Source organism: Hemibagrus wyckioides, linkage group LG15 (assembly GCF_019097595.1).
Source record: "Hemibagrus wyckioides isolate EC202008001 linkage group LG15, SWU_Hwy_1.0, whole genome shotgun sequence".
Classification (NCBI taxonomy): Eukaryota; Metazoa; Chordata; class Actinopteri; order Siluriformes; family Bagridae; genus Hemibagrus; species Hemibagrus wyckioides.
The window spans coordinates 20,031,922-20,104,010 of record NC_080724.1 but is presented as its reverse complement, the minus strand read 5'-3'; the positions used below and the strand labels follow the sequence as shown (position 1 = coordinate 20,104,010).

At 39.8% G+C, this 72,089-nt stretch overlaps 3 protein-coding genes across 7 annotated transcripts; 1 reads left to right on the top strand and 2 right to left on the bottom strand.

Annotated features, from left to right (window-relative positions):
• Window positions 1-7,312: 7,312 nt before the first annotated feature.
• kcna10a (potassium voltage-gated channel, shaker-related subfamily, member 10a) lies at window positions 7,313-14,985 on the bottom strand. Its single transcript, XM_058409309.1, has one exon. It carries the CDS (start codon window positions 9,608-9,610, stop codon window positions 7,904-7,906), a length of 1,707 nt encoding a protein of 568 aa, XP_058265292.1. The 5' UTR covers window positions 9,611-14,985; the 3' UTR covers window positions 7,313-7,903.
• Window positions 14,986-22,999: 8,014 nt separating this feature from the next.
• Window positions 23,000-36,243, top strand: kcna2b (potassium voltage-gated channel, shaker-related subfamily, member 2b). Of its 4 annotated transcripts, none has more exons than XM_058410259.1 (3): window positions 23,000-23,219; window positions 24,144-24,277; window positions 27,015-36,243. In XM_058410259.1, exon 3 carries the CDS (start codon window positions 27,104-27,106, stop codon window positions 28,589-28,591), a length of 1,488 nt encoding a protein of 495 aa, XP_058266242.1. In that variant the 5' UTR covers window positions 23,000-23,219; window positions 24,144-24,277; window positions 27,015-27,103; the 3' UTR covers window positions 28,592-36,243. The 4 variants fall into 4 exon arrangements, with proteins under 4 accessions (XP_058266242.1, XP_058266241.1, XP_058266239.1 ...); XM_058410258.1 differs by having other exon boundaries at window positions 24,117-24,277; XM_058410256.1 differs by having other exon boundaries at window positions 24,050-24,277.
• An 81-nt stretch (window positions 36,244-36,324) lies between these two features.
• Window positions 36,325-65,635, bottom strand: LOC131366087 (potassium voltage-gated channel subfamily A member 3). Of its 2 annotated transcripts, XM_058410255.1 has the most exons (3): window positions 62,907-65,635; window positions 41,274-41,371; window positions 36,325-37,643 (listed from the first exon to the last, which is right to left on the bottom strand). In XM_058410255.1, exon 1 carries the CDS (start codon window positions 65,450-65,452, stop codon window positions 63,902-63,904), a length of 1,551 nt encoding a protein of 516 aa, XP_058266238.1. In that variant the 5' UTR covers window positions 65,453-65,635; the 3' UTR covers window positions 36,325-37,643; window positions 41,274-41,371; window positions 62,907-63,901. The 2 variants fall into 2 exon arrangements, with proteins under 2 accessions (XP_058266238.1, XP_058266237.1); XM_058410254.1 differs by lacking the exon at window positions 36,325-37,643 and having other exon boundaries at window positions 40,370-41,371.
• Between the last annotated feature and the right edge of the window lie 6,454 nt (window positions 65,636-72,089).

The following is a 72,089-nucleotide window of genomic DNA, read 5'->3' as shown; positions in this document are numbered from 1 at the left end:
TAATAATAAATCATTTTATATAGAATACAGTACCGAAAAATTTGACTGAATTGTGTTTGTTGTTGTTTACATAAGGTAATTTATTTATGAGAGAAACATGTCCCAGTTTGATGTATGAACTTCATAAATCAAATCCATAACACAACAATTTTGCATTAAAATTTTACACAATACTTTTAAACACTTTCTTCTATTTATTTACGTTGCTGAGAGGTGAAGTGAATAAGACTGATGATCTCCTCATCATGGCACCTGTTAGTGGGTGGGATATATTAGACAGCAAGTCAACATTTTGTCCTCAAAGTTGATGTTAGAAGCAGGAAAAGGATTTGAGTGAGTTTGACAAAGGACCATGTTGTGATGGCTAGATGGCTAGATGGCTAGATGGCTGGATCAGACCATCTCCAAAACTACAGCTCTTGTGGGGTGTTCCCGGTCTGCAGTGGTCAGTATCTATCAAAAGTGGTCCAAGGAAGGAACAGTGGTGAACCGGCGACAGGGTCATGGGTGGTCAAGGCTCATTGATGCACGTGGGGAGTGAAGCTATAACAGCTTCAGCTCTTCTGGGAAGGCTTTCCACAAGATTTAGGAGTGTGTTTATGGGAATTTTTGACCGTTTCACTAGAAGCGTATTTGTGAGGTCAGGCAATGATGTTGGACGAGAAGGTCTGGCTCTCAGTCTCCGCTCTAATTCATCCCAAAGGTGTTCTATCGGGTTGAGGTCTTTGTGCTTTGTGCACTGGTGTACAGTCATGTTGGAACAGGAAGGGGTCATCCCCAAACTGTTCCCACAAAGTTGGGAGCATGAAATTGTCCAGAATGTCTTTGTATGAAGCTGAAGCATTAAGAGTGCCTTTCACTGGAACTAAGGGGTCGAGCCCAACCCCTGAAAAAAAACACAACACTTGAATTCAGTGATTTAGAGGGGTGCCCTAAAACTTTTGGCAATATAGTGTATTAAATCCAGCCTAAGACCAACTCTGTACCTTTGTTTTTATTAAAAACCTCAAGCTCTTTGAAAACCTGTGCAATGACAATAAAGTCTGATCTGATCTAATCTAATCTAATCTAATCTAATCTAATCTAATCTAATCTAATCTAATCTAATCTAATCTAATCTAATCTAATCTAACTGCAAATAAACTGACTAACACTTAAAGGTATGTAAATGGGACCCAAATCCCATATTTATACACTATTTTATGGCAGTTTGTACATAAATGAAGTAATTAGTGTGTTCACTTTACTGAACAAATCCCAGAAGGAGAAGAAGAAGAAGAAGAAGAAGAAGAAGAAGAAGAAATGCACTTCACATACCCAGATGATGAACTTATTCAACCAAAAAAGTGTGGAATGTTGGACACTTCATGCACTCAACACTCGCAGCTTTGCTTACGTAGAGATAGAGGGGCGGAGCTACCAAGCACTGATGCTGGATGACAACAATAATTGCAAGATGGCTGGTGACAAGGTGGACAAGACGCCTTAAAATGTCTTTTAAATGGGGTTATTAAATTGTTCGATTTATTTTTCAGGTAAGCAGCATCTCCTTAAGTGTGTTTGATGTCATTTGCCAGTTATACTTTTACTTATATGTATAAATATCTCCATTTGAGATAAAGCTAGATAAAGCAGATTTTCAGTTATATTTTAAGAGATATATTTAATAATAACCAGATACAGATGCCCTAACAGTCAAAACATTATTGAGATTATCTATCCCATGTACAAAGTAGTTAGCAAGCAGGTTGGGTTGCCAGGATGCTTTCTCTAAACATACTAAGTTCACAAGCAGCCCTTCTTATGACATTTTAATACTTTTTTTAAAAAAATCCTTTTTTCAGATAAAAGATCCAAACAAATGATTTTTCCAGTTCTGTCCAACGGCGATAACATCGAGCCACGTTGACAATTTGATCACAGGAGACGTCTGTCACGGAAGAACTCAATCTACCTGCTGAAACTCAAGCTTAACTTACACAGTCTATCGCTGAGGACAGATTCGTCCTAAACTACCTTAAATGACCGTGAGACAGTAAAAAACGAGGCTTATCAAAAAGATCCTGTGTCTTTTCGGCTTCTTTCGAAGGGGATATAGCTTAGGAAGCACCATGTTACCTTCAGGTCACCCAGGTGAATAATTCAGAGTTGAACTTAACTCCTGTGGGTTAATTATTAAGAAAGAGGGTTAAGACTAACTTTTAGATTTGAACAATTCGGTTCAGGGAAGAAGAGTCGATTCCATGATATCGGAGAACTGGAGGAACTTTTCTGATACAAATGTGAATGCAGTGTGTATTTATGGACTGGATTGTGTGTTCAGTTAGAAAAATACAACATTAACATTAACAATAGCAAATAAACGACTGGGAAAAGTAGCCAAGTAAACATCCATGCAGTATACAGTATATATAATATTAATTTATAATCACACTCTTCGGTGTTCATAATAATTTATAATCACACTATTCAGTGTTTATAATCATTTTTAATCACACTCCAGTGTTTATAATCATTTATAATCACACTCCAGTGTTTATAATCATTTATAATCACTCTCCGGTGTTTATAATCATTTATAATCACACTCTCCGGTGTTTATAATCATTTATAATCACACTCTCCGGTGTTTATAATCATTTATAATCACACTCTCTGGTGTTTATAATCATTTATAATCACACTCTCCGGTGTTTATAATCATTTATAATCACACTCTCTGGTGTTTATAATCATTTATAATCACACTCTCTGGTGTTTATAATCATTTATAATCACACTCTCCGGTGTTTATAATCATTTATAATCACACTCTCTGGTGTTTATAATCATTTATAATCACACTCTCTGGTGTTTATAATCATTTATAATCACACTCTCCGGTGTTTATAATCATTTATAATCACACTCTCTGGTGTTTATAATCATTTATAATCACACTCTCTGGTGTTTATAATAATTTATAATCACACTCTCTGGTGTTTATAATCATTTATAATCACACTCTCTGGTGTTTATAATCATTTATAATCACACTCTCCGGTGTTTATAATCATTTATAATCACACTCTCTGGTGTTTATAATCATTTATAATCACACTCTCTGGTGTTTATAATCATTTATAATCACACTCTCCAGTGTTTATAATCATTTATAATCACACTCTCTGGTGTTTATAATCATTTATAATCACACTCTCTGGTGTTTATAATCATTTATAATCACACTCTCCGGTGTTTATAATCATTTATAATCACACTCTCTGGTGTTTATAATCATTTATAATCACACTCTCTGGTGTTTATAATCATTTATAATCACACTCTCTGGTGTTTATAATCATTTATAATCACACTCTCTGGTGTTTATAATCATTTATAATCACACTCTCCGGTGTTTATAATCATTTATAATCACACTCTCTGGTGTTTATAATCATTTATAATCACACTCTCTGGTGTTTATAATCATTTATAATCACACTCTCCGGTGTTTATAATCATTTATAATCACACTCTCTGGTGTTTATAATCATTTATAATCACACTCTCCGGTGTTTATAATCATTTATAATCACACTCTCTGGTGTTTATAATCATTTATAATCACACTCTCCGGTGTTTATAATCATTTATAATCACACTCTCTGGTGTTTATAATCATTTATAATCACACTCTCCGGTGTTTATAATCATTTATAATCACACTCTCTGGTGTTTATAATCATTTATAATCACACTCTCTGGTGTTTATAATCATTTATAATCACACTCTCCGGTGTTTATAATCATTTATAATCACACTCTCTGGTGTTTATAATCATTTATAATCACACTCTCCGGTGTTTATAATCATTTATAATCACACTCTCTGGTCTTTATCACACTCTCTGGTGTTTATAATCATTTATAATCACACTCTCCGGTGTTTATAATCATTTATAATCACACTCTCTGGTGTCACCCAAATGAGGCTGATGTTCCCTCTGAGTCTGGTCTTCCTCTTACCATCTCAGGGAGTTTTTCTTCCCACCGTCGCCTCAGGTTCGCTCACTAGGGAAAAATACAAATAAAAGTAAACATAAGTCTAATACTAATCTTGAACTTTTTGTACTATATTTCTTCTGTTCTTCTGTAAAGCTGCTTTGAGACAATGCCCACTGTTAACAGCACTATACAAATAAAATTGAATTGAATTGAATTAATTATATACTTTTCCCCCCTGTTATTTACATTTTTTCACTCTTATCTCTTAGGTATTGATATACTAACCCTATATTAACTCCTTATCTACAATACTATTAAATAAACATTTATAAAATAAAATAAATTAAATAAACATTTTCTAACAGATATAGGAGCATTTAGGAAATAAATGTGTTCTTTAAAATCAATTTCAATCCATTATAACTGAAACTAGGAAAAAAATAAATAAAATAAACAATAAAATAAAATAAAATTGAAACTAGGGTGAAAAAATATTAACAATAAAATGTAAAGTCGCTGTAAATGATTTACTTTTTGTTTTAGTTTTTATATCAATAAAATCTAAAAGACAAACCTTTTTTAGATTTTTATCTTTGTATAAAATGTATGTTCTCATCACCTTTTTTCTCTCTCAGCTCCACAGAACATGAATGTTATTAAATATATTTGTCAGAGAAACAGCAACCATTGTGTCATCTTAAAAACTACAAACAAACATTCATACATTTTTTTTCCCAGTGTATCATATATGATATTTCAGTACATACTGTATAAGATGTCAATAATCAAGCAATAATGTGACATATTTATGAGCAGTAACACATATCACAGGTTTATATCAATGAGCTTGTTCTAATAATAATCATTGTTTCTATGGTAACAGCTCATTTGCATGGACTGGTATGACAGAATGAAATTTGTAATAACTAATAATCTTTTTTTCGAGGATTTCTTAATTGACAAAGACAACCACGCACTTGTTTATTTAACATTTTTGAATGTAGTCTCCAGCGTCAGAACTTGGTAAAAGTCCGAGGTTAAGTTTTCCACCACAGGAAAGGATGTGTTCCTGATAACGTGTCAAATTTGTGACAGTGTAAGTGAACAATGAAAGCGATAACAAAAGCTAACAGGTTTCACAGATATTCCTCAACGTTTGACATTTAACAGTTAACATAAAATGACATGCTGTTCTCTAATATTTCGTTGTTTGTTAATATGCAAGATACAAGAAATTGCATATATAGGAATATAATCAGCAACCTGGTTATCTCCGCTTTCCAATACACAGTATATATATAAAATGTCTTAATTAGCATACCTTCTCATTTCTATTAGCATGCTATACAGCTCAGGGGGCATGGAAGGTATTAAAGTTGCATGGATTGCAATCTATCTTGAACAAGGACACTTCGACGGAAAGTTCCGTATCTATGTGAATCTTTGAGTGTTATTTTTGGTGGAGGAATTGCGCAGGAGAGGTTGGATGGCTCTCAGCTCCATCAATAATGCACAGGGGTTTCACGGCGCACATGCTGGAGCCGGTGTAACAGCAGGACGCGCTTGATTTCAATCAGTCGGAAGACAGAAATACTGCAGTTGAACACATGTCAACTGTTTATATTGCTAAATATTGTTATTGGTATGGAAGTGAGTCAAAATATCGTCCTATCTTTATTTTGGTCATTCATTTCAAGTTGAAATATCTCCCACTTTTCTTTTTCAGTTTTTCATTCATTTCGTGCTTTTAGCTGTCTGTGCTCTTACTCAACCATTTATGGAGCTTGGTGGGTGTCAGGAAATGCAAATGAGATGTATCCAGATGTGTCAGGAGGCATGTGAGTAGGAAAAAAAACTGGTGGAAATTTTCAAGTATACAAACATTTATATACAACTAAATCCTGATAAAAATGAATTCTTAGCAGAAAAGAAAATGTTTCTTTCAATGCTGTGAGTCATTCAAGAGCAAAATAAAGCAATTAAGCCTTTTAAATATGAGATGATTTAACACATTTTTGAATAAAGAAATGCATGTTTGCTTTGTGAAAAATCCTTTCAAAAGTTCATTTTTACAGAGGAAATAGTTAAACAGCACCCCAGTGGTAGAATCAGCTATAAAAAAAATCAAGCGAAAGGCAAGCGGTGGAGCGGTGAATACACCATTAGTGAGTGCATTAGCAGGTCTCTGGGGGTGAGCCAGACCATTGTGGATGGACAGTCAGAAAGAATGGAGTGATGGATTAGGTGAAGTTCTGATGGAGGAGAAAAAGAGGTGGATGTTCATGTTACAAAGAAAGATGATACACTTCTTATTGGTAACGTGTCTTATATAACACACGCACACACCCACACACACACACATTGAGAGAAAGAGAGAGGGAGTTTCCAGAGGGGGTTCTCCAAAGCTGTACTGGATCACTCTTACACCGACATCAGACCTGCCTGGATCACAGTTACTGAATGACACCAGCATTAAAGACGAGCAAGGAAATGAAAGCATGCACTAGCCGACTACTTAAGTGCCACGTCTTTGATTTTCATGTCACTCACAGGTTTGATGTCCTTCCAGAGGTCATTTTTAAACGTCCATGGACTGCCAGAGAGCCATCGCGGGCTCTTAAAGAAACAGCATCGGTTTCAGTATTGTCAGTTTGGATATAGTGTGTGCCGTAGAAATATATGTTAGAAATGAAAGCATAAAATCCTTGTCTTGGGAATAATAGAAGACACTGCTTCTATTATTTATCTGCCTTTTATTATTGCCACACATACATTACAGCACAGTGGAATTCTTTTCTTCGCATAAACCAGCTGAGGAAGTTGGGGTCAGAGCACAGGGGCAGCTATGACACAGCACCCCAAAAGCAGGGAGGGTTAAGGGCCTTGCTCAATTGCCCAACAGTGGTGCTGGGGCTTGAACCCTGATCCTCCAATCAACCACCCAGCGGCTTAACCACTTAAACAACCACTTTCGCCCTGGATAAGGAAATCTACCAAATACCATGAAAGTAAAGGTAAATGTATTTCAAAATAAAGTGAAGAAGTTTCATCAGCTGCCTTTCACACATGAAGAATTTGGCTGGATAAATAATTTTAACATTTATTGTTATTATAAACAGCTTTGTTTTCTGTCATACTGTAGCATTGCATTGTAAGTAAGTATACAATGAGTATACAATTCAAGCTGATAAAAGTTGTGGGCCAGCCCTTAAGAGGGTGGCCATTGGAATTCAGCAAGAATACACATCCTTTTTTTTTTTTTTTTTTTTTTTTACAGATATATTTGGTTCCCATTACAAATAAACAAGTTTGTGTTGTGGTCCTTTGTTTTGCATGTGAGTGTGGAAAAGTGTAGTGATCAAGAAATACATCTTAGAAAATGACCATACATTGGTATATTGGTGTATACGTGCTATCTAAAATATCCTCATTAGAGTGTGATATAAAGTATGACTCTGAGTTCACATTACCAGGTTGAAGACAGATATGAGTCAGTTGTGGCAAAAAAAAGTTTGTAATGTGAACACAGCCAAATAGACTTGCAAAGGGTTGAATCACTGATGTATTCAAATGGCATGGAAATATTAGTTACAAATAAATCAGGTTTGTTTTCAAAGTGCTTCGATTGTTTTCTAGCAAATATACAATTCTATATAATATAGATCTACATTTTCTTACACTCTGACAAATTATACATGGTATATTGTTAGGAATTGCAGATTGTGGCTTCATGAGGTAGCATCTTTATGGGATTATGAGTTTTTGGTGTGTGAGCCTAAAATCTGCTGTGACTGAAAGAGCACTCATTAAGATACATTCATTGTTTTTCAGAGACCAAATACTTACTTAATTATTCAAAAGAATAATACTAACTAAAATGTTCTAGCACAAATGCCAGTGAAGTGTTTTAGTACGTTTAACGTTTTCTACCTTCAGAGATTTCGTTTACCCTATTTAAAGATGAGCTGCTGCCATGTTTTGTGTCATTCCCTAATTTTTGAGAATCTTCAGATATCTGCTTCTTGTCCTCCTGCTCCGTCTCCCGGTGGTAGAAATAGTTGAAGTTGGACACAATGACAGGCACGGGCAATGCAATGGTCAAAACCCCAGCGATGGCACACAACGTGCCGACTATTTTTCCTCCCAGCGTGATAGGACACATGTCTCCATATCCCACGGTGGTCATGGTGACCACGGCCCACCAGAATCCATCAGGGATGCTACTGAACTGTGTGTTGGGATCATCCACCTCGACGAAGTAGATGGCACTGGAGAAGAGTATAACTCCGATGAAGAGAAAAAAGATGAGCAAGCCCAGCTCCCTCATGCTGGCCTTGAGTGTCTGACCCAAAATCTGAAGACCTTTGGAGTGACGTGATAGCTTGAAGATCCTGAAGACTCTCACTAACCTGATTATTCGAAGAATGGCCAGGGACATGCTCTGTCCACTAGTGTTACTATTGGTCACAGCTGCCAGCTCAGTTATGACAGTGACAAAATACGGGATGACCGAGATGAGGTCAATAACGTTCATGATGTTATTAAAGAACTTGCGTTTGCTTGGGCAGACCAGGAAACGGACAGTAATTTCAAAGACAAACCAGATGATGCAGGCTGTCTCAATGATGAAGAAAGGGTCAGTGAAAGTGGTGCTAATGGTTTTGGAAGTGGCACTTGATGAAGAGAGTGAGGAAACTTCAGCATCCTTTGTTTGATTGATTGGTAGTCCCATGACTTGAAAGACCTCAAAGTCATCACGAAACTCAGGAAGGGTCTCCATACAAAAGATGATGATGGAGATGATAATCACAATAAGTGAGACCAAAGCAACCCCACGAGCAGCATTGGAGCTCTCGGGGTACTCAAAGAGCAACCAAAATTGTCTATAGAACTCATTGGATGGTAAAGGAACCTCCGGTTCTTTGATAAAGCCTTCTTCTTCACGGAACTGCTCCATGGCTTCACTACCTAGCTGATAGAAATTGATCTCATCTGCAAAAACATCCAAGGGAACATTTGCAGGTCTGCGGATCTTTCCACCTGACTGGTAATAGTATAGAATTCCATCAAAGCTGGGGCGATTACGATCAAAGAAATATTCATTTCTCATTGGATCAAAGTAGTCCATTCTTTTTAAAGGATCTCCCAGTAAAGTATCAGGAAACTGGTCCAAGGTCTTGAGTCTTGTTTCAAAATGAAGACCAGCGATGTTGATAATGACTTTTTGCTCACCATCCTCAATCTCTTTCTTGTCCACAAATAGATCCTCATAGCATTCTTTGGCCAGTTTGTTGAAAATGCCATCACCCTGAGAGCCTTCCATGTTTAATAAAAGTTTCCAGTTGGATATTAGGCTAGCACAGCTAGGACGTCCTCTTGTTGTTGGGGTTAGAATGGAGGGAGATTCTGCCTCCCTCATGATCTGACTTTTCTCTTGGTAGGAACGGATATTTGGGGTATCCATGACATGGTTGACATTGGTGGCCTCCCACTTTTCTGGCATATCTGCCGTCAAAGCTGCCTTGTCATTGGAGTAATTTGGGTCATCTCCATTAATTTTCATGTTCTCTAACTTCTCAAAGTCAACTAATGCCACCTCCATCCTCTCAGCTTGGACAGTCATCTGTGAACTTGATGACAGAGATCAGACCTCCAAGGGAGCTAAATTACAGCTCAGATTCCTAACTGGTATGTCACCATTGGGCTTCACAGCAATGCTCATCACACTGAGGGAACTCTGAGTCCCTACAAATTAAAGAGAAGAAAAGTTTTAGTGTTTACATCGGTGTAAAAACTGAACAGGTGTATCTTGGAATATAAGACATACATTAATTTAAAAAATTGTTCTCTGTAAAGTAGAAGCACAGAAAACCGTGAAGTCTGTCTAAAACCTGACTTGGGTATTATCTTGATAGCAGTCTAGACAGACTGACCAGTAGCCTCTGTTTAGACAACAGACCACCACTTGTCTTTTCTCCTTGGCAGACAGCTGAGGCCAGAGTCTTATACAGTACTATATGGTTCATATCAAGCACATCAAGGTACATTTTATAGACTTGCCATCACTGAACATTCACTTTGGGTGATAGATTCATCTAGCCACCAAAGCACGCAAAGCAAGCTTAGGAGTTCTCTTTTGGCTGATGCAAAAGGTTTTCAGAGACGTCCCTTACAGTATTTTTATACAGGCTTCTTAAGGGAATTGAGGTGGATGGAGGAACCTCTGCTTTCAGAAAGGATATTGACATGATAGACAAATGCATTCCACAGTGTTATGGTGCATATATCTTTAACATAAATGGGGACTTGCCACTGACTAGCAGTCCCTGCAAAAAGTTGCTGCAAAAAATGCACCAGATCTAGTTGAGAGCTCAGATTATTTGTGAAACAGCTTTTACCTATGACAGCGTACAACAGCCAGGAGCTTTTGCTTTTAAGAATGATCTCTGGACATCTGGATTACAGTTCTCAATTAGAAAATTGTTGAGAGGCACCAAAACCAAACCAATAGGTGATATGACATGAAAGCGTGGGAGCATTTTACAAAAAAGTGTACTAACTAAGATTGATGAAATGAGAGGACATGAGGGTCAACTATCCTCAGTACTATCTTTGTGGCCTGACAAGTTATAAAGCTAGCAGAAGAAAGATAAACACTGATGCATTACAGAATATATTGCCAATAATTGTCATATGTGACTGAGTAACTGAAGGTCTTGTTATGTCTGTGTAAAAGAAGAGCTTCTCAATGAATCTGGAAGTTACAAGGACTAAAAGAGAAGTAAATATATTTGGTTTCCAAACTTCTAACCAGCTGTACCCTCTAGTTGTCCAGATTCCCCTTATAATTGTCTGGTGGCCTTCCAACAGTCCTGTGGTCCCAGCCTTACTTCCTATTTGTCCAAGGCTTTAGGTTATGTTATCCCAACCTTGCCAACCCAATGTTCCTGAGGTCCCAGTCAATGTTCTTCTAGCCCAAACCTTGCCTCCCAATTGCCCAGAGCTTTCTAGCATCATCCTCCCAGGGTATCTGAAGGGGATTTGGTAGCTCAATGGTTAAGGTGTTATTAACTTGGACTACTAATTGCAAGGTTGTGTGTTCAAATACCAGGACCACCAAGATGATACTGCTGAGCCCCTGAGCAAGGCCCTTAACCCTCAATTGCTTAGTTGTATAAAATGAGATAAAATGTAATGCCATCCCAGTCAAGGTTCTTCTAGCTCAAGCCTTTCCTCTAAATTGCCCATTGCTTCCAGCATCTCCTCCCAGTGGCCTTTGAGCCCCATCCCATAATCACTCTCCTAGTGTCTCTGAAGTTCCTGAAGCCAATGCAGCAAGCAGTCTTGCAAGCCTCTCTTTCACGGGCTCTGTTCATGTTCTTGCTTACTACCAGTCCATGCTTCTGCCCTTTGCTCTGTGCAGTATCCATTTCAGCCCCTAACCCTCTCTGATTCAGCTCATCAGACTCAGTGACACCACTGCATCACTCTTGACCCAATCTCTGTCAATCTCTTGTTGTGGGTGTTTTCGGATCCTGTCACTTTCAGTTTGTCACGGTCTAACTGCATTACTAAGACATGTTACTGTGAACCTTACAAGTTCCTTGTCCTAGTTTTTGCTTTACAGTTTCAATGAGTGTGGTTTCCTACTTTAATTGAGATTTACTTGATTTGATAATATGTTCCAGTTCTAAGTCTTATATATTTTAAAAAATAGTTAAAGCTAAATTCATATCTATAAATGAAACACACACACACACTGACATATACACACTGACATATACACACACTATCTTAGTATACTTGTCCAATCACATAATTTTTAATGTTTTTAAGTAATTTCTATCAAAATCTAACCTACCAACCTCAGTTACCAAAAGTGTTTTTAATAAAAATAATAAAAGCCACAGTTTTTCAAAAACAACAACAAAACAAACAAACAACAAACAATTTTTCTTTATGGGGACCAGCCAAATGTCCCCAAAACAGATATTCCTATCTTTGTGAGGACATATGGTCTCTCTCTCTCTCTCTCTCTCTGTCTCTCTCTCTGTCTCTCTCACACACACACCCACACATACACATTATTCAGATTAAATAACATCAAGCTAGAATTGCTCACAGTTTGCCAATACAAAGCTAGACATCCAAACACACACACTCATTTATGCTTTTCTCCGAGCTCCGCATATACACTCCTAGCTCACCTGAAGGAAGGTCTACAGGTGTGTGCCAGTGTGTGTGATGAGTCGCTGTTTCTGACCTCGTCTCCATTTGGGCTCAGAGTGGCTTTAATCTATTAAAGCCAGTATTGAGTAACCTTATGCTGGGGAGAAACTAGAGATGACGTATAGGGTAGAGCATGCGCACACACACACACACACACACACACACACACAATCAACTGACCCAACCTGTACACTGTAGCCCTAACTTTAACCACTCATCACTAAGTTTATCAAGTGTCAATCCCAGCCTTAATTTAAAAAACCTGACCGTGACATTCAACCCCTAGTATCTAATACTAATTCTAATGTTTAACCACTAACTTCCCAAACTTTAAACCCAAATGCTAGCCTTTAGCACTAATTCCTAGCTGGAAATGACTTCAATTTTACTGTAAAGAGTTTACATTTTTATATCAATTTTATAGTGTACAAGAAAAATGTAGCTAACTAATTTTACTCCACCCAAAATACTTAAAATGAACTGAAAAGAATTTCCATGAATGAGCCTGCTAGCAACATTAGCTCAAAATCAAAGGGTTCTGGGATCAGTGCAAAAGGGACAATACAGTAAATGTAAACAATATTATGGGGTAGCTAGCTTCTGTATACGTAGCAATACTACTATTTTAACATAGTCTGTAGCTTTTCCAGTAACTAGCTACAGTATTCACCAATGTCAAAATTACCTAGCTAGATGTTTCAAATCAAAGTAAAGAGTATCAGTGAGCTTTCTTTGATTCGGTTTCATCTGTAGTTTTTGGCATACCCTGTAGAAACCATGTGGATTATATTTTGTACAATGAAGTAGCCACACGATAAATAAAGATAATAGCTGATTCTTCTCGGCTTGTCAAATTAGCTTCATTGTAGACAGCTAGGTATAGCTCTAAGTAGCTTCTAGTGTACCTAGCTTATCTACATTGCTTCATGAGGAGTTTGCAACTAGACAAATTACGCACCAATTTAAACCTTCCAATTTTGACTCTTATAGAACTTAAGGGTTAACTGATAGATGGAAGTGTAGGGTTTGTTGCTCTGAAGCAGAGCTGAAATATTAGATGTGAAATCAGCGGTAAGGCAAGGCTCTGCATCATGGTCTATCACCCAACACCAGCACTGATCAGATCAGTTACACTCCACTAAAGAAACCTCAGAGTGGAAACATTTACTTACATGCCTGAGAAACGCTGAGGCAGGACATACATTATCTAAAGAGCACAATACACAGTGGAAGATGTAAATGTGTTGAGGAACACTCTGTAGCTTTATGGGTGTTTTTTTAAATGTATTTATAAACTACTGTTTTATTTTATTTTATTTTATTTCACTTTCTTTATTTAATTTTATGGTGAAAGTGGCATAATCTCAGGTGTCACTTTCAGTGAAGAAGGTATGGTGTCTGATCCTGTCAATCCAGGTGAAGGAGGTGTGGCCTCAGCATCTGACAGTACCAATGTAAGAGGCGTGGCCTCTGAACCTGTCAGTCCCAGTGAATGAGGTGTGGCCTCTGAACCTGTCAGTCCCAGTGTAGGAGATGTGGCCACTGAACCTGTCAGTCCCAATTAAGAAAGTGTGGCCTTAGCATTTCAGTCCAGGTGAAGGAGGCATGGCCACTGAACATGTCAGTCCCAATGAAGGAGGTATGGCCTCTGAACTTATCAGTCTCAATGAAGGTGGTGTGGTCTCTGCATCTCTCAGTTACATTGAAGGAGGTGTGGCCTCTGCATCTGTCAGTTCCATTGAAGGAAGTGTGGTCACTGAACCTGTCAGTTCCAATGAAGGTGGTCTGGCCTCTGAACCTGTTCGTCAAAGTGAAGAAGGTGTGGCCTTAACATGCCTGTCCTATTAAAGAAGGTGTGGCCACTAAACCTGGCAGTTCCAATAAAGGTGGTGTAGCCTCTTCAGCTGTTAGTCCCAGAGAAGGAGGTGTGGCCTCTGCATCTCTTAGTCCAAGCGAAGGAGGTGTGGCCTCAGCATGGCAGTCCCAGTGAAGGAGACGTGGCCACCGAAGTTGTCAGTTCCAGTGAACTAGGTTTGGCCTCTGAACCTGTCATTCCAAATGAAGGAGGTGTGGCCTCTGCATCTCTCAGTTCCATTGAAGGAGGTGTGGCCTCTGCATCTGTCATTTCCATTGAAGGAAGTGTGGTCACTGAACATGTCAGTTCCAGTGAAGGTGGTCTGGCCTCTGAACCTGTTCATCCCAGTGAAGAAGGTGTGGCCTCAGCATGTCAGTCCCAGTGAAAGACACATTCCCACTGAAGTTGTCAGTTCACGTTAAGGAGGTGTGACCTCTGAACCTGTCATTCCAAATGAAGTAGGTGTGGTCTCTGCATCTGTTAGTTCTATTTAAGAAGGTGTGGCCTCTGCATCTCTCAATTCCATTGAAGAAGGTGTGGCCACTCGACATGCCAGTACCAATGAAGAAGGCGTGGACTCTAAACCTGTCAGTCCCAGTGAAGGAGGTGTGGCCTCGGCATGTCAGTCTCATTGAAGGAGGTGTGGTCACTGAACCTGTTGGTTCCAATGAAGTAGGTGTGGCCTCAGCATGCTAGTCCTAATAAAGGAGGCATGGCCAATAAGATGGTATAGCCCATTTAGCTGTTAGTCCCAGAGAAGGAGGCGTGACCTCTGCAGTATCCTCTGTAGCGCATACCTAAATATCATAAATCCAATGTGTGTGTGTGTGTGTGTTGGTGGGTCGTTTTCAGAGCAGTTCCAGATCCTTCCAGTTCCACTGTTTGTTTGTCAGGGGTGAACGGCAGGCGAGGCTATTAAGAATGGATCGGTGACATAACTTATCACATATCACTTTCTCCCTCTAGACACACACACACACACACACACACAATTAAAGGAGTAGGAACTGTTAATGAGGTGGACAGCACAGCACAGCAGGTGAAATTCAGGTGAGCGACCTTCACTGCTGTCCTTGTCAGACACACCGTTAAGCACACAGTGGATGTATTCTGACCTCCTGCAAACTAAGTGTGATTCCAAACACTGTACTAATGAGAGAACAGCAGGTCATGTGCAAGCAATACAATCTGTTATAGTGCTTTACACACAGGGACACGTGACTGCTGCTGCTGCTGACCTTCAGATGAAGTGATGAATAAATGCTAAAGGTGGCACTAATCAGACATTTACACCTATTTTCATTATTCTGTGTTCAGTGTTTTTAATTCTTTTGTTTTGTTTTATTATTATTATTATTATTATTATTATTATTATTATTATTATTATTATTATTATTATTATTATTATTATTATTATGCAAGGTTGAAAAAAGGACTTTAATATACTAATGTAAATATAAACAACATTTAAACCTGTTTAAATAGCATGTAAATAGCGTAAATGGCATGTACCTTCCAGATTTATTTAATTAACTACATTTTAAAGCACAGGTTCCAGACTGCGAGCACAGACTAGTCAACATTTGTTTATTTATTTAATTATTTTTATTTATTTATTTAGAGAGATTTTATTTATAGTCTTTTTTATTTATGGATTTCTCTCAAACTTAGCACATTGTTAGCTGAAGTCTTAAATAAATTAAATGGATGAAAAAATTCAGACGAGCAGGTGTGAATCCAGGGAATCTGTCTGCCCAGGCCATGTGTGTGTGTGTGTGTGTGTGTGTGTGTGTGAGAGAGAGAGAGAGAGAGAGAGAGAGAGAGTTTAAAGCCACAGATGGCACAGGATATCTCCCACTGTGTGAGTGGGTCCGTGTGTGTGTGTGCCCATGTGTGTGTGTGTGTGTGGGTTAGAAAAAAAAGAGAGAGACTTGGCTTTGGAGTGTAGTATAACAGGGCGGGACTCCCACAACATAGGGGATACCAGTTTGGCACCAAAACAGCATGCTGGGTGTATGCACATGGAAGCCACCTACCCCACCCTACCACACACACACACACACACACGCACGCACGCACGCACACACACACGCACGCACTTTTTGACTGACAAGCAAACTAACATTCTTCCTGCTCTCAAACAATCAACATCCCTTACTATACAATGACACTCTATATTCAGTGATGAACTGTCTCAATCATTTTAACTCTAAACATGTTTGTACTTTTTAAAGAAAAAAAATAAATAAAGCGAAATAGCTTAAAGGTCATTTTGCCACTGATATAAATTGCATTACAGGTCCATTAGAGCACATTAAGCATACGCTGCATTGTGGTTAAACACAGATATAGTCAGCATATTGAATCCTGAGTGTAATATGAGTGTGTCTGCGTGGATGTGGGCTTTGTATGATGTCACTGATCTGTCTTTTCTAAAAGCCAATTATATTACATACATAACAGTACCAATAGTCTACTTTGTATACATCAGCATAGTACACAAAGTTTTCAGAAAAAAACAGATATTTTCAAATAGAGTGTAAGCAAAACACTTGTCATGTATTATGATATTTTTATTAACCTATTAAAGTGTAAGTTTAAACAGAAGTGAATAGATAGTGTATTTACATACTTTACAAATATTACTTTAGTAAACTTTTCCAATTATATGATGTAAGCTTTATTATGTAATTAGTCAGTCACGGATAAGCACAACGTTAAAATAATAATTCCGTTGCAACATAGGCGTTATTATTTGTTATGGTGCTGCCACCCACAGGCCACTTTAATTATTGCATCTCAACATTATCACAGTTAAACAAAACGGGACAAAACTACTACTATTAATAGTTTCTTTCTTAATAGGCATCCAGAGATGGACCAACTCCAGCTGGGTTCTGCTTCGTGAAGATATTCAAAGCAATGCTGTTAACCCTATGTGGACTTTGAGGATGACAACAACCTCTTAATTAATACACACACTAACATTCTACACATGCTGAATCTGCATCACACTGTACACTGTACATAAATGCAGAAAGGACATTGTTCATATCACACTCTCTGGTGTTTATAATCATTTATAATCACACTCTCCGGTCTCACCCAAATGAGGATGAGGTTTCCTTTTGAGGTTTCCTTTTGAGATGAGGTTCCTCTCAAGGTTTCTTCCTTTTACCATCTTTTTCCTTGCCACAGTTGCTCAGGCTTGCTCACTAGTGATGATTTTGTCAAACATCTAGGACTTTTTGCACTATGATTTTGTTTCTTATGTTCTATAAAGCTGCTTTGAGACAATGTTCATTGTTAAAAGCGCTATAGAAATAAAAAAATAAAATAATAACAATAATAATAAAGAAGTTACTGATACTGGAGACTCCTTCCAAGAATGATAAGCATCTCTTCAGTTTTGTGTATGGCACACAAACAGATATATATGAAACATATGAATATATGAATTAGTTCTTACCATAGAAACAATTATATGAGCTCTGGGTGATATAGAAAATTAATCAACACCTTTCGACCAATCAGAATTGAGCATTTTAATTGAAGCACCATAATGATGTCATGTAAAGAGCACCAGACATGGACACACACACACATTCAGCCAAACAATACATCTACACTCGCAAATCTCTCTGATTAAGTGGTCATAAACACAAATATACCCTGTTTTTGCTAAACAAGGGGATTCTCATGAACTCTGTGTGTGTGTGTGTGTGTGTGTGCACTCATTCCCAGAGCCTTACTGCATCCCAGCATTCCTGTATTCGGGATATGGGAGGCTTAAAATATCCCTCCACATGAATATTTCACAACACACCGCTCCATAGTCTGAGCTCCATTTTGCGTTCATACCGAGTTGCATGCCTGAGCAAAAACCTTGAGTGTTTTATTTGCATTGTCTCACTTTGATAGCAGTCTGATTCTGATAGGAAGTGCGGCTTTCTGTTTCATAAAGTCTGAATTAATTGTAAGCAATTCATATTATAATAACGGTCCATTTAAATGTGTATATTTATTTCTTTGTGTGCTTGATAGTTCGGCCATTTTGTTTCAAATGTTATGTACAAACGTACACATATTACAGGTATGTGATGCTTTAGACATGCAGGATTTTTTGCAGTAAAGAAACAAATCTCAAGCTGGATTTGATTTTCCATGATGGCGGTGAGGTTCTCCATCTGGGCATTTTCCGTTCCCGTTCCACTGTGTAACCTGATCTACATTTCTCCGCTGAGATCCACACTGATTTCATTCTAATGGGCTGGAATCAGTCATTACTAATTGAATCTCCGTTATTCTGAGCACTCTGTGTTTGATTGGTTCAGCTCTTCTTCTCTCGGTTGCTTAAACACATCAGTGTTGTTTTAGCATGAGCAGTTAAGGACACTTCAGACTAGTGCCCACTCTGTGCTCAGGGAAAAGCTTAATTCACTCACCATATATGTTTAAATAAAAAGAGTTCTTTTTATGGGGCAGTGAAGGATTGTTTCTAGAGCTTCTAATAAATGGGCTCTACTGTTTTTAGGAACTGGTATGAAATAGAATAGATAGAATCGTTCAAGGGTTCTATAATATTACATAAATAATAATAAGCTTGCTAAAAAATTGATATGCATTTTCTTAGGGAAATCCGGTGATTTGGAAGTTTAGAAGGAAGGAAGGAAGGAAGGAAGGAAGTATGTCTGGAAGGATGTAAGGAAGGAAGGAAGTATGTTTGGAAGGATGTAAGGAAGGAAGGAAGGAAGGAAGGAAGGAAGGATGTTTGGAAGGAAGGAAGGAAGGAAGTATGTTTGGAAGGATGTAAGGAAGGAAGGAAGGAAGGAAGGAAGTATGTTTGGAAGGATGTAAGGAAGGAAGGAAGGAAGGAAGGAAGGAAGGAAGGACATTGGAAGGATGGAAGGAAGGAAGTTTGGTTGGTATGTATCAAATAGTGTTCTAAAAAAGGTTCTACCTTTTGGGGGAAATGTTTTGAAACCGTTTTCTATAGTAAACATCCAATCAATTCGATCCAGACAAATTCTGTAAATAATAAAGAAATTCTTATGTAGATACATAAGAAAAAAGACAGGAAGAAGAAAGCAAAGGAAGAGAGGCTGAATTAATGGATTGGTGACAAACCAACCAATCAACAAACAATAAAAACTTCACTTACAGTAAGAAAGAAAGAAAGAAAGAAAGAAAGAAAGAAAGAAAGAAAGAAAGAAAGAAAGAAAGAAAGAAAGAAAGAAAGAACAAATGAACAAACAAACAGGCATGGAATTTCCCAGCATTCCATCATTACAATGGGAAAGTTTCATACTTTTATCTAAAATATAAAAAGTGTGAAAAAAATCCCAGTTGAACCGGGTGTCTTTAACCACTTTAGTAAATTACTGACCATGTTAAACACTGAGTGAATAAATGATCGTGTTAAACACTCCTGGTGCAGGATCGGACATGTTAAACACTCTGAGTGAATAAGTGTGGGTGTGTAAAAAAAATAACGAGTCCATACAACCTGTAACCTCATCTCTTCTCCACTGTTGCCTCAGACACAGTTATGATAGCTCAGCTCTGGAACTGAGACCTGTAGGTATAGTCTTCTCACTCTGCTCCTTGGCAGCCTGAGGAGAGAATTAAAAGCAGCTGAGAGAAAGTGGAGGAAATATTGATACCGACTATCTCTCATGCAGACCTTTCCTGTTGAAACCTTATCCTGACTCTTACACTACGTGTTCAGGATTCCCTTCCTCTTTCTCTGCCACACTTTTCTTCTCTTCTTGCTCCAGACCATCTCACAAGACCTCATTCCCTTCTATCTCTTCTATCATTAATGACTCCAGAACATCCGGGCATGGACTGATTGCATTCAAGTCAGCTAGGGTTACATCCATGCTTTAGTAACCCACACTGGATGTCCCTGAGATCAGCATCTACTGAGCAGTATCACTTGTGCTTCCTTCTGAAAAATCCTTGAACACACTGTCTACAAGCAACTGTCTGTATATCTCACCCAGAACAACCCCCAGGATCCTCCTTATCAGTCTGGCTTAAAAGCAGCCTATTCCACAGAAACTGTTCTTGCATTAATCACTAATAAGCATCATGCCTCTGGATCGGTCATCAATCCTCATCCTCTTTGATCTTTTTGCTTCAATTTCTTTACCAGTACCTAAACGGGCAGTTTGATATTTAGTAATAAATAAATAAGGAAATATATCTTGTTTTGTTTTTACTATACCAAACTTTCAGACAGAGTTGGTGGTACCCTTTGTCCCTGACCTGCTGGTACCCTTAATCCCTGTGTGAAGAATTACACTAATAAAGTGAGTGAAAAACTGTTCTGGATTTCTCCTAAAGCTCCTAGGACGCTGACTTGTCTTGATCCACAGGCGTCCTTGTCCATATCCATCCTCCATGTCCTGTGTAATACAGTCAAGGAGTAAAAGCATCTTCAGCATGTTCAGGGCTGAACTTGAGCTGATGTATGTCCTCCATCTGTCCTTCACAGAAACAGGAACACAGGACTATGGATTTGTTCACTGGAAGGAAGGAGTTGAAATCCCATGCTAAATCAATGTGCTGCTCATTTACTAGAGAGAGAGAGAGAGAGAGAGAGAGAGAGGAAGGAGGATTGTTGTGGAAGTCTAATAATAAAAATATAACCACAATGAGGTTGGACAATAAGGCTGCTTTGGATGATACAAAAAAATGACAAAAAGAAAGACACACACACACACAGAGCTCTGATCTCAGCAGCAATACATCAGCCAGGTTCACTAATGCAGTAATACCGTGTGTGTGTGTGTGTGTGCACCCATCGTAATGGACTACTTGCCTCATGAATAATTAGCAGTGAACCATGGCCAGTCCTGCAGTATGTTTGTGTTTATAACATTAGGGTGTGTACTGAGGAAATCCTAAATGCTTCCACCACTAATGGAACAATGTTGTGTGTGTACAGTATGCATGTGTGTGTGTGTGTGAGAGAGAGAGAGAGAGAGAGAGAGAGAGAAAGAAACTGTTTACTTATATTTAAAGCTCATATGTAAGTTCTAAAGTAAAATTGAGTCCCTTAGAAAAAGTTAACCATAGCAAATGTGCATTTATTTCTGGAACTGTGAATAAAAACCACAACCGCACAATAAAAGCATTTAAACCACTGCTCAGATCTGGAATCTGACTGGCCAGGAAGTGTTGATATTAAGGTGTTCATTTAAATGACATCACACTTATTCACAGGGACTTGAATAAAAATGAATAATGTGTGTTGCAATGGTGAAGGATATAGTAGCTCAGTTCAAGGTTCAAGGTTTTTTATTTGTCAACGCCACTACACGTGCAGACATACAGAGGAATCGAAATACGGTTTCTCTTCCCTTTTATCGTGTTTACATTGTCAGTGCAATATAGAACAGATTTGCGCAAAGGTAACAGCAGTGTACTTGTAATAAATAGATATAAATAAACCCAGTATATATCCTGTAAACATCTGAATGAATAGACATCTGAGTAAATGTAAACAGTGAATTCTGTTGCTGTGGCTGCTCCCTGTTTGGGATCGCTTGGTCCGCATGTTTCATTTTGGCACAGGTTTTACACCGGATGCCCTTCCTGGCGCAACCCTCCTGTTTAATCTGGGCTTGGGACCGGCACTGAGAGTTAACTCCTCATTGGCTGGGTTAGTGCCTTGCCCAGGAATTGAACCTGGGCCACGGCAATAAGAGCACAGGGTCCTACTGCTGGACCACCAGGAGGTGTAAGCAGTGAATTCTGTTAAATATACATATATACTTCCAAAGGTGCAAATATACATGCAGATAAATATAAAAGTGCATATACATCTGAGTAAATGTAAACAGGAAATTCTGTTAAATATACAAAGATCCGTGTGTGCAGAGTTCTAGGGGTTAAGCTGTTGGACTACTGATCAGAAGGTTGTTAGTTCAGATCCTAGGTCCTTTGTAGGTAAAAGTCACTCTGGTAAGGGTGTCTGCTAAATGTAGAAATGTAAATGAAGTCGAGACATTTGATTAAGTTCTTCACCTTTTCAGGAGTTTACGTGTTGGGGTTTCTCAATATTTTGTAATTATAAATAGCTAAAAAAGCATATGATGTGTGGTTCATAAACCAATTCAATTCAAACCAGATCTCTGTTGTAAAAAGGAATTAAACATAATAAAAGAAATGCTGTTATAAGAAAATCTCTTCTTGACCTCAGTTACCTCACACCACCCCCTCATGGATTCTTTTTCTAAATCAGAAGGACCCAGATGTGTTTTATTAGACCTATTTATTTATTTATTTATCCGCTTTTAATAGACCTATTTATTTACTTGTTTCTCTCAGATCATCAAGGATAGAAAATTCACAGGGTTTAACTTCACTTAATGAATCAATGACTAAATTAATTGCTATTTGTTAAGTGTGCTTTTCCATCTGAAAAACTGTGTTGCCATAATAATAATAATAATAATAATAATAATAATAATAATAATAATAATAATAATAATAATCATTTTTATTTGGTTGTTAAAGCATTTTGGGCATTTTTGTATATTTGTATTTTTATTTAATGTTTGTATTCAGTAATCATTTAAAAACTTGCCAGAAAGAGTATAAATAACTTTTAGCATTTTAAAGCTTTATAGTCTCACAATGCTGGAACGTTATATATCGCTTGGCCTATTTAATATCTCTCATATTTAGACTAAACATATAAAATATCTACAGTCATATAAATATTCTAAACTGTGTTCAAGCCTTAAGCAATTATAAATAAAATGTACGTATTACTTTCATACTTAAATAACGAAACGTTGAAATCTCATTTCTTCAGTGCTCATATGTTTAGCCAGGCAGCAGAGGCGCGCTCTCGTGCATGCGCGCGCTGCGGCCGCGGATGCGCGCAAAAGGAGCGCGCAATGCGCCTCGGTGAAATCCTTCCTTCCTGCGTGCGCGTGTGTGTCTATGAGTCTGTGTGCGTATGTGTGTGAGTATGGATGTGTGTGTGTGTGTACGAGCGCGCGCGGCATCGCCCATCTGCAGCGTGGACACGGAGCGGTAAAATGGCACGATTAGGAACCAAACGACGAAAAGTCGGAGTTTATTGAGTCGTGAAACGCGATGCGCGTCGTTAAAATGATCCGAGGGGATGCAAGTAAGAGCAAGAGACCTTATTCACAACGGACATACGGAGATTTCTTTTTGGTTTTTTTGTTTTCGTTTTCAGTGCATGTTTTTTTGTTGTTGTTTGTTTGTTTTTTGCATTGCCTGCTTGAATAATAATAATAATAATAATAATAATAATAATAATAATAATAAAATGGTGCCTGCTCCAGCCTAGTGCATGGTGTGGTGTGGTTCTGTTGGAAATGATGCAGCATGATGCACTGCAGCTTCGCCTCTCACTTTCGGCTTTCACGTGTGCACGAGCCCGGTATCTGAATGCATACCATTCTCAGAAAAAAAAATGACAGAGAGAGAGAGAGAGAGAGAGAGAGAGAGAGAGAGAGAATTGTTACCAGTTCAGTGGGAAATACTGCTGGAGTGCAAATTCTTTAGCACCCAAAATGCAACCTGTGGCAAATAAGGAATGGAAAACGTATGTATTCAGACAATATTTTCCATTATGCAAGCATTTTATTTTCATTACCTGATCATATAAAACAGGCAAAAGTGTTTGCATGCAGGTATCTGTAAAATATCTGTGGATTCAATGTGATGATTCCTTCTGATACGATCATCTATTCTTTGCAGATGTCTAATGCAGTCAGGACAGTTTCCCAAACAAACACACACACACACACACACACACACACACACACACACACACATATATATATATATATATATATATATATATATATATATATATATACATATACATATACATATAGACACACAGTGATAGGGTAGAGGTGTTGGGGTTGGGGGGGTGGCCGACAGTCCAAACTGCTCATTTCAGCATCTCTCAATGCAATTATGCAGTCAGAGACTCCACCTGGCTTATTAGGGCTGATGTTTGATCCTCTGTAAACGATGGGTACAAAAAAAGGTCGATGACAGCGTCCCGTTTGCTCAGCGTCCTCATCTGGGTGGAGGATCAGGATCACTGCAGCAGAGAGAAGCACAGAGCCGCCACACCATCAAGCACAGAGGAATCGCGACTCGCAAAGGACCTACACATGATCCCACTGCATGTTTTGAGGGTCAGACGTAAGTTTCTCATATTATTGTTCTACATAGCACCATAGTAAAGTTTTCTGGGCCAGGAGACTTGCTTGTTTTGATTTTGACTTGGTTGAAGTTATTATTTTTGAGGTTTAGAGGTTCATGCTCAGAAATAAAAGGTACTGTTATTTGTTGCTGGCTGACATTTTACCTGGAAAGGTGTATAGAGTCCGCTATCTTAATCTCAATATATACCTTTTTACATCCCGCATTGCAATTCCAGGTGAAAGATACATATTAAAGGTACAATTCATAAAGATACCACCTTAAGGTTTGCTGATAGTGTATTATTTTTTCATTTATGTGCTGATTTGTGCTCTTTCTGTAACTGAACTACTGCGTCCTTGGGACAGTACGTTCTCTTGGGGCTCCACTTCAGTCACCTTTAATTATTTGTATCCCCATTTAAGCCATTTTTTCCTGATCGTGTTACTCAGTTTTGTGTGTTTGTGTGAAAAAAGTCTATGCTTAAAGTTTTAACGTAACCTTGTTGGTTACGTTTTCTTTGTATTATTAATTTTCTTAAATGTATTATGCATTATTTGCTTCATTTAAAAACATCACTGAATTATAAAACTGATTGCATTTTATTATCAGATGATTAGTGGTAGATTAAAGATGAAAAAATAGGGGGTGTTAGTTGAATTTACATTTAGATGGAGAATGTTTTTGAGTATTATATTACAAGTTTATTGGTAGTTCAGGAACAGTTTCATCCTGTTAGATATTTGTTGATAAAATTGTCAGGAATATGGTCAAAACTAGGCTTTCATAGTACAAATACATGACAAACTGTCGTGTTTCCGTATAGTTTTATGAGTTCCACATAATTAAGTTGTGTATTTTGTCCTTAAAACCTGCCGTTGTACCCTTGAAGATACATACAATTATAGCTTGTGCCTGTACAGTAGAATGTGTTCTGTAGGTAAATATATCCTATAATTTCAGTGGATCCATCTCCAACAGCATTTGATTAGAAGGCTTATAACACTTTATTCTTCGATCCACGCTGAATTGAATAGCAAAGCAAGCTAATGGCACACACACACACACATACACACACACACTTACTCTACCGCCTTTTCTTCCCTCACCTTGACTCGGAATAGAAAGTAGCCATATATCCAGTGATACTCAACCCTCTGTTGCTAATGCAAGCCGGGAGCGGTTCAAATCCAATTCGCCTGTAGGGCACTCAAAGAGCGATTAGGTTTACAGTGCATAATTGAACCCAGAAAGGAGTGATGCAGCTATACCCAGAAGAATATTGATCTTGTGCCGGAGATAAAAGCAAACACGCGAGCGTCCCAGCTGAGCTGTCAGGCTGAGCGCTCAAAGCCACGCGCGAGCTTTATAGTTCTAGTAAGTGTACACGTTTATGGATCCAAGTATATACTTAAAGTGCTTTTGGGGTCAGTTGAGTCAGTGCAACACAGTACAGAACCAGTACAGAATCCAATAGACATAGTGTAGAAAATACACACAAATTGGAGTCAATTACACACTAACTACATTATAGTTTGTAACTGAATTAAAGCGAACTGCAGTAACTACAGTGACACAAATCCGAAAAAGTAGTTTTCCAGTCATTTTCAGACCCCTACGTCCTGTAGGCAGCCTTTCTAGGATGTAATACAGCACTCCAAAGATTAAGGCAAATAGCTATATTTGTTCTCTCGCTAAAAACCCCTGATTCTCATCGATCAGTGATCTTTGTCAGAAAACTAACATTTGAGTTCATTATCACAATCAGCCTCTTCCCAGAGGCTAAAAAAGGGAATTTGCTCCTGTTTTGTTGTGTCCATGTTGAGCATTGAACGTCTTTGTCATGTTCCACTCCACAGCGGTGGTTAATACGAAGCTCATATAAAAGTAGACACTCGTGGTTTAAAGAATTTGTAGAATTTGTAGTGTTTCTATTTCTGCTCTTGCCTGCTAGGGGTAATATATTCATAGAAAAGTTCCCAAAGACCCATTTTAGATCAGACTCACAGCCTGAACATCATTCATTTGTTTATACCAATTAAAAATGATTGTCTGATAAGTCGATTTCAATTCCACTGGCAAAATGGATCACGAGACGTACGGGTAAAAATGGTTAACCTTTGCTACAAATGTGTGCTAAGTTCATCAGTAAAACTCCTCAACACATTGCATTGTCTCCCTGCAATTATCAGTCTTAACAGAATAATGTGCTTAATGTGTCAGTTTAACTTAATGATGAATGTAAAAATTAATTAACTGAAGGCAGAGTAAGATCATGTAGGGATAATTAAATTCTACATCTTACAGCCTGAGCCTGCACTGATCTGGGAGCCAAACCTGAACGTAAACACAGTTTGCTAAAGCATGATATAAAATATCAGCTTTAGGGGATTTTTAATTGTTTTGGCTCCGGAAACAGTTTTCGCAATTTGATCAACATCTATACTAGGGATTAGAAGAGTTACAGGGAACCAAAAGCAAAAAGTGAGAGCTTAACTGATTAATAACATTATTTTTCCATTATTTTGTACGTATTTTCATTTTCCAGCAGTACACTAGCAATACAAGAGAACAAGAGAGAAATAATGTGGCAGATCTGACTGGTTAAGGCACTACATGAAAAAGAACCTGATGTGATGATACGAAAGACTTCCTTAATTAGAAAAAAGGACCCTAGAGAACTTTGTCCATTAGAAAAACAAATCTTCTGAGCATTGTTTTTATCTGGCTGTTGCAGGTAATCCTGGACCCTCATCTGATGCGTGAGAAGCTCAAAGACGTAGCATACGTTCTTCCCCTACCTGTCCCTCAGCCACGCTTCACATCATGACCGTCGCTACAAGTGACCACATAGATGAAGCTGCGGCTCATCCGGGTCAACCTCAGGACACGTACGACCCGGAACCAGACCACGAGTGCTGCGAGCGAGTGGTCATTAACATCTCAGGCCTCCGATTTGAGACACAGCTTAAAACGCTTTCTCAGTTCCCTGATACATTACTCGGGGACCCTAAAAAGAGGATGCGCTACTTTGATCCGTTAAGGAACGAGTACTTTTTTGACCGGAATCGACCCAGCTTCGATGCCATTCTGTACTATTACCAGTCTGGCGGACGGCTACGGCGGCCAGTTAACGTCACTTTGGATATTTTCTCAGAGGAGATCCGCTTCTACGAACTTGGCGAGGAAGCCATCGAGATTTTCAGGGAGGATGAAGGATTTATTAAAGAGGAAGAGAAACTTCTGCCAGAGAACGAGTTTCAAAGGCAGGTGTGGTTGTTATTTGAGTATCCAGAAAGTTCCGGTCCAGCCCGGATTATTGCCATCATTTCCGTCATGGTCATCTTGATTTCGATCGTGAGTTTCTGCCTAGAGACGCTACCTATTTTTCGCAACGAGGACATGGAGATGCACAAAACGTACAACAGCGACTCCAACTCCACAGCCAGCTACACATCCACCTACTTCACTGACCCCTTTTTCATCCTGGAGACACTCTGCATCATCTGGTTCTCCTTTGAGTTCCTTGTCCGTTTCTTTGCCTGTCCAAGTAAGGCAGGCTTCTTTGTGAACATCATGAATATCATTGACATTGTCGCTATCATTCCATATTTCATCACACTGGGGACCGAATTGGCCGAAAGTCCAGAAGATGGTCAACAGGGTCAACAGGCCATGAGTTTAGCCATTCTCAGAGTGATCCGATTGGTGCGAGTCTTCAGGATCTTCAAGCTCTCACGCCACTCAAAAGGTCTTCAGATTCTGGGTCAGACTCTCAAGGCGAGCATGCGAGAACTGGGGCTTCTTATCTTCTTCCTGTTCATCGGAGTCATCCTCTTCTCCAGTGCTGTGTACTTTGCAGAAGCAGATGAAGCAGATTCGCAGTTTATCAGCATCCCGGATGCTTTTTGGTGGGCAGTAGTATCTATGACGACTGTAGGATATGGAGACATGGTTCCCACCACCATCGGGGGTAAAATCGTCGGTTCGTTGTGTGCCATCGCCGGTGTCTTGACCATCGCTCTTCCAGTCCCTGTCATCGTGTCCAACTTTAACTACTTCTACCACAGGGAGACCGAGGGAGAGGAGCAGGCACAATACCTCAATGTGACCAGCGTCCCTAAGATCGACTCGACAGAGGATCTGAAAAAGAGCCGGAGCGTCTCCAGCCTGAGCAAATCCGACTACATGGAGATCCAGGAGGCAGTGAACAACAGCAACGAGGATTTCCCTGAGGAAAACCTCAAAACCGGCAACTGCACGCTTGCTAACACCAACTACGTCAACATCACCAAGATGCTCACCGATGTATAGCTGGATATTTCTTGCTAGCACTAGAGGACTGATTGTAATGCTTTTTGGGAAAGGATAAGCCATGTTGATCCATGTTGTTTCTATGGCTTCAGGATGCTGAAGATCAGAGAGACGCTGCATTTGAGGTGGCAGATGATCAACAGATCTGTTGAAGAATGTGAAAAAATTCCAGTTGTACTGGATTTGAGATAAATCTATGCGCGCTAACCACGCCCATCACCATAACCTTAACTATTCATCAGCTAACTGCAAAAGGAATACCTATCACTTATTTAAAATCGGGAGACCATCCTCTCATCTTTGCTTGTAGCCAAAATCGTAGCCAAACCACTAGAAATGCTAGCAAAGGTAGCATAAGGGACCATCGCTAAACTGCCAACTAAACGAGGACTTTCCTCTTCACTGATAAATAAAGAGCTATAATAAAGAAAATTAAAAAAAGAAAGTGGATAACACACTAATAGCATACTGCCAGCCACTGCAGCATTCCACATGTAACGTAACATTCCTCTCTGTGAGCTGTAAAACCATGAAGGCACAGGTACAGTCGAGTAAAAAAATCAAATCCACTACCAAGAACTGGTATTGGATATTTCATCAGTTATCAAACACTACCACGGTGAAGGGTACTGACTGCAAGAACATCAGGTATCACTTGTTAAGAGGTGACAAAACCTGAGGAAAACCTGAGGAAATGTGGATTAGTGTTTGATAACGCTTGAGGAAATAAAATCACGGTCAGATTTTTCTACTCGACTGTACTGTATGTGTGGTTATGGACTAAATGTGTCTCATATTTGTGCAATATTTATTCATGCCATTTTTTTTTATACATTTTTTATCTTCCTAAGTTGTATTTCAACAATGTGACAGTGTATTGTTATTATTATTATTATTTTATTATCTTTCTCTCTACCAGGGCTTTTAGCTAGGACATCTGTGGGGTAGTAGATGTTCTGTTTTTTGCCAAGGTTTGGGCAATGGCATGGTACCGGACATCCAAAGGAAATCTGACATTGCTGTTATATAGATGCTTTTCCACCGAAGAACATGGAGGAGGCTAATGTTGTGTTATTCTTTCATTTCTTTATTGTTTTGCATTGTTGGGTGAATATTAGGTTGCCACTAATGTCAGGGGTGGTATTATTATTATTATAGAAGCTACTAACTTGCAGATTTAAGTAAGACTCCTATTTTTGTAGTGTTTACCTATGAAGCCATGAACACACTGTGATATAGTCCGCTTCATGACAGACGCACTAGCCACTATCTGTATTTATATGTTTAGTGCTACAAATATTGTATGTATCCAGATATAAAGCCAGAGTGGGCGTGGCTGAAAGGGAAAGTTTTTTTCGTGCAGGGGTGAGCAGGGGTGGGCTGCTCAAGGGCCCAACGGTGGTAGCTTGGCAGTGCTGGGGCTTGGACCCTGATCAACAACCCAGCGCCTTAACCACTTGTGCTACCACTGCTATTTTTTTAGGGTTCCTCTGTTTGGTGTCACCAATACAGCTCTAAGCCATCAAGGCATGAACTCCACAAAACCTCTGAAGGTGTGCTCTGGTGTCTAGCACCAAGATCTTACCAGCATGTCCTGTATGTTGCAAAGTAAGATTAATCCATAGATTAGGATCAATTGTTTGTCCAGCATGTACCACAGATGCTGGATCAGATTGAGATCTGGGAATTTGAAGGCCAGGTCAATACCTTGAACTCTTCAAGTTCCCCAAACCATTCCTGAACAATTTCTGCAAAGTGGCATGGCTCGTTATTCTGACAAAAGAGGCCACTGCGATTAGGTAATGTTGTTGACATAAATGCATCTGCAACAATGTTTAAGACTTGTTTGTTTGTTTAAGACGTTTTTGTACAGCATGTACCACAGATGCTTGATTGGATCAAGATCTGGGGAATTTGGAGTCCAGGTCAATACCTTGAACTCTTTAAGTTGCCCAAACCATTCCTGAATATTTCTGTAAAGTGGCATGGCTCATTATAATTAGGTATTAACATTAGGTAATGTTGTTGGCATGAAGGCATCAGTTTAAGACATAAGTTTAAGAATGTTTAAATAGATTGTACTTGTCAGAGTAACATCCACCTGAAAACCAGGTCCAAAGGTTTCCCAGCAAAATATTATCCAGAGTATCACAATGCTTCCACAGGCTTGCCTACTTCTCATAGTGCAACCTGGTACAATCTCTTTCTGAGGTAAGCAACAGACACACCTGTCGGTCCACCTGATCATCAGTTTTGATGCTCATGCACTCAGTGTTTGTGCTTCCAGCAGTGGACAGGGGTCAGCATGGACACTCTGATACTCTTATACACAGGGAGCTGTGATGCACAGTGTGTTCTGACACCTTTCTCTCAGAGCCAGCATTAACTTTTTATGCAATTTGTGCTTCACTAGCTCTTCTGTAGGATCAGACTAGATGAACCTGCCTTCATGCTCATCAGTGACCCTTGGGTGCCCATGACTCTGTCAATGGTTCACCTGTTGTCCTTCCTTGGAGCACTTTGGTAGGGACTAACCACAGTATACCAGGAACACCTCAAAAGACCTTATGTTTTAGAGATCCCAGATGCTCCCAGTCATGTAGCCACCACAATTTGACACTTGTCAAAGTCACTCCTTAAGCTTTCCCATTTTTCTTGTTTCAATAACATCAACTTTAAGAACTCACTGTACGAGAAGCAATTTCTACTCTTAGGTAAGGAATTGCTTTGTAAGAACTCTATCTCAGCAGTTTTTAAAAGCTTTTAAGGTGCGTTCAGAAGTTTCAATACTGGAAGCAGTTGCAAAATTATCCACTAGTTACATACCGCTCTGCCTCTTCTATAAATCAAGCATCGCTAGTTAGCTTAATGAAGGTTGTTAAAATAGTCCATAAGATGGTTGGGTATTCTATAAGGCTTGTGTTTGGCCAATTTGCAACGTTCCTGGCCTGTCCAGTGATTCCTAGCTAACAGGAATGTACCACCTCTGGAGTAGTTAATAAGTTATAAAATGTTCTTGCGGTGGAAACACTTCTATTGTCACAATATGACAGAAAAACTTTGTTATTTAAATGATGTCTCAGTATTACATGCTGTGTATTGCAAATGTGAGGCAAAACAGTCTTTTTTTGCTAAGTGATGATTAGCCAGCCCTTTCAATCACTGAGTCAGAAAATTGATCAGAACATCACTGCTAGTCTTTTTATTTCTAAGTGCTTAGCATACATTTTGATCACACAATCACAATTAAGCTAGCTGTTTTCCCCAGCTTTAACTAGCTTAATGTTAACAATAGTGCTAGCTACGTAATATTGACTAGCTCTTTTCAAATCAGCTAACATTAGATACATCAGCTAGATGCTACATCTATGTAAATAATATGATGCTGTTAAGCTGGAATAAAAAAATAAGGCTAGCACTGATGTCACAGGATTCTGATTGACTTAAAATGATTAACTTAGCATAGCCCTGATAGGGAAAAGGCAGGAATATAATATTTTAAACTTTGTTTAATACAGGTCATCAAAGAGATCTCACTAACTAACTCACTGCCACTACAAATGACCTGTATTTTATTTATTTATTTTTATTTATTTATTTTTTTTCATTTACCATCTTCGATTGATTTTCATTCCTTTCACGAAAAAAAAATATGATAGATGCTGGTGAAACCTGTATGAAAAAATACAGACCTGCTTACTCAAAACACCTTTTATATAAGATAGGATATAATAGTGCATGCATGGTTAAAAACATTCCCTGTAGCATGCATGAGGTACGAAAAACTACTTAACTCACCAATATAGTAATAAGTATTCCTATCATTATCGGTATCTATGAATATTTTCTCTGTGAGATTAACAGTATGTGCAATATAGAAATAATCTGTGCCGTGAAACTTCAAATTCTGTTGTTTTTTTTGTTTTTGTTTTATTTTTACCTCATGTTCGTATGGGAGTGCTAGTCTACACTTTCAGGGTCTCACTGCAGGAAGGTTGTCTGTTTCTCACCTAGATGCAGCAGCAGCATGTGACATTCTGTAAAGTTTTTCCATGTGGTAAAATTTCATCCAAATCAAACCAAACATAATCAAGTTCTCTGAATTTAAGCACAAAGTAGCACACAGGAAACGTTATATGCAATATTCGCTTAAAAAACTGCCCAGTTTTTGTTTTTTTTAAAGCCACCTGTGCAATTCTCAATATTTCTTAATATTTTTAAGGAAAAATCAATCTGTCTTTCCTAACAAAAATTCAATTGTGTCTCAAATTGCATACTGTGTAACAAAATGCTTCAGATTAATGTAGAAAGTCAGCACATAGACAGCACACACGACAGATTAATTCATCAATAAACGTACAAAATTAAGACATTAAATTATTTCATTCATTAATTCCGTTTATATCATATCTTATACTCAAAAACGTACATGAACATAAACAATAGTAAGCGCCTGAGTTACCTGATTCCTGATGTTCTTGTGCTACTCTTTGTTATTTTTAATACTTCTTAAATTATTTTAATTATGAGTTTATTTGAAAACTTTGCGACCTCTGCCTGAGCACAGCTATCGATCCAACATTTAAATGACGGAATATAGTCGGAAACTATGAAGCTACATCCTGCTTGATGTTTCTGACTAAATTCTGTCATCAAAAAACAAAAACATCGCACTCAGTGAACGTAAATAACACGTACACCACATTCACTGATATCCACAGCAGAAAGGTCGGCATTAAATATCATAGCTACTCCTTTTAGTACGTTGTCTCTGCTAGTTTATTATAACCGCAGATTTTATCAACAATTTTATCTTAAAATTGTCTACTACTAACGAAGAGCCTCTCCGAGTCTGTAGAAGACACATAAGAAGTTGACTTGTAAACAGAACTCTGAAGGAATTTTGTTTCTACGTAGCAGTTAATATTTTAGACTTAAGAAAATCTCACTGCCAGTTTCCGAGGTGCCGACATTTACAGTTTAGTTGTAGCATTTACAAGTTCTGGTACCTAAAAACGTATTAACTGCTTTTTTAAGCTAAACAACAACAACAACAACAACCAACAATCATAACAAAAGCAAGTAAAATTCACTTAGTGGAAAAGTGAATTCACTGAAGGGGAAAGGACGTGAAAGTCGTTCATTTGAGTTTTTTACTTTACAGCAACTTTTGCATATTTGGAAAATTTCTGATATGTAAACTTTTTTCTTCAAGAGTCAGTAAATACAAAGCGAAAATGTTGTGCTGTTAGCATGGAGATGCTAGGATCTTAGCAATGTGCAAAACGTTGTTAACAGCATAATATTCTATTAAAATGTATTTGTATAGCTCTTTTAACAGCTAACATTGTCGCAAAGCAGCTTTAAAAGAATACAAATATTCTGAATAAAAATTATAGTTTTAAATTTTTCCCTAATGAGCGAGACAGAGGTGACGGTGGTGAGGAAAAACTCCCTGAGATAACATGAACCAGACTCAAAAGAGAACTTCAGAGTGACACTTTGAATATAAAAGTTTGAATATAAATCATTTAAATAAACTGTATACTACAGTATGTGGTCAAAAAATGCAATTGTTTAACCAGGAGCTTTTAAATATCATACATGAAAGCATCTGTACTGTAGCATAGCAATCGAATTTGGGCTGTGATCCAGATTTTCATCTTTCATAAGTTTGACGTAAGCAAAGAAGACAGATGTAGCATTGATAATGAAACGTATTATTATTAAATCTGTTAATCTGTTGTATTACAAATTCAAGTCAATGGTGCAGTGACTGACTTCTGGTTTTGCTACACTGGTACAGAAGTATGCAATTTGAGACACATCCGGCCTCCAGCTCTGTTTCTTTTTGAAATCGAGTTGCCGCTGTTTTAAATAATGACTGACTGCCAGGGGAGGAGCGAAAGCCTCGTGCTGTAACACAATGACAACCTTCTTGTAAAGCGTGTTCATTCAATTACTATTACGAACGCTGTTATTGTTGCCCTGACTAGAGGACTGATGAGGGATCAGCTGGTGGAAACTGTGGTTTCTGTACAAGAACAGATACACAGTGGAACCTTGGCATAGGAATTTAATTATAAGAAATAATGAAAGTGTGGATACTCCGTTCCAGCAGCCAAAAATATGACCAATATTCCCAATATGAAGCGTATGTAAACTGTATGGCTGCTTACAAAGAACTGACCCAAGCCAAACAGTCCATGTCAAGGCTCCTCACAGGAAGTCGTTTCACCAAGCTTGGGCTAAAAATAGAACAGACCACTCACGCCACCAATCTGTCAACAAAAAAATACCTGGAAAATCGAAATTCGTAAAGTTCGTAAACCCACTCTGCTTGGCTTTCCACTGATGCAAACAAGTTTTGAACGGCTCCTGGACATGCGCGCAACTTAGTAGGCATTCCGTTCGATTTGCTTAGTTCATATGCCAAAAATGCTTCATATGTGGATGAAAATTTGCTGCAAAATTTCAATTCTTAAGGGGAAAATCTGTGAGGGAGTGTATGCCAAGGTTTCACTGTAGTATATATATATATATATATATATATATATATATATATGTCCCCTTGTTCCCTCTTGTCTATCTTTCCACTTCAGCTATTCCTTGCCTGTTCTCACTGAATGTAGCTTCAGGATCAGCAGCTTTCATGTGACTGCATGCAGATTTGTTTTTCTGTTTCTCTTCTGATTGTAACAATGAGGCAATTTTTGCCGATCTCATATTTTAACGTTTTTCTCTCAGACACACATACACACACACGGTTAATGTGACTTTATAAACCCTCAGTATTCATTCCAGCTGCTTAAATGAGACTCTCATGAGTGTGTTCTAATGTACTTTCCATACCCGCCTCGCTATACTGAATATATAAACATATACACCGCATATTCTATCTGATATACAGCTATAACATTCATATGATACAGTTACCCAAGAGACGTAGCACAATAGACTTCCATACACAGCCGACATGTTTAAAGGCTAAACGCATTCATCGTCATCCTCCATGCTAGCTTGAGCGTAATAAAATGCCATTTTTTGCTATTTTATAGCGTTACAATTCTAGCTACTACTTCAGTTCAAAATATACTCCAAGCACAAAAAGCTGAGGATTTAAAGCCTCTTCTTGCAATGTACAGTACATGGAAGAGTCATCAGATCAAGCCTTCATTTCACACATAATTAATTATTGTCATAGTTTAGATCAAAGAAACCTTAAAGATAAAAAAATGTACACTATGTAAATGAAATGTAATCGATCAAAGATGAAGTGTTTGCTCATTTAAGTTTATTTAGTTTTGTACTGGAGCTACGAGGCTAACGGTTAAGCTGCATCATGTAAGCTGCATGGCTTGGGTGCATTTCAACTTTTGGTTGCTTTAATTTCATGTACAATGCTTTTTTGTAGGTTTTAAAGAAAATGAGAAGAAGTGGAGTACTAATCTTTGGTCCTAAAATGTGCGCACTTTAAAACCCACTGGATGAAACACTGGACTATGTACGAAAGTAAAAAAAACTTCATCTGAGATGCATTTTATCCTTCCAGATAATAATACTATAAGGATTAGTATTGATGATGATGATGGTGTCAATAATGATTATGATGATAACAATAATATAAATCTTAATAAAATGAACTGACTGTTCTGCTTATTGTCTGGTGTTTTTCAAGCACAATTATTTTTTTCCAGCTCTCACTATGTGTGCAAATGTATGTGCACCCCTGACCATCACACCCATATGTGCTTGTTGAACATCCCATTCCAAGCTCAACTCTTCTTCTGGGAAGGTTTTCCACTAGAGGTTATAGCATAATTGTAGGGATTTGTGATCAGTCATCTACAAGAGCATTAGTGAGATCAGACACTGATGTAAGAGTGAGGAGGTCTGGGGTTCAGTCAGTGTTCCAGTTCATCCCAGAGGTGTTCAGTGGGGTTGAGTCAGAGTCAGGGCTCAGTGCAGAACACTCCAGTTCTTCCTCTTCAACCTTCACATACCATGTCTTTAAATGAAAATGAAGTTTAATGTCAAAATGTTAATTTAAAAATCTTTTAATTCAGAATCATTCCAAATAACAGACTAGCTAGTTCTTATACTATCTATAGTATATCTATAAATATACACACACTCTCTCTACCACTCTCTCTCTGTCTTTTTCTATCTCTTACTCTCTTTTGGGTGCCAACCAATCACAGGGCACAATTTCACACACACACTCACACACACATCCACATTCTTTTGACTGATTAGGAAACTGGAGAACCCTTGAAGCGCAGGGAAAACATGCAAAATCTACATACACAGAGTGGAGATAGGAATCGAACTCACAAAATATATAACTATTAAATATATATCTGCATCTGAACTGTTTTTATTGCCCCCTGGCCCATCCCTCTGTCTTTCCTGAATGCCCTTTCCCGCTTATTAGCACATAATGAATGATGCAATGTTAAATACCCATAAGATTTCTTTAGGTCTGTGATAAATTAGAAGCTGTGAATTTCAGAAGCATGGTTTTGGCATGGTTATCTTTTCAAATTGTCAGAAGAACCTGAAACACCGAAGCAGCGTGTGGGTTGGGATTTATTCCTCCGACTCCTCTGTCAAATCCTGGCAGGAAGTGGGCGAGAGCGCCGGAAACATCACGGACGAACCTCAATGTGACAAGCCTGAAAATCCTTCTGGAAAGACAGCGTGATATTTCATGCACTGGAGGATCCGAGGCAGATGAGTCAGCCATGTCAGTATCAGGAAAACCCTGTGACATCATTTCCTCAGGATCAGGATGACAGATTTTTGTCTCAGTTGGATGCTGGACGTGGTTTCCATCCACCTGGTTTTATGTGTTTATGTTATATGGAGGACGGAAGGGGGATGGTGATGGGGACGAGTATAAATTTGGAAGAAAATAGGGTTCGGTGTGTGTGTGTGTGTTCATGATTTACATATTTACCCATATCTGATTCAATTAAATGTAAGGAGGTAAGGAGTTAATGTAGTCGATTAGGCTTCTCTCAGACGGGTAGCTCAAATCAGGACAGATTTTCTGCAGAAACAAAATAAAAAAATAATCAAACTGAATTCGAAGAACATTTCTGTATGTATTTAAAATCCAATAAAAATCAGATCCATCAGCTCAGAGTTTCTCTCCTTAGATATTTTACTAAAGTAGCACGAGGACCAATTATCAATTCTGCATCTGATACACTGCTTTTTTTCACGATTTATCATGTTTATTAAACTAAAACAATCCGCTCTTCATAGTGCAACATAAATCCTTTGGGCCTGGATGCGTGGGTTTATAAAATCGCGAGTATGCATTAACGTCATGAGAACACCTGAGTTTTCCTGCACACGAGACGAAATAGATACGAGTCACCACAATCCTCCACATGCTAATATGCAACTTTAGCAGTTCCTTTTTGCACCTTCGTAAGCAATGAACATGTCAGCAGCATTATTACTGCTGGAGTTTGCAGCAAATATTGCTTTTGGTTGAATCACTGGTGTCAAAAAAGGCTACACGAATAAGCAACGTTTCTGGAAAAAAATGTCAAAGGAAAAAAAAGCCAGTAAAGAAAGGTCTATGGTAATGCAAATGAAGCTAAAGAATACTTAGAGAATAAAAGAAAGGGAAAAGAAAGTAAAAAATACCGGGAAATGAGTTAAAACAAAAAGCTCAAAATGCTAGGGGAAAGGCTAATGAGAAAAGTTCAATTTAATGGGAAAAAATCGAAAGCTAATACGCTAGGGGTGAAAAAAGTAAAGATAAAATCTAAGAAGAAAAACTGAAGCAAGAAGCAAAGACAAGAAAGTGCTATATTTAAAAACAAAAAAATATATGGACAAGAATGCCTAGAGATATAACTGAAGCAAAAAATAGTGGAAAAAGTAAGGCAAGAAAGGCGAACAGATAAAAGTTAAAGGTTAAGAATAAAGCCTTAAGGAAAAGAGAGAGAGAGAGAGAAAGAGAACATGAGGCAAAATAACTAGTGGAAAAAAAGCTGAGGCAATTTAAAAAAAGAAAAGAAAATGCTACACGAAAAAGCTAAAGAGAAAAATCACTAAAGGAAAAAGAGGAAAGAGAGAAAAGTTAAAGGTTAAGGAAAAAGCCGGTGGAAAAAAACAAACAGAGAAAGAGAGAGAGAGAGAGAGAGAGAGAGAGAGAGAGAGAGAAGAAGGCTAAACAAGAAGGCTAGTGCAAAACCTGAACCAAATGCTAAAGCAAAATGACTAGTGGGGAAAAAACAGCTGAGGCAAAAATCTAAAAAAGAGGCGCTAAATAGAAAAGCTAAAGGAAAAATCCCAAAGGCTACATAAAAAAGGTGAAGAAACTAGAAACTAAAACAAAAAAGCTCAAGAGAAAAGTTGAAGCATGGAGGCTAAGGCAAAAGGCAAAGTAAGGAAGAAAGCGAAAAGTAGATGCTAAATATAAAAAGCTGAAGTAAATAGGTTAGGAAAAATCTCCAGCTAAATGACTTGTGAGGAAAAACGTGTAGCAATTGCTGTAGAATTGATATTGCTGATTTGTGTGTGTGTGTGTGTGTGTGTGTGAGAGAGAGAGAGAGAGAGAGAGAGAGAGAGAGAGATGACCCACATCACTCTCACTGCACCGTGTTCCTTTCTGCAGTCCCATAAAAGACAATAAAAAAAAAAAACCTGTCGCAGGACCAAGGATACTGCAGCATACAAGTTTTGCATGTGTGTGTGTGTGTGTGTGTGTGTGCAATACACTCAGCGTTGTATTTAAAAGAAAGAAAAAGAAAAAACCACTGCAGTCCACCTGAAGGTGAAGAAAATTAGGTCACTGCAGCTGAGCTCCACTCTGTTAGCAGATTTCTCCCAAGGACACGGAAAGTTCCGGAATGTGTTTCACTGTGTACCTCAGCATGGGATTTATCAAACATCTAAATAAAAACCTCTGGCTGTTATTTGCATCATGTTTCTTTATGTACAACATGTTTGGATCATACAGTACGGCCTTATTAGATATTTTTATTTCACCAGCAATCAAACACTAATACATCGTTTTCCTCAGCTTGTTTCTTGTTGTTGTTAAAAAAAATACAACACTGACAAACATCTACAAAACTGCTTAGCACCTGAAAACTCCTCCTCTATCTGAATTTTGGGAATGAAAGTCTGATATTAAGCATTAAGTTACCATAAAAGTATTTAGATTTAAATTTTACAATCAGGAGATTCATATTTTTTTTTACAAATAGACGCTAACCGCTAATACCCTTAATGGGATAGTTTGCTAATAGAAACAGCATGAAACTAATTTACAAGCCAAACAAGAAGTATTTTGTGATTTGGTCAGCTTATCACAAATGTGATGCTAGTTTGTTTGGCTAGCTACACAATGCCAGCTAATCACCTAAGCTTACTAATTAGCTGGTCCATGTTAGCTTACTAATGCGTAATTAAATCCAGAATAATCTGCATAGCTTCAGCTGAAGAAGTGAAAAAGAAACAGAAAATATACCTACATAAAATAAACCTGTGGTAATCGATTCGCATATTTAGTTTAACAATATAGCTAACAACAACGCTAGCTATAGTCTTATTTAGGCCATTTCTTTTTGAATGAAGCCGGATTCTTCACTCAGCTACATGTAGACACAGTGCTATCCTTTACTAGCGCTATCCAGTGATAATGCTGATGCTAATGTCGCTGCTAACTTCGAAGCAGCATTAGATATGCGTTTTCTCGTTATCAGCTACTGCTTTCAGTCACTCGTGCAACACCATACTGCGTTCTGCTATCAATCTGGTAGATCGAAGCATTTTATTTTTGTTTTAGTGTTTAATAAATGATGGAATATATGCAACAGTCCTCGCTCGAACCATACAGACTCAAGCACACACAGAAACCAGCTGTGTTTACATCTATCCATTTTATACAGCCACGTCAATGATGACATCACATCCTGACAGCGCATGAGAAGGGATGGAATTAGCATAACTAGCGTTCGCCCTCCTCCCGCAGCACACAAACAGGGAGGAGGGCAAGAAGGGGCACTTTTGTGAGGCTTTACACGTATAGCAGCAGGAACAACACACACACACACTTAAAGTAACAGTCTGAAATTGAGAGAACGAAGGAGAGAAGAGAAATGTAGAATGAAGAAAGTCAAGTATTGCAGTAAGGGTAAAGATTTGAGGGCATAAGTCTGGTGCAAAAGGCTACAGCAAGCATCCGTGGGCCAAAGTCAGCATCTGGGATCAGCATCTAGGGCAAAAGTCCGAAGCAAATGTCCAAGGGCAAAGCGCCAGGGCAAATGCCTAAAGGAAAAAGTCAAGACGAGACGACAGCTACATGCGAAACAATGGCTAGGGCTAGTGCAAAAAAAAAAAAAAAAAGATCTAGAATAAATGCCCTGGGGCAAAAGCCTAGGGCACATATCCAGGTCAAAATGCTAGAGCAAACATCAGGGATAATGTTTTGGAATAATAATGTAAGGCAAATGTTCAGGATTAGGCTTGGCCAATTATGTAGTGTGAAATCTAGGGCAAATACAGAAGGGCATGAAGCTATGTGAAGGGCTAAAAATCTATTACTAACCAACCAAGGCTAAAAGATCAGGGTTAAAGGCTAAGCCAAAAGTCTGAAGTAAAGGTCAAGAGCAAAATTGTGAAAAAAAAGTCCAGCCTAGGGCAGATTTGAAGGCACCTCCTCCTCCATTAGGGCTAAAAGATCAAGCGATCGGTCCAAAAATCCCTCCATGTGGCTAATGAAGTCTTCTTCCCTTTCCTGGCTGTTCCTTAGCACTGTAAATAAAATACAAAATAGGGTTTCAATAATAATAATTATAATGATAAAAATAATAATAATAATAACAATAATAATAATAATTCTGAACTTAGCATTTATGTAGCATTTATTCTAAAGCAAAGGATAATATAAAACCTGCCATGCAACACACACACACACACACACACAGCAAGTGCACCTAATAAAAATGAAGGCTGTAATAATACACTGCATTGTCACAGCACTTTAAAAGCAGATGGTGTCGTGCTTATAATTACCACTGATTAGTGTAAAAAGATTGATTAGCAGCATGAGCTGATCATACATCATCATTTTTCCCTTTTACCAACAAAAACATACACACATCTTAGAGATGATTACACATATTTTAAGCTGAAGCAAGCTGCTGCAAAACAAAAGCGTTGGCCAAGAAGATTGCACAAGAAGAGTGGCCGAGAATCCTGTGACAAAAACATGAATATCACAGTGTCAATTGTGTAAGAATTGTGCCAACTACAGTCCTCATAGTCATTAGTCATTAGGCATCAGGCAAACTGCTAATAATAGTGGAAATAACAAGGACAAAAAAAATACTGACTAATAACTGAACCAAAATTCACCAAAAATGCATACACTGGTTAACATGGGCAATGAAGCCTCAACAGAGGCTCTGATCAGAATATTGAGGGTTCAAACCCCATCAGCCACTGTTGAGCCTGGAGCAAGGTCATTAACCCTCTCTGCTCCAGGGGGCAGTGTATCATAGCTCATCCTGACCCAGATGTCTTATTCCATTTACCACCAACACTACAACATTTACCAGTAACACTACAACATTTACCACCAATACTACAACATTTACCACCAACACTACAACATTTACCAGTAACACTACAACATTTACCACCAATACTACAACATTTACCACCAACACTACAACATTTACCACCAACACTACAACATTTACCAGTAACACTACAACATTTACCAGTAACACTACAACATTTACCACCAACACTACAACATTTACCACCAATACTACAACATTTACCACCAACACTACAACATTTACCACCAACACTACAACATTTACCAGTAACACTACAACATTTACCACCAACACTACAACATTTACCAGTAACACTACAACATTTACCACCAATACTACAACATTTACCACCAACACTACAACATTTACCACCAACATTACAACATTTACCACCAACATTACAACATTTACCACCAACACTACAACATTTACCAGTAACTCTACAACATTTACCACCAACATTACAACATTTACCACCAACACTACAACATTTACCAGTAACACTACAACATTTACCACCAACATTACAACATTTACCACCAACACTACAACATTTACCACCAACATTACAACATTTACCACCAACACTACAACATTTACCAGTAACACTACATTTACCACCAACACTACAACATTTACCACCAATACTACAACATTTACCACCAACACTACAACATTTACCACCAATACTACAACATTTACCACCAATACTACAACATTTACCACCAATACTACAACATCTACCACCAACACTACAACATTTACCACCAACACTACAACATTTACCAGTAACACTACAACATTTACCACCAACACTACAACATTTACCACCAATACTACAACATTTACCACCAACACTACAACATTTACCACCAACACTACAACATTTACCACCAACACTACAACATTTACCAGTAACACTACAACATTTACCACCAACATTACAACATTTACCACCAACACTACAACATTTACCAGTAACACTACAACATTTACCACCAACATTACAACATTTACCACCAACACTACAACATTTACCAGTAACACTACAACATTTACCAACACCGCCAACATTTACCACCAACACTACAACATTTACCACCAATACTACAACATTTACCACCAACACTACAACATTTACCACCAACACTACAACATTTACCAACACCGCCAACATTTACCACCAACACTACAACATTTACCACCAACACCGCCAACATTTACCACCAACACTACAACATTTACCACCAACACTACAACATTTACCATCAACATTACAACATTTACCAACACTACCAACATTTACCAACACTACAACATTTACCAACACTACACCATCAACATTTACCAACAACACTGCCAACATTTACAGCGACAGTGCCAACATTTAGGAACAGCAGCATCAATATCTATCAAAAAACCCACATTTACCAAGACAAGCTATAATACATACCAACATTTTTACCACACAGCAACATTTGTTGTACATTTTTACAAACATGTTCAGTGCCTTATAAACAATAACACAGTCAACTGAGATCATAATTTACCAAATACATTCAATCCAATCTAACAAAGAGAAGAACGGACAGGGGACACTCATCAAGGGGGCATTAAAAAGACTATTAGAAAATGATCCTGTAAGATCTTAATGCACTAACAAAAGATCAGTGGATGAAATAGTGAGGAAGTGATGCAGCACAGCGATTATCAAGCGTATGAAAGTGCCCCTGTGCCTCCTGGGAGGGTTTTAAGGAGTGGCCGAGTGTGTATGATGTGTGTATATCAGAGAAAGCGGTATGAGTATGTTACTGGAAACACCATTAAGAGACCAAAGGCGAATCATTCATGCAGAAACGGCTTGTAATGCCCAACACAACATGGCCTACATTTCACAATAACATGCCATGGATTTTTCACATTTTTCCTGTGAGATTGTTTATGACATGTTTATGTTTAAGACATTGCTGTGTATTATCCTTGAATTCAATTTATTTGTATTGTGCTTTTAACAATAGACATTGTCTTAAAGCAGCTTTACAGAAATGTAGAAAAATAGAATACAGATTATATAGTTTAATATTAAGTTACTATTTATCTCTAATATTTATCCCTTCAAAAAAAAATTTAGAGCTTCAAGAGCACAGAAATTAGATTTTTAAATATTAAACCAGATCTCTGGAATAGATATGTGAAGCATATGATCTTGTCTTTTTTTGTTGTTGTTGTTGTTAACCATTGTAAAGCAATGGCATTGCAATTGACATATTTTTCCAGAATTAAATAAATTATACATAAATTATACATATATTCATCAAAATAATTACACATTAGCACTGGATTCAACTTCTACACACATTAAATATTTGAAATATGCCTACAAAATATGAAATATATGAAAAATTCCTACATTTAAATAGATAAAATATTTATTCATGAATATTTATAAAATATTCATAATTAGTGATGATTTTGCTTCATAGCAAGAGACAGGTTATTGAACATGGATATTTGTGTGATAAATCCTCATTAGAAACCAAAATCTTTCACCTAGATACATGTTGATCGTGTTCTGTCATATATTTAGAAAATAATGCCATATTTTTCCTCTTTTTGTCATTTCTGCTGTAATTTAGTGGAGAGATTGAAAGTGTGTTTTTGTCAGCTGAAACCACACGGTGGCGCCACAGATCAATTCTTGACGGTCAGTGAGCACAGCAAAGTCAGATGAAGGTGAAGTGAGGGGAATAAATAAAGCTATTAGAGCCAGAACAAAGTCAATAAAAGGTGAGCTCACCCAGTCATCCTGCACATATTGATGTTTAATAATCATATCAATTCAATTTAATGCAATTCAATTTATTTGAATAGCGCTTTTAACAATGGGCATTGTCTCGAAGCAGCTTTACAGAAGCAGAGAAACAGAGAAGGAATATATATATATAAAGTTTACAGTTACTATTTTATCCCTAATGAGCAAGCCTGTGGCGACGGTGGTGAGGAAAAACTCCTGGTGATGATTATGAGGAAGAAACCTTGGCTCAGAAGGGAACCTCATCCTCATTTGGGTGACACCGGACAGTAAATAATATAAATGTAACTAAATAATATCCTTTCTACAACAGCAACCAAGGGCTTATGGGGAACTATTAGTTCAGTGTAGTTTCTGAATTCATTATACTCTCTCCACCTATCCCAATCTTCTGCATCCTCAACACTTGCACCCACCAGCTTCATACCTTCATTTATTACATCCATATACCTCCTCTTTGGCCTTCCTCTTTGCCTCCTGCCTGGCAGCTCCATGTCCAACATTCTCCTACATTATACAGTGGATATACTGTACAAAGTCTACACACCCCTGTTAAAATGCCAGGTTTCCGTGATGTAAAAAAAAAAATGAGACCAAGATAAATCATTTCAGATAAATCATTTTTCCCCCTGTAATGTGGCCTATTACCTGTATAACTATACTAATTCTTTGCTGATGCAAGCTGACAGATGTGCCATATGATACCTTAGCTTTATTTATTTATTTATTTATTTTAAATCTCCATTCCAGACTGAAATGTGTTTTAAGAGCTTCGATTACAGCTACTTTTAGAAAGAATACAAAACCTATAAATTACCACCAAAGCAGTACATGGGCAGACAGTATCTAAGAAATGAGATAGCACAGAGATGTTGATTCATTTTCTATAACAGTATCTCTGATGGTAGTTCCAAGGAATGAAACTAACTTGGCTGTACCGCATGCAGACGTGATGATATCACATCACACAAATCTGAATTTCTGTCATTTCCGTGAGTAAAGTCACACCAGATGCTCAGAGGCTGGTTTTTTGCTGTACTATTTTCAGACATGATTTCATAAGACGAATCTTGCGCATCACACGGGTATTTTGAAAGTTCCTGCCGATTCGAACCCGTCAGCTCTGACTAAAATACTGAGTTGTTGCAGTTACAGGCACAGACTTTCTCATAATTTTAACCTGAAAACACAATTCACTGTAATGTTAAAGTCTGATCACTTATGTTAAAGTAAGTGATCGCTTATGTTTATATTGCTCAGGTAAAATAGTTTCCTGGGGAATTATAAACTGTGAGTACACACAAGCCTGGGTTATGATGTGGTAGGTTAGTGCTTAAGAATCCCAGGTCCACCAAGCTGCCATTGCTGCCATTCCTGAGCAAAATGAAATAAATGTAAAAGTCACTGTATAAGGACTGTATAAGGACCACTTTAAATAACGGCTCGTCTCATGCTTTCTTTGACATCGGTGAGGAAGAACGTTGCAGTGTAAATCCTTTTTAAGTGTGTCACATAGTTAACCAGGCCTTCATTAATGTCCAGCTTCTGCAGTCACCCTTACTGAAAGCAAATTACAATTTATCTCATTTTATACAACTGAGGGTTAAGGGCCTTACTCAGGGGCCCAGCAGTGACTGGTTAGTAGACCTGGGATTCAAACGTACAACCTTTTAATCACTAAGCTACCACATCCCACTTAAACACTCTTTTCAGTATTATTTCTGACTACCATGCAGTTTTGTAGCCATAGCTGTAAAAACTGACACATTTTCCATCATTATTTGAGATCTTTTTTTATACTTCTCTCAAATGCAGCTACTGCTGTGTATACAACACACAGAGCTTCTGTGACGTTTAAGTTAAATTGTCTTTATTTGTCATATATACACTATACTGCACAGTGAAATTCTTTCTTCGCATGTCCCATCCTTTGGGTTTGGGTCAGAGTGCAGGGTCAGCCTTTATACAGCGCCCTTGGAGCAGGTAGGGTTAAGGGCCTTGCTCAAGGACCCAATGGTGGCAGCTTGGCGGTGTTGGGGCTTGAATCCTGATTTTCCAGTCAACGACCCAGAGCCTTAACCACTTGAGCTACCACTGCTGCATTTTACACATTGTTTCACCTCTGGGGGAAAAACCATGCTGATGTCACTTCTAAATAACATGTCCTTTACCTGGGGCTAAGCTTGGAGTGAAAACACCTACAGAGTTTAAGCAAAAACTGACAAGTAGTCTTATGTTTAAAACACAGTTATTACTTTTCTCACCCGCTCACTCACACTCACTTTAGGGACAGATTTTTACAACAAATGGATAAATCTGATATCTGGATAACAACCTGATATATCATCCACACTAGCAAGCACTGTGGTTTGGGACGTAGCATATGGTTTAATATTCATGCAATTTGGAACACAGCCCGTGGTTTAACAAGCTCCAGGTGTTATGTGGTTTTCTTTAAATAATAATCAATCTATAAATTTGGCTTTGTTTTTTCTCCTGCTGGACTGTCATCCCTGCTGCTGTTGGTCTTCAGTTTCACTTAAACACAGCACATTTAATGCATTTACACACAACAACACACTCGTCTAACTCACTCTAACACACCGTGCTTACTGATCAGATCACAGGAAGTTTATCAGGTGTGTGTAATACACACTAATGGCAGGAGTTACACTCTGTTATCATCTTATTGTCATGATCCAGGTTTCACAGATGAGTAAGGCAGCGTTTTAGATGATGATCTCTGGACGAGACTGAATCATCCTCATAAAGGTTGTGCAGTGTGAAATAATAAGGCACATGAAAGAGCAACTGCTTTAACTCAACAAGTGTGTTATCGTCAGGTCTGAGTGTGTGACAGAAAAGGAACACAAACACACACTAACACTCAAACAACCTGCACTAACACACACTGAAGGCAGCTGTACACTTCTGAGTCTATTAAACAGGCAGTGAGTTTGAGTCACTTTCTGCAATGGAACTGAATCGACTCTGAGTCAGACACACAGCCTCACTGAGACTCAGGACTCCAGTGTGATGACTGTGCTTTTACCTGCATGCACCTCAGTCACCTCAGGCTTGCTCACTTGGGATAACATCTAGGACTGTCTGTCTGTTTGTCTGTTTATATGTTTGTTGTTTTCTTATGTCGTTTCTCATGTAAAGCTGCTTTGAGACAATGCTCTTTGTTAAAAGCGCTATACAAATAAAATTGAATTGAATTGAATGCACAACTACACACATTCACTAACACACACACTCTCACTAACACACCTGCATAAAATACCACATACACACTAACACACACTAACACAAACACACCTGCACTAACACACCCACTCTAACACACCTACACAAACATACAATAACACACCTGCATAAACACACATTAACACACCTGGGGTTTGTACACACTAATACGCCTGTACTAACACACCTACATGGACACACCTGCTCTAACACACAGACCTACTCAAACATACACTAACACACCTGCACTAACACACCTACACTAACACACCTACACTAATACACCTACACTACCACTTGCACTAACACACCTGCATAAACACACCTACACTAATACACAGACATAAACACACCTGCATAAACACACCTACACTAACACACCTGCACTAACACACCTGCACTAATACACCTGCACTAACACACCTGCACTAATACACCTGCACTAACACACAGACATAAACACACCTACACTAACACACCTGCACTAACACACCTGCACTAATACACCTGCACTAACACACCTGCACTAATACACCTGCACTAACACACAGACATAAACACACCTGCATAAACACACCTACACTAACACACCTGCACTAACACACCTGCACTAACACACCTGCACTAATACACCTGCACTAACACACCTGCACTAATACACCTGCACTAACACACAGACATAAACACACCTGCATAAACACACCTGCACTAACACACCTGCACTAACACACCTGCACTAATACACCTGCACTAATACACCTGCACTAACACACTGCACTAATACACCTACACTACCACTTGCACTAACACACCTGCATAAACACACCTACACTAACACACCTGCACTAACACACCTGCACTAACACACCTGCACTAACACACCTGCACTAATACACCTACACTACCACTTGCATTAACACACCTGCATAAACACACCTACACTAACACACCTGCACTAACACACCTGCACTAACACACCTGCACTAATACACCTACACTACCACTTGCATTAACACACCTGCATAAACACACCTACACTAACACACCTGCACTAACACACCTGCACTAACACACCTGCACTAACACACCTGCATAAAAACACCTGCACTAACACACCTGCACTAACACACCTGCACTAATACACAGACATAAACACACCTGCATAAACACACCTACACTAACACACAGACATAAACACACCTGCATAAACACACCTACACTAACACACCTGCACTAACACACCTGCACTAACACACCTGCATAAACACACCTACACTAATACACAGACATAAACACACCTGCATAAACACACCTACACTAACACACCTGCACTAACACACCTGCACTAACACACCTGCATAAACACACCTACACTAATACACAGACATAAACACACCTGCATAAACACACCTGCATAAACACACCTACACTAATACACAGACATAAACACACCTGCATAAACACACCTACACTAACACACCTGCACTAACACACCTGCACTAACACACCTGCATAAACACACCTACACTAACACACAGACATAAACACACCTACACTAACACACCTGCATAAACACACCTACACTAATACACAGACATAAACACACCTGCATAAACACACCTACACTAACACACCTGCACTAACACACCTGCACTAACACACCTGCATAAACACACCTACACTAACACACAGACATAAACACACCTACACTAACACACAGACATAAACACACCTACACTAACACACAGACATAAACACACCTACACTAACACACCTGCACTAACACACCTGCACTAACACACCTGCATAAACACACCTACACTAATACACAGACATAAACACACCTGCATAAACACACCTGCACTAACACACCTGCATAAACACACCTACACTAACACACAGACATAAACACACCTACACTAACACACAGACATAAACACACCTACACTAACACACAGACATAAACACACCTGCATAAACACACCTACACTAACACACCTGCACTAACACACCTGCACTAACACACCTACACTAACACACCTGCACTAACACACCTACACTAACACACAGACATAAACACACCTACACTAACACACCTGCACTAACACACCTGCACTAACACACCTGCACTAATACACCTACACTAACACACCTGCATAAACACACCTACACTAACACACCTGCACTAACACACCTGCACTAACACACCTGCATAAACACACCTACACTAATACACAGACATAAACACACCTGCACTAACACACCTGCATAAACACACCTACACTAACACACAGACATAAACACACCTACACTAACACACCTGCACTAACACACCTGCACTAACACACCTGCATAAACACACCTACACTAATACACAGACATAAACACACCTGCACTAACACACCTGCATAAACACACCTACACTAACACACCTGCACTAACACACCTGCATAAACACACCTACACTAACACACCTGCACTAACACACCTGCACTAACACACCTGCACTAATACACCTACATAAACACACCTACACTAACACACCTGCACTAACACACCTGCATAAACACACCTACACTAACACACCTGCACTAACACACCTGCACTAACACACCTGCACTAATACACCTACACTACCACTTGCACTAACACACCTGCATAAACACACCTACACTAACACACCTGCACTAACACACCTGCACTAACACACCTGCACTAACACACCTGCACTAACACACCTGCATAAACACACCTGCACTAACACACCTGCACTAATACACAGACATAAACACACCTGCATAAACACACCTACACTAACACACAGACATAAACACACCTGCATAAACACACCTACACTAACACACCTGCACTAACACACCTGCATAAACACACCTACACTAACACACAGACATAAACACACCTACACTAACACACCTGCATAAACACACCTACACTAATACACAGACATAAACACACCTGCATAAACACACCTACACTAACACACCTGCACTAACACACCTGCATAAACACACCTACACTAACACACAGACATAAACACACCTACACTAACACACAGACATAAACACACCTACACTAACACACAGACATAAACACACCTACACTAACACACCTGCACTAACACACCTGCACTAACACACCTGCATAAACACACCTACACTAATACACAGACATAAACACACCTGCATAAACACACCTACACTAACACACCTGCACTAACACACCTGCACTAACACACCTGCACTAACACACCTACACTAACACACCTGCACTAATACACCTGCACTAACACACCTGCACTAACACACCTGCACTAACACACAGACATAAACACACCTGCATAAACACACCTACACTAACACACCTGCACTAACACACCTGCACTAACACACCTGCACTAATACACCTGCACTAACACACCTGCACTAATACACCTGCACTAACACACAGACATAAACACACCTGCATAAACACACCTGCACTAACACACCTGCACTAACACACCTGCACTAATACACCTGCACTAATACACCTGCACTAACACACTGCACTAATACACCTACACTACCACTTGCACTAACACACCTGCATAAACACACCTACACTAACACACCTGCACTAACACACCTGCACTAACACACCTGCACTAATACACCTACACTACCACTTGCATTAACACACCTGCATAAACACACCTACACTAACACACCTGCACTAACACACCTGCACTAACACACCTGCACTAATACACCTGCACTAATACACCTGCACTAACACACTGCACTAATACACCTGCATAAACACACCTACACTAACACACCTGCACTAACACACCTGCACTAACACACCTGCACTAATACACCTGCACTAACACACCTGCACTAATACACCTGCACTAACACACAGACATAAACACACCTGCATAAACACACCTGCACTAACACACCTGCACTAACACACCTGCACTAATACACCTGCACTAATACACCTGCACTAACACACTGCACTAATACACCTACACTACCACTTGCACTAACACACCTGCATAAACACACCTACACTAACACACCTGCACTAACACACCTGCACTAACACACCTGCACTAACACACCTGCACTAATACACCTACACTACCACTTGCATTAACACACCTGCATAAACACACCTACACTAACACACCTGCACTAACACACCTGCACTAACACACTGCACTAATACACCTACACTACCACTTGCACTAACACACCTGCATAAACACACCTACACTAACACACCTGCACTAACACACCTGCACTAACACACCTGCACTAACACACCTGCACTAATACACCTACACTACCACTTGCATTAACACACCTGCATAAACACACCTACACTAACACACCTGCACTAACACACCTGCACTAACACACCTGCACTAATACACCTACACTACCACTTGCACTAACACACCTGCATAAACACACCTACACTAACACACCTGCACTAACACACCTGCACTAACACACCTGCATAAAAACACCTGCACTAACACACCTGCACTAACACACCTGCACTAATACACAGACATAAACACACCTGCATAAACACACCTACACTAACACACAGACATAAACACACCTGCATAAACACACCTACACTAACACACCTGCACTAACACACCTGCACTAACACACCTGCACTAACACACCTACACTAATACACAGACATAAACACACCTGCATAAACACACCTACACTAACACACCTGCACTAACACACCTGCACTAACACACCTGCATAAACACACCTACACTAATACACAGACATAAACACACCTGCATAAACACACCTGCATAAACACACCTACACTAATACACCTGCACTAACACACCTGCACTAACACACCTGCACTAATACACCTACACTACCACTTGCACTAACACACCTGCATAAACACACCTACACTAACACACCTGCACTAACACACCTGCACTAACACACCTGCATAAAAACACCTGCACTAACACACCTGCACTAACACACCTGCACTAATACACAGACATAAACACACCTGCATAAACACACCTACACTAACACACAGACATAAACACACCTGCATAAACACACCTACACTAACACACCTGCACTAACACACCTGCACTAACACACCTGCATAAACACACCTACACTAATACACAGACATAAACACACCTGCATAAACACACCTGCATAAACACACCTACACTAATACACAGACATAAACACACCTGCATAAACACACCTACACTAACACACCTGCACTAACACACCTGCACTAACACACCTGCATAAACACACCTACACTAACACACAGACATAAACACACCTACACTAACACACCTGCACTAACACACCTGCACTAACACACCTGCATAAACACACCTACACTAACACACCTGCACTAACACACCTGCACTAACACACCTGCATAAACACACCTACACTAATACACAGACATAAACACACCTGCATAAACACACCTACACTAACACACCTGCACTAACACACCTGCACTAACACACCTGCATAAACACACCTACACTAATACACAGACATAAACACACCTGCATAAACACACCTGCATAAACACACCTACACTAATACACCTGCACTAACACACCTGCACTAACACACCTGCACTAATACACCTACACTACCACTTGCACTAACACACCTGCATAAACACACCTACACTAACACACCTGCACTAACACACCTGCACTAACACACCTGCATAAACACACCTACACTAACACACAGACATAAACACACCTACACTAACACACCTGCATAAACACACCTACACTAACACACAGACATAAACACACCTACACTAACACACCTGCACTAACACACCTACACTAACACACCTGCATAAACACACCTACACTAACACACAGACATAAACACACCTACACTAACACACCTGCATAAACACACCTACACTAATACACAGACATAAACACACCTGCATAAACACACCTACACTAACACATCTGCACTAACACACCTGCACTAACACACCTGCATAAACACACCTACACTAACACACAGACATAAACACACCTACACTAACACACAGACATAAACACACCTACACTAACACACAGACATAAACACACCTACACTAACACACCTGCACTAACACACCTGCACTAACACACCTGCATAAACACACCTACACTAATACACAGACATAAACACACCTGCATAAACACACCTACACTAACACACCTGCACTAACACACCTGCACTAACACACCTGCACTAACACACCTGCACTAATACACCTACACTAACACACCTGCATAAACACACCTACACTAACACACAGACATAAACACACCTGCACTAACACACCTGCACTAACACACCTGCACTAACACACCTGCACTAATACACCTACACTAACACACCTGCATAAACACACCTACACTAACACACCTGCACTAACACACCTGCACTAACACACCTGCATAAACACACCTACACTAATACACAGACATAAACACACCTGCACTAACACACCTGCATAAACACACCTACACTAACACACAGACATAAACACACCTACACTAACACACCTGCACTAACACACCTGCACTAACACACCTGCATAAACACACCTACACTAACACACAGACATAAACACACCTACACTAACACACCTGCACTAACACACCTACACTAACACACCTGCACTAACACACCTGCATAAACACACCTACACTAACACACCTGCACTAACACACCTGCACTAACACACCTGCACTAATACACCTACATAAACACACCTACACTAACACACCTGCACTAACACACCTGCATAAACACACCTACACTAACACACCTGCACTAACACACCTGCACTAACACACCTGCACTAATACACCTACACTACCACTTGCACTAACACACCTGCATAAACACACCTACACTAACACACCTGCACTAACACACCTGCACTAACACACCTGCACTAACACACCTGCACTAACACACCTGCATAAACACACCTGCACTAACACACCTGCACTAATACACAGACATAAACACACCTGCATAAACACACCTACACTAACACACAGACATAAACACACCTGCATAAACACACCTACACTAACACACCTGCACTAACACACCTGCACTAACACACCTGCATAAACACACCTACACTAATACACAGACATAAACACACCTGCATAAACACACCTGCATAAACACACCTACACTAATACACCTGCATAAACACACCTACACTAATACACAGACATAAACACACCTGCACTAACACACCTGCATAAACACACCTACACTAATACAGACATAAACACACCTGCATAAACACACCTACACTAACACACCTGCACTAACACACCTGCACTAACACACCTGCATAAACACACCTACACTAATACACAGACATAAACACACCTGCACTAACACACCTGCATAAACACACCTACACTAATACAGACATAAACACACCTGCATAAACACACCTACACTAACACACCTGCACTAACACACCTGCACTAACACACCTGCATAAACACACCTACACTAATACAGACATAAACACACCTGCATAAACACACCTACACTAACACACCTGCACTAACACACCTGCACTAACACACCTGCATAAACACACCTACACTAATACACAGACATAAACACACCTGCATAAACACACCTACACTAACACACCTGCACTAACACACCTGCACTAACACACCTGCATAAACACACCTACACTAACACACAGACATAAACACACCTACACTAACACACCTGCATAAACACACCTACACTAACACACAGACATAAACACACCTACACTAACACACAGACATAAACACACCTACACTAACACACAGACATAAACACACCTACACTAACACACCTGCACTAACACACCTGCACTAACACACCTGCATAAACACACCTACACTAATACACAGACATAAACACACCTGCATAAACACACCTACACTAACACACCTGCACTAACACACCTGCACTAACACACCTGCACTAACACACCTGCACTAATACACCTACACTAACACACCTGCATAAACACACCTACACTAACACACAGACATAAACACACCTACACTAACACACCTGCACTAACACACCTGCACTAACACACCTGCATAAACACACCTACACTAACACACCTGCATAAACACACCTACACTAACACACAGACATAAACACACCTACACTAACACACCTGCACTAACACACCTGCACTAACACACCTGCATAAACACACCTACACTAATACACAGACATAAACACACCTGCACTAACACACCTGCATAAACACACCTACACTAATACACAGACATAAACACACCTGCACTAACACACCTGCATAAACACACCTACACTAATACACAGACATAAACACACCTACACTAACACACCTGCACTAACACACCTGCATAAACACACCTACACTAATACACAGACATAAACACACCTGCATAAACACACCTACACTAACACACCTGCACTAACACACCTGCACTAATACACCTGCACTAACACACCTGCACTAATACACCTGCACTAACACACCTGCATAAACACACCTACACTAATACACCTGCACTAACACACCTACACTAATACACAGACATAAACACACCTGCATAAACACACCTACACTAACACACCTGCACTAACACACCTGCACTAACACACCTGCACTAACACACCTGCATAAACACACCTACACTAATACACAGACATAAACACACCTGCATAAACACACCTACACTAACACACCTGCACTAACACACCTACACTAACACTTGTACTAAAACACCTACACTAACACACCTGCACTAACACACCTGCACTAACACACCTGCATAAACACACCTACACTAATACACAGACATAAACACACCTGCATAAACACACCTACACTAACACACCTGCACTAACACACCTGCACTAACACACCTGCATAAACACACCTACACTAATACACAGACATAAACACACCTGCATAAACACACCTACACTAACACACCTGCACTAACACACCTGCATAAACACACCTACACTAATACACAGACATAAACACACCTGCATAAACACACCTACACTAACACACCTGCACTAACACACCTGCACTAACACACCTGCATAAACACACCTACACTAATACACAGACATAAACACACCTGCACTAACACACCTGCACTAACACACCTGCACTAACACACCTGCATAAACACACCTACACTAATACACAGACATAAACACACCTGCATAAACACACCTACACTAACACACCTGCACTAACACACCTACACTAACACTTGTACTAAAACACCTACACTAACACACCTGCATAAACACACCTGGACTAACACTTGCACTAACACACCTGCATAAACACACCTACACTAACACCTGCACTAAAACACCTACACTAACACTTGCACTAACACACCTACACTAACACTTGCACTAACACACCTACACTAACACTTGCACTAACACACCTGCATAAACACACCTACACTAACACTTGCACTAACACACCTGCATAAACACACCTACACTAACACTTGCACTAAAACACCTACACTAACACCTGCACTGAAACACCTACACTAACACCTGCACTGACACACCTACACTAACACCTGCACTAACACACCTGCACTGACACACCTACACTGACACACCTACACTAACACCTGCACTAACACACCTGCACTGACACACCTACACTAACACCTGCACTGACACACCTGCACTAACACACCTGCACTGACACACCTACACTAACACACCTGCACTAAAACACCTACACTAACACCTGCACTAACACACCTGCACTGACACACCTACACTAACACCTGCACTAACACACCTGCACTGACACACCTACACTAACACCTGCACTAACACACCTGCACTGACACACCTACACTAACACACCTGCACTAAAACACCTACACTAACACCTGCATAAACACACCTACACTAACACTTGCACTAACACACCTACACTAACACCTGCACTAAAACACCTACACTAACACCTACATAAACACACCTACACTAACACACCTACACTAACACTTGCACTAACACACCTGCACTAAAACACCTACACTAACACTTGCACTAACACACCTATACTAACACTTGCACTAACACACCTACACTAACACCTGCATAAACACACCTACATTAACACACCTGCACTAACACACCTACACTAACACCTGCACTAAAACACCTACACTAACACCTGCATAAACACACCTACACTTATACCTGCACTAACACACCTGCACTAACACACCTGCACTAAACCACCTACACTAACACACCTACACTAACACCTGCACTAACACACCTGCACTAACACACCTGCACTAACACACCTACACTAACACCTGCACTAACACACCTACACTAACACACCTGCACTAACACACCTGCACTAACACACCTACACTAACACCTGCACTAACACACCTACACTAACACCTGCACTAACACACCTGCACTAAAACACCTACACTAACACACCTACACTAACACCTGCACTAACACACCTGCACTAAAACACCTACACTAACACCTGCACTAACACACCTACACTAACACCTGCACTAACACACCTACACTAACACACCTGCACTAAAACACCTACACTAACACCTGCACTAACACACCTGCACTAACACACCTACATTAACACACCTGCACTAACACACCTACACTAACACACCTGCACTAAAACACCTACACTAACACCTGCACTAACACACCTGCACTAACACCTACACTAACACCTGCACTAAAACACCTACATTAACACACCTGCACTAACACACCTGCACTAACACACCTGCACTAAAACACCTACACTAACACCTGCACTAAAACAACTACATTAACACACCTGCACTAACACACCTGCACTAACACACCTGCATAAACACACCTGCACTAACACACCTGCATAAACACACCTGCACTAACACCTGCACTAACACACCTACATTAACACACCTGCATAAACACACCTGCACTTATACCTGCACTAACACACCTGCACTGACACACCTACACTAACACCTGCACTAACACACCTACACTAACACCTGCACTGACACACCTACACTAACACCTGCACTGACACCTGCATTAACATACCTGCACTAACACACCTGCACTGACACACCTACACTAACACCTGCACTAACACACCTACATTAACACACCTGTACTAACACACCTGCATAAACACACCTGCACTTACACCTGCACTAAAACACCTGCACTAACACACCTGCACTAAAACACCTGCACTAAAACACCTACACTAACACACCTGCACTAACACACCTGCACTAAAACACCTGCACTAAAACACCTACACTAACACACCTGCACTAACACACCTACACTAACACACCTGCACTAAAACACCTGCACTAACACACCTACATTAACACACCTGCACTAACACACCTACACTAACACACCTGCATTAAAACACCTGCACTAACACACCTGCACTAACACACCTACACTAACACACCTACACTAACACACCTGCACTAACACACCTACATTAACACACCTGCACTAACACACCTACACTAACACACCTGCACTAACACACCTGCATAAACACACCTGCACTAACACACCTACATTAACACACCTGCACTAACACACCAGCACCAACACACTGACATTAACACACCAGCACCAACACACTGACATTAACACACCTGCACTAACACACCTACATTAACACACCTGCACTAACACACCAGCACCAACACACTGACATTAACACACCTGCACTAACACACCTGCACTAACACACCAGCACCAACACACTGACATTAACACACCTGCACTAACACACCGACATTAACACACCTGCACTAACACACCGACATTAACACACCTGCACTAACACACCGACATTAACACACCTGCACTAACACACCGACATTAACACACCTGCACTAACACACCTGCACTAACACACCGACATAAACACACCCCTTTTTTAAAGTTTCCGGTAAACACTTCTCATGTTACCTCACTGTGTACTACATCTGAATGCAAACACAGAGCAAAATTAAGACTTAAGAAGTAGGCTGGTGTCTGGTATAGAAACATGAATTAACATAAACAACAACAATACAACATGCAGAAGAGAACAAAAGAGGATGGTAGTGAGATGTGGTGGCTCTACATCAAACGTTTTATCACCTCTGTAGAATATTTGGATATTTGAGCTAGTATTCGCCAAAATATTCAAAAAACAAAATAATAGATACCTGCAGCCTCAATTAATGCACACACACACACAGAATTATTTCATGAGTATTATCAAACTGTTCAAATATGTTTTGTATTTTAATTGTAATAAATTCAAATTTATATATCTGTAATTTTTTTCTTTATAATTTTTTTGATTTTTTATATTTATATTTACTTATTTTTAACATTTTATATTTACTATTATTAACATTCTGGCTGTTTGTTACAGGTTTTTTTATTCCCTAAATTGCCTTCCACAGAACACTTTTAGATTCAATTTGACGTGAATTTAAAAGCAGACTGTTTTTTATATACATCAAAATCACGAAATACATCAAAATAACTGATGCCGTTTTGAGAGCTGCTGCACTACTGAACCTGTCTTGAACAGCAGCATAAAAGTTACAAAACTTACAAAAAAAAGTCCAATAATCTCCAGTAGAGATTACTGAGTTGAGTAGTGAGATGTTTGTGATGTAGTCATCTGAGAAAGCTGACCTTTGGATACACGCACTGTAAGAAATTGTTTTCTTGCTATATGTAAAAATACCAGAAGTCAAGCTACCTGCAGATGTTTTCATGATCTATGATGAGATAAGATATATAATCACGCTGGGGTTGGCCAACACAAGAGTGGTTACAGTACATTATGCAGTGGAACCTCGGCATAGGAATTTAATTCGTTCTGGAGGAGAGTTCTTAAAGTGAAAATTTGTATTGCGAAATGAATTTTCCCATAAGAAATAATGTAAATGTAGATAATTCGTTCCAGCCTCCCAAAAATATGACCAATATTCCCAATACGAAGCGTATGGAAACTGTATGGCTGCTTACAAAGAACTGACCCAAGCCAAGCATTCCATGTCAAGGCTCCTCACAGGAAGTCGTGCCACCAAGCTTGGGCTAAAAATAAGAACAGACCGTCCATCTGTCAACAAAAAAACGCACTCTTTTTACTGACTGAAAAAAACATTTGTAAAACTCATAAACTCGCTTCAGTAAGCTTCGCTTACGTAACCACAACTTAGCCGGGGTTCGGGTTCATTCCTATGCAGAAAATGCTTCATATGCCGATTCAAATTTCTTACAAAATTTAAACTCTTATGGCAGAATCGGTGAGTGAGGACATTCATATGCCAAGGTTCCACTGTATACAGTTTGTGGATATCTGACCATCATACACATGTGCTTTGTTGAATATCGTTCCTGATTCGCTTCGCTCTTCAAGAAAGGCTTTAGACCAGATTTTGGAGTGTAGCTGTGGGGATTTGGGCTGGGATCAGGGTTTAGGAAAATATAACACTAAAGCAGACAAAGAATGTACAAAGTAAAGCATCTGTACAATTCCATGCTTTCAATGACGTGGCAACAGTCCACATGTGGCTGCGATGGGCAGGTGTCCATATACTTTTGGTCATACCGTGTATTAGCTCCAGTTACCACATCAAACGTCAGGCAGCACAGTGACGGGCATTCTCGAACTAAAAAAGGGCGGAGCTTTACAGTAAATAAGATCACAAGCTTGATTAAACATTTTTGGGACTGCACTTTTTTACATTGTGTTCTGTTTTTGTTTTATTTTGGAAATAAAATGTTCTCTTTCTTTATGGATTGTTGCTTTAGTGCTTTGAATAGTAGAGGTCATGACAAGACCTTTCAAAAGTAATTGACTGAATAAATGAATAAATCATTAGATAGATAGATAGATAGATAGATAGATAGATAGATAGATAGATAGATAGACAGACAGACAGACAGACAGACAGACAGACAGACAGACAGATAGATAGATAGATAGATAGATAGATAGGTAAAAAAAAAAGCAAACAAACAAAAAACATACAATCAAGCAAATAAATAATTCAATTAATAAATAGACAAGCACACAACCAAATGAATAATCGTCAACCATACTTAAAAACAAATAAATAAGTTAGCCAGCAATTAATTAAATAATTAATATGCTAAAGAAAGAAAGAAAGAAAGAAAGAAAGAAAGAAAGAAAGAAAGAAAGAAAGAAAGAAAGAAAGAAAGAGAGATGTAGCAGAAATACTGGTAGTAGTTTTAGGCTACACGGGTTAGTTATAAGTTGTTTAACTGGCAACTTACTGGTGAACTTAGCTACTACCAGAATAGTAATTTAATTATAACTTAAGAGCAGTATTTATATCCAAAGAAGTAAGTGAAGTCCATGATTGGATGATGAAATTTAACTGAAGCTCCGCCCTCACTGAAACAAGGATGTGTGTCATTTGACAAAATGAGTACAAGTTGAGTAACCCTCCTCCACCCACCTGTGCGTTCACACTCCACAGGGCGAGAAGAGTGTGTAAGCATCCATTCATAACTCCACTCCTCCTTCGCTTCATGAAGTGTCTCCTCTTTCGAACACTAGAAACATTCCTCCTCTGTTAGACATCCTCGCTCACTGCACTTCATCCCGGAGTGTGTGGACGCCTGTTGCACATTTGTTTACTCCATCGTGCATCCTGGCTCGTTTATTCATTCATGGCACAGCCATCTGGAGTCTCGCCCTTGAAACTGATCAGGATGCCATGGCAACAGCAGCGGGTTACTGGGGAAACCGGCGTCACTATGGAGACCTCATGATTCCAGGAGTGAGCAGGATGCTGTCTCTATCCCTCCCTCTCTATCCTTTATCCCTCTCCCTTGTCCTTCGGCACTCAAAATATTTAAGCGCATATGTGTGTGTGTGTGTGTGTGTGTGTGTGTGCGTGGTATCAGTCACGCACACACATGCTTAACAGTGTTGGTTATTACACTGATATGAAATACTGACGGCACACAAGACAGGAAAATAACCCAAATTATTCGAGTCCATTATTATAATGAGACTTTAGGATTATGATGATAAATTCCAGATTGAATCTCTCTCTCTCTCTCCCTCTATCTCCCTCGCCCTCTCTCTCTCTATCTATCTATCTATCTATCTATCTATCTATCTATCTATCTATCTGTCTCACGCTGTCTGTGGAGTGTTTATGCAGAGAAACTGAATAAAACTGCAGGTACACTAGCTTACATTACTTCTGCTTAATACTAATCATTAAGTGAAGGCAATTAGCATTTGTCCTTTAGCGTCTCCTATCGAGTTAACACTGAGAGCACACAGTAAGACAGATGAGCGGATGGACACATGGGGGCTCAGATGTCTCTCCTCACCTGTCAAGCGTAAAATGGAGGTCACAGCCATGTCTAACCTTCACACACGGCTCGAGGAGGATGATTATTGTTATTACAGTCTGTTAAATCGTTATTAAAACAAGTCTTAAACGTCTGTAAAGATCTTTTTGATATGGACGCAGTTCTGGTTGTTCTGGGACGGGAAATTGGGCTGAGTGAAGGCTCCTTCTTCGATCACCATGTACTCAGATCGGCTGAGAGAGGACGAGGACGAGCAGCGCGTCTTCTTCAACTCCTCAGACGAGGACGAGAGCGGCTGGCAGCTTGTGATGTGGAGATACTGTGCCTGCTCCTCTCCTTCCGTCTCCCGGTGGTAGAAGTAGTTGAAGTTTGAGACGATAACCGGGACAGGAAGAGCGATGGTCAAGACGCCTGCGATGGCACACAACGACCCGACAATTTTGCCCCCGATGGTCACAGGGTGCATGTCTCCGTATCCCACCGTGGTCATGGTCACCACGGCCCACCAGAAGGCATCCGGGATGCTGTTGAAGCCCGAGTCTGGGTCGTCAGCTTCAGCGAAATAGACGGCACTGGAGAACAGAATGACTCCAATGAACAGAAAGAAGATGAGCAAGCCCAGTTCCCGCATGCTGGCCTTGAGTGTCTGACCCAGAATCTGAAGGCCCTTAGAGTGGCGTGAGAGTTTAAAGATCCTAAATACACGCACCAATCTGATCACTCTGAGAATGGCTAAACTCATGGCCTGCTGACCGTTCCCCTGGCGTTCTGCGAGTTCCGTCCCTAACGTGATGAAGTATGGAATGATGGCCACGATGTCAATGATGTTCATGATGTTCTTGGAGAATGTAGCTTTGCTCGGGCATGCAAAGAATCTCACCAGGAGCTCAAACGAGAACCAGATGATGCAAAGCGTCTCCACGACGAAGAAAGGGTCCGAGAAAGGGCTCGGAAGAGCCGTGGTGGTGGAGTTCAACATAGTGGCGGTGACTGCTGGCTCTCGGTCATCATCCTCTCTGAACTCGGGCAGCGTCTCCAAGCAGAAGATAACGATGGAAATCAGAATGACAAGCACGGAGACGATGGCGATGGCGCGCGCCGCACCTGAACTTTCAGGATATTCAAACAAGAGCCATACCTGCCTCTGAAACTCGCGCGACGGTAAAGGACGCTCTTCTTCTTTAATAAATCCCTCATCCTCCCGGAATTTTTCCATGGCCTCTTCGCCGAGCTCATAGAAGCGGATCTCCTCGGAGAAAATGTCGATGGGAACGTTCACGGGTCTCCGGATGCGCCCGCCGGATTGATAGTAATACAGGATGGCGTCAAAACTCGGTCGGTTGCGGTCGAAAAAGTACTCGTTCCTGAGCGGATCGAAATAGCGCATCCGCTTTTTCGGGTCGCCGAGTAAAGTTTGTGGAAACTGCGAGAGCGTCTTGAGCTGCGTCTCGAAGCGCAGACCGGAGATGTTGATCACCACCCGCTCGCAGCACTCGTGCTGGGGCTCGTAGCGCTCGAGCGCGGGCTCCTCCACGTTGCTCTCGCCGCACGCCACCACCGTCATGGTGTCCTCGCGCTCCGTGTCGGTGTAGCCGCGGTTCACCTGGGTGCCGTCGCCCCGGTGTTTGGAGGAGGAAGGCGGAGGAGAGCGGAGGAGACTCAGGTGGTCATCCATACACACGCACGCGCGCGCGCGGGATGAGGAGAGGAGAGGAGAAGAGACGAGACGAGACTCCTTCTCTCTTTCTCTCTCTCTCTCTCTCTCTCTCTCCCTCTTTCTTTCCTCCTTGTTTTTACTCTCCTTTTTTTCCTCTTCGTGCCTTTATATCACCTTCGACTCGCCTCCATCCGCCCTTTCGCTCCACATGAGCCCAGGTTCTGTCCAATCAGAAAGCAGACAGACGTCAAAAGGCTTAGTCTCCATGCCTTGATGATCTGTTATGAATCGTTTTACTGATTTGACTCACTTCATTGATTCGATTCTGTAGAACAAACCTGTTGAGCAGAACTGAGTTTTTACTGATTTGATTCCTCTTGTTGCATTTGATTCACCACTCAGAGGGGAAGCCAAAAATGTTACACATAATAATAATACACTATCAGTTTCAAGTCTAACTCCATTCCCTGCATTTTTCAGCTGCTTGTCCACTTCCCCTTTTCCCCTTGAACCCTTGTCCCCTTGTTCCCTTTTTCCTTTGTTCCCTTCCACTATTTTGGCCATGGCTCCATTGTTTTAAGATTAGGTATATGTTAAATGGATTCACATTGCTAAGTTACCGTGTCTTTAAAAAATAAACACATCAGTATAATTATATCAATATATCAAATATCTTGTTTGACATTTACAACAGAGTATAAATGATATTTTTAAAGCTGGTTGAACGGAGTGCAAATTCTATCACTTATCGTTTTCATCATTCAACTATGCAACTATTTCCTTCTAGCTCTGACTATGAATTCATGGAGATTGACAAATCAGTTCATTGATCTATTTTTTTATTTCTGGATTCATTGACATGAGAACTACACTTTCAACCTCAGTCATATCACATTTAAATACCAACATTCTCTGTGTTTAAAGACCATTTGCTCACTCCACCTTGCTGACATCTCCTTGATTGAGCCCCTTACCTGGACACCGCCATCATTACGGCATCCGAGTCTGTCATACCATTTCCACCTCCTGTATTTTCAGTGCAATACTATAATACCACATCAGTGTCCCCCTTGTCCCTGAGCTGATACTCGAAAGCTTCTGTTACCAGGTTATGCAAAACATTTGCAACATACACTATATTGCCAAAAGTATTCGCTCACCTGCCTTGACTCGCATATGAACTTAAGTGACATCCCATTCCTAATCCATAGGGTTCAATATGACGTCGGTCCACCCTTTGCAGCTATAACAGCTTCAACTCTTCTGGGAAGGCTGTCCACAAGGTTTAGGAGTGTGTTTATGGGAATTTTTGACCATTCTTCCAGAAGCGCATTTGTGAGGTCACACACTGATGTTGGACGAGAAGGTCTGGCTCTCAGTCTCCGCTCTAATTCATCCCAAAGGTGTTCTATCGGGTTGAGGTCAGGACTCTGTGCAGGCCAGTCAAGTTCCTCCACACCAGACTCTGTCATCCATGTCTTTATGGACCTTTGGTTTGGCTTTGGTCACTGGTGCACAGTCATGTTAGAAGAGGAAGGGGCCAGCTCCAAACTGTTCCCACAAAGTTGGGAGCATGGAATTGTCCAAAATGTCTTGGTATGCTGAAGCATTCAGAGTTCCTTTCACTGGAACTAAGGGGCCAAGCCCAGCTCCTGAAAAACAACCCCACACCATAATCCCCCTCCACCAAACTTTACACTTGGCACAATGCAGTCAGACAAGTACCGTTCTCCTGGCAACCGCCAAACCCAGACTCGTCCATCAGATTGCCAGATGGAGAAGCGCGATTCGTCACTCCAGAGAACGCGTCTCCACTGCTCTAGAGTCCAGTGGCGGCGTGCTTTACACCACTGCATCCGACGCTTTGCATTGCACTTGGTGATGTATGGCTTGGATGCAGCTGCTCAGCCATGGAAACCCGTTCCATGAAGCTCTCTGCGCACTGTTCTTGAGCGAATCTGAAGGCCACATGAAGTTTGGAGGTCTGTAGTGATTGACCCTGCAGAAAGTTGGTGACCTCTTCGCACTATGCGCCTCAGCATCCGCTGACCCCGCTCCGTCAGTTTACGTGGCCTACCACTTCGTGGCTGAGTTGCTGTCGTTCCCAAACACTTCCACGTTCTTATAATACAGCTGACAGTTGACTGTGGAATATTTAGGAGCGAGGAAATTTCACGACTGGATTTGTTGCACAGGTGGCATCCTATCACAGTTCCACGCTGGAATTCACTGAGCTCCTGAGAGCGACCCATTCTTTCACAAATGTTTGTAAAAACAGTCTGCATGCCTAGGTGCTTGATTTTATACACCTGTGGCCATGGAAGTGATTGGAACACCTGATTCTGATTATTTGGATGGGTGAGCGAATACTTTTGGCAATATAGTGTATGTGTCATGCCACATTAGTAACGGAAATCTATACGTACATTCCCTCTAGATCAGAACAGCAAACATGATCAGGATTCCTTCAGAAGCACAACATATAATATTCGTATCTGTGTCTTCTGCAAGGGACTGGGATTTTATCACATTTTTATTTTGTTAACTTAAGTTTACTTTTCCGGATGGTTAATAAGAGCCATAAGGTTAAAAATGTATTTGTGAGATGAATAAATCAACATAGAAGTAGGATTGTTGCAGCTACACATGCAGATCAATACAAAGACCTTAAGGGAATCATTTATTTACTTGGAAATGTCGAAGAATACAGGCAGTGTGTGTGTGTGAGTGTGTGTGTGTCTGTGTGTGTGTGTGTGTGTGTGTGTAAAATGTAGCTGTCCATCATTTTGAAATGGACTTGAGTTTATCCGAAATCATATACTTTTCTTAAATAATAATAATAATAATAATTCATCCAAGGCTCCTAATGAGTTAAAATCATTACACAAGATGTAAAATTGAAGGAGGTGGACAGTCATCTGCCAGTGACACACACTCAGTACACTCAGTCCACTCTCTCAGTCTGAGGAGGAGCAGCAGACACCAACTCATTTACATAACCAAACCAGTAGGATGATCATTCACTAATGCTGTGTTCAGACTGGGTGCAGATTATGCCGCTCAGCTTCATAAACCAATTTGAGAGTTTTACAACAGTGTCCAGTGTTATTTAAGAGAAATGTTGCATGGACAAGCTTTTTTAAAATAGCATGCATTCAAGAATAATAGTCAATAAAATATGTCACATGGACTTTTAACCAGTTAAATTAAAAGTGGTTCATAATTCTTAAATCAAACCCCCAAATCATAAACTTTAAACTCTAAACTTAAATCCTAAACTCTCATCTATACTGCACTTCTAAACTGTAAACTTTATGTTTAAAATCTATTCCCTGTTAGAGTTTTATGATTTTTTAAGAAAAGTGGTACTGAGTACAGAGACCACACCTGCCTCACCTCCTCGGTCAAAAAGGTCACACCTTCTTCACTGCATTGACAAATATAATGGACATGCCTCCTTCATTAGAAATAACATGTACAGGGCACACTTTCTTTACTGGGACATAAAGGCCACGCCTATTTCATTTAGGCTAATAAATATGCTGAGGCCACACCTCCTTCACTTGGACTAACACATACATAAGCCTCCTTTATTTGAACAGGTAGGAACAGGGACCATGCCTCTTTCACTGGTACTGATAGACACAAAGGCCACACCCACTTCACTGACACTAACAGACACAGAGGCAACACCTCCTTCACTTAAAGTAACTCAGATACAGGACATGTACAAAGACCACACCTCCTTTACTGGACTGATAGATTCAAAGACCATACCTCCTTCACTGAGACTCTATGACAGTCATATATCCTTTAACTGGATGAAACTAACAGACACTGAGGCCACATCTCCTACCTTTAGACTGACACATACAAAGGCCACAGCTCCTTCATTTGGACTAACATAAACCAAGACCACACCTACTTCATTTGGACTGACACATACAAAAACCACACTTCCTTCATTTAAACTGACAGGTACAGAAGCCACGCCTCCTCCAATAAAACTAACAGACACTAAGGCCACACCAACTTTATTTGGACTGACAGGTACAGAAGCTACGCATCCTTCCAATGAAACTAATTGACACTGAGGCCACACCTCCTTCATTTAGACTGACAGGTACAAAGACCACACCTCCTTCATTTGGACTGACACATACCAAGACCACACCTCCTTCATTTAGACTGACACATACCAAGACCACACCTCTTTCATTTAGACTGACACATACCAAGACCACACCTCCTTCATTTAGACTGACACATACCAAGACCACACCTCTTTCATTTAGACTGACTCATACCAAGACCACACCTCTTTCATTTAGACTGACACATACCAAGACCACACCTCCTTCATTTAGACTGACTCATACCAAGACCACACCTCCTTCATTTAGACTGACACATACCAAGACCACACCTCCTTCATTTAGACTGACACATACCAAGACCACACCTCTTTCATTTAGACTGACACATACCAAGACCACACCTCCTTCATTTAGACTGACTCATACCAAGACCACACCTCCTTCATTTAGACTGACACATACCAAGACCACACCTCCTTCATTTAGACTGACACATACCAAGACCACACCTCCTTCATTTAGACTGACACATACCAAGACCACACCTCTTTCATTTAGACTGACTCATACCAAGACCACACCTCCTTCATTTAGACTGACACATAACAAGACCACACCTCTTTCATTTAGACTGACACATACCAAGACCACACCTCCTTCATTTAGACTGACACATACCAAGACCACACCTCTTTCATTTAGACTGACACATACCAAGACCACACCTCCTTCATTTAGACTGACACATACCAAGACCACACCTCTTTCATTTAGACTGACACATACCAAGACCACACCTCCTTCATTTAGACTGACACATACCAAGACCACACCTCCTTCATTTAGACTGACACATACCAAGACCACACCTCTTTCATTTAGACTGACACATACCAAGACCACACCTCCTTCATTTAGACTGACACATACCAAGACCACACCTCTTTCATTTAGACTGACACATACCAAGACCACACCTCCTTCATTTAGACTGACTCATACCAAGACCACACCTCCTTCATTTAGACTGACTGGTATAGAAGCCACGTCATCACCATCTTCACAGCGCTGTACTTTGTGTACACCTTCACATTAAACCATACATGTGGTAAAATCACAAGGACATTTTACCCAGAATGCAAAGTACACAGTGTGTCTGAACATTTCATTCTAGATGCTTTTATTATATGAGAGAAAACTGACATTTCTTTATCTCTGAATAGAGCAGCGCGGTTATCAGTCAGGCCGCCAGAGACATTTGTACCTGTAAAAGCTCTTTCAGTGGCTGTTTGTTCCTCGTATAAAACGCTGCTTTGCTTTGACCATGGAATGAAACTAAAAACAAGTGTGAATGCTGTAAAATCTTGGCCTAAAAATATTTATAAAATTTCAAATGAAAATCATTCTTTTTAATAAAATAACAGAAAGCTGACATTTAATATTAGAAATCTAGATCTACCCTTTAATTCCTCCTCATGCTTTAAATGTCCAGAACTTCATTCACCGTCATCGTGATAAGCTTAGCGCTGACTTTGAAAGCGAAATGGAAAATAAATGACATGATTCATGATTTTAAAAAATGCACTGAATGTGAATGATTAATTCAGAGCACAGTCACATGCCCTGTTAGAAAAGTTTGTCTATTTTTTACCTATTTGTTTTGGTTGCAACATTAAAGTTGGAAACTAATCTGACATGATTTATCTTATTTATATCACAAAATTTATATCATGCAGTTTTAACAGGGGTGTTCAGACTTTTTCTATATATCTTATAGCGCCTTATAGGAACGCTAAAAAAACGCTTTTTGTAAGATCAGTGAAGAGAATGAAAGGGTTAATGGTGCAAAAGTTTCAGGGTTCAGTTTTAGGATGTAAGGGTGATGTTATGGGTGTAGGGTTAGAGTTTGGAGATAGAGATTGGACTCAAGTTGTGTGTTTAAGAAATAGATTTTAAGTAATTTATGATGTACACCGATCAGGCATAACATTGTGAGCAGTGACAGGTGAAGTGAATAAGACTGATGATCTCCTCATCATGGCACCTGTTAGTGGGTGGGATATATTAGGCAGCAAGTCAACATTTTGTCCTCAAAGTTGATGTGTTAGAAGCAGGAAAAATGGACAAGCGTAAGGATTTGAGCTTTGAGTTTGATGAAGGGCCAAATTGTGATGGATAGACCACTGGATCAGAGCATCTCCAAAACTGTGTTGCTGGTCTGCAGTGGTCAGTCTCTATGAAAAGTATTCCAAGGAAGGAACAGTGGTGAACTGGCGACAGGGTCATGGGCGGCCAAGGCTCATTGATGCACATGGGGAGCGAAGGCTGGTCCGTGTGATCCAATCCAACAGACTGTTTTGGCAGCAAAAGAGGGACCAACACAATATTAGGCAAGTGGTTATAATGTTATGCCTGTTCAGTGTATCGGGTTTAGGGTTTTTATTTGTTGCCTAATTGGTTCCTATTAAAATGTAAAAGAAATTTAAAACCTCCCTTCAACCAGAGCTCCAGAAGACAATAACACTGTAGATGCTAATCAGATCAATAAAGGAAACAGC

Excerpts from the sequence above, each read along its gene's own strand:
- LOC131366087 (XM_058410255.1), bottom strand. The coding sequence starts at position 65,452 with ATGGATGACCACCTGAGTCTCCTCCGCTCTCCTCCGCCTTCCTCCTCC.
- kcna2b (XM_058410259.1), top strand. The coding sequence starts at position 27,104 with ATGACCGTCGCTACAAGTGACCACATAGATGAAGCTGCGGCTCATCCG.
- kcna10a (XM_058409309.1), bottom strand. The coding sequence starts at position 9,610 with ATGACTGTCCAAGCTGAGAGGATGGAGGTGGCATTAGTTGACTTTGAG.